Genomic DNA, 72,089 nt, shown 5'->3' with positions numbered 1-72,089 from the left:
CACCTAGCAGCCTGCGTAAGAATGCAGCCTAAGATATGATGGCATAAGGAGCCTTATGCCAGTCATTTCTTAGGCTGCAGTCGGCGTAACGAGGTTCCTGAATCAGGAGCATTCGTAACGCCGGCGCAAGTAAGCAATTGCTCTGCGTAACTATGGTTACGCAGACGCAATTGCTCTTTGAATCTACCCCAGTGTTCAGAGGTTAAAAATCATCTATAATGATACAGTATGTACAGTAAGCCCTTGTGCGTCTACACGTTTCGCCGTTAGGCTTCTTCAGGACACAATCAAGATTCACAGAGACAATAAACATAAAAGGAACAAATCTCACTAACTTAAAATGGACTGAGACTCAGTGTATATTTCCAAAAGTCGTAAGGTATCCAAAAAATGGAAGGCTTCCAGAAAGCTGCATGCAGATAGGCAGCAGTTGTTTCTAATCACAAATGGCATATACAGTAATGTCACTCAGTAGAAATCCAAGTTTCGAAAATTTCCAAATTCTGGACAGCTTGCGGTCAGCTGTATAGGATACACAACACACAGCTAGTTTAGCAACTAGAATAAAGTGTTTCTCGACGGGGGGCGGGGGTGCATCTCGCATACGCAATAGATATATTAGAGGATATAGAGACACGTGAAGAAAAATACAAATGAAGCTCATTAGGACTGGCGGGGTATTTTATAATCCACATTGCATGTAGTGCCCATGGAGCAGTAATATGAATTTGTAATGGACAAAGCAAGCCTCTGGGGTGACAGCGTGCTGCTGTCTCCTGATCATAGTACAAATTAATGTGCATCCTTGTCCATATAAAAAGAGAAGGGAGCTTGGCTACCGCACTGCTAAATGGAAGCCTGATACAGCAGCTCCTCCATCACGCCGGGGCTTCTAACATCTAGAGGCGACCCACAGTTCCATTAATGCCGCAGCCTAACACACGAACATCCCGGTACCTGCAGGCATGAAGGAAGGACACTTATAACTAGGGTTGTCCAGATACCGATACCAGTATCGGTATCGGGCCCGATACCGAGTATTTGCGGGAGTACTCGTACTCGCGCAAATACCCCCGATACCTAAATAGAATACTTCCCCCCCCCGCCGCTGCCGCCGCAACGCGCCGCCGCATCGAGGGAAATGGCTAGAGGGACAATGCTGCATATGTGAGGGACATTGCTGCATATGTGAGGGACATTGCTGCATATGTGAGGGACATTGATGCATATGTGAGGGACATTGATGCATATGTGAGGGACATGGCTGCATATGTGAGGGACATGGCGTGAGGTACATGGCTAGAGGGACATGGCTGCATATGTGAGGGACATGGCTAGAGGGACATTGCTGCATATGTGAGGTACATGGCTAGAGGGACATTGCTGCATATGTGAGGGACATGGCTAGAGGGACATGGCTGCATATGTGAGGGACATGGCTAGAGGGACATGGCTGCATATGTGAGGGACATGGCTAGAGGGACATGGCTGCATATGTGAGGGACATGGCTGCATATGTGAGGGACATGGCTAGAGGGACATGGCTGCATATGTGAGGGACATGGCTAGAGGGACATGGCTGCATATGTGAGGGACATGGCTAGAGGGACATGGCTGCATATGTGAGGGACATGGCTAGAGGGACATGGCTGCATATGTGAGGGACATGGCTGCATATGTGGGGGACATGGCTGCATATGGGGGGGACATGGCTGCATTTGGGGACACGTTTAAAAAAAGTATCGGTATTCGGTATCGGCGACTACTTGAAAAAAAGTATCGGTACTTGTACTCGGTCCTAAAAAAGTGGTATCGGGACAACCCTACTTATAACAATAATAAGCTGACACATTTCTTCTTCCCTCCGGAGCAGCTGCCTGCACGAGATGGCGGAGGCTCGCCGGCCTCATCCAGTGGCTCCACAGAGCCCTCCTCAATCCAGAACTTCTAAGGCAACACAGCCAAGGTCACCAGCGGTATCTTCTCCCATGTTACAGAGCTCTGCAAAAAGCAAACCACGGCTGTATGCTGGTGCATCTCCTATTGAGCTAAGTCACAGCTATCCTCCAGCACTACCAGAGACTTTCTGCTACAAATCAGTCTGTCTCAGAATCTACCTTAAAGGACATGTTCGTGTCCCGGCAGGGTTCCCTGAATGCTGATCTAATGGAATGTGTGACCAATTTCAAAACAGAAGTGCAGAAACTGGATGGGAAAGTGGATCATATTTAACATAAAATGGGGAAATGTGTAGCTTCTCAAAACACCCCGATAGATGCACACAATGAGCAGTACATTGAGATGGAAAAGCTCAAAGCCATAGTTGCAGATATAGAAGACCACTCAAGGTGGAATAATGTGAAGTTCAGAGGTGTTCCCGAATCCATCCTAAATATTCAATTGAACCAAAACGATGTCTAAAATAATTATTGACAGGATCCACTGCCTGCCCAAAACCTCATACCTTCCTGATGACGTCCCCAAGATTTCATTATGAGGGTACATTTCTATCATGTCAAGGACCAACTCATGTCCAACTTTCGCAAAGCAAAAAAATTGCCAGAGCATATCTCCCACCTCCAAATGTACTCAGACCTCTCTCAGTAAACGATGCAAAGAAGAAAATCGCTTTGATTACAAAAGCACTGCGTAATCACAACATCACTTAACGCTGGGGCTACCCTGTGAAGCTCACCATCATCTACAATGATGCTACTTCAGTAATTACAACTCTAAATGAGGGCCTTGCATTACTCTGTTCATGGGACATTCTCCTGGGTCAGGAAAACACACACTGCTCACTAGTGATGGACGAACATCTGACGGGGCGGTTCGCGAACGCCAACCGCAAACTTTCTCAAATGTTCGCGAACCGCAAGTTCGCGGCGGGCCCCATTGACTTTAATGGCAGGCGAACATTAAAAACCTGCAGGTCATATTTGCAGCCACAAAATACTTACTAGCTGTGCACAAATAGTCCCACAACATGGACACTGAACTACCAGAAGTATTAAGTGAAAAAAACAGATACAAGTAAGTGTCGGCCATTACAGGTCCCAAAAATTAGCTATCAGGGATCGTACTTACCGAGGCAAAGATGCTGCGGACGACTCACCTTTGCGAACCGGCGCTGACCGTCCCCTGGTGGTGGGAACTGAGGGGGGAAAGCGCCAGGAGGCACCGGTACTGGAAGCGGAGTAACTGGGTTGAAGTGCAGGTATGGGTGGACACAGGAAGCCACTGGTGACACCTGGTGGACAGGAAAGAAGTCCGGGTACACAGGATACTCAAGCAGGAAGTAGCAGAGGACAAGTCCAAAGGCAAGATGGAGCAGCCTATCAAGCATATACAAGGTTGAGTTCCATCGCGTTGGGCAGTCACAAATAAGACAACTGACGGGCAGGTTGTGTCGCCGCTGAATGTCAGCAATGTGTTGAGCGGTGCTAGCCATTGATCTGCCTGTGAATGCAAAGCTGAAAGGAGTGCAGGACCAGTGTGGCTCTTGTCTTCCAGGCACAACAGACGCAGCACAGCATGGCTCCGTCTCACCTGGCATGTCGAATAGGTTCTGGGGATCTTGGGCTGCGCAGCGGAAGAGACGTAGCATCGAAAATGGAGGAATCAGCCGAGGAGAAGAGGGAGGATGGAGTAGGAGGAGGAGAAGAAGAGGCAGGCCTGCATGCAATCCGTGGTGGTAAAACCAAATCTACATGGGTGCCACAGGTTACATGCTTGACGGCCGTCAGAAGGTTCACCCAGTGGGCAGTAAAAGTCATATACCTTCCCCGCCCGTGTTTGCTAGACCACGTGTCTGTGGTCAGATGTATCTTGGCACCAACACTGTGTGACAGAGATACATTCACTTGCCGCTGAACATGGCCATATAGCTCTGGGATGCCCTTCTATGAGAAATATTTCCTTCCTGGGGTGTTCCAATGGCCACAAATTTTCGAAAGGCCTCCGAGTCCACCCGTTTATATAGCAGTAGTTGGCGGGCTATCAGTTCCGACAAGCTAGCAGTCTAGGCAAGAGGGCAAGAGGGTTATCCCGAGTCATCATTTTTTAACGATCAAACATTTGGGCCATGGAAGCCTGCCTTTTTGTAGAAAAACGTGAGGATGGCATGATGGAAGGTGGAGTGGAGGACAATTGTGAGTATAGAGGAGAAGGAGAAGAGGCTGGACGGTGAGAGCCTGGAGTGTTGCTTTCTGATGAGGTTGTTGCTCCCACTGGGCTCGGTGATGGGAGGCCAGGTGCCTTCTTAATGCAGTCGTCCCTACGTGAGTGTTGGGCTTACCGCGACTTATGCGTTGACTGCAAAGGCTGCAGATGGCAACACTATTGTCAGCAGCGGACACGTTAAAATAAGTCCACACTGCGGAGCCTTGGGTCGGTGTCCTGGGAGCGACAGATGTGACCGTTCATGGTTGATGACTGGCTCCTGATACATTAGCAGTCTGGTTTGTCCATCCTGTGCAATGTAAGTTCGGCCTGCTTCTCCTCCCTCTGCTGGTCCATCTCTCCCTCTGAACTCCCCTCCTCTTCCTCTCTTGTGGGCACCCACGTGACCCACGTGACGTCTGTAGACACGTCATCATCAACATCACCTTCCTCACCACTAACATTAGAGATCTCTGAGTAGGCAGCAACAGCGGGGACCAACCTCCTTGAGCTGATCTGGGTACTGTCGTCAGACTGCTGAGTGGCGGCTGTTGCTACCTCCTCTTCCTGATCCAATGCCAAGAATGGCTGTGCATCGGAAATGTCTTCTGATGGATCGGAAAATTATTCCTGTGACTCAAGCGGAGGGTATATGGTGGTGGTGGTGTTGGTGGTGAGCCACTCAACCAAGTCTGGTGCGTCCTTTGACGTAATCAAACGCACCTTGTGCCACTTCCCACTTTGGCTCCGGCCTGGTGCTCCTGGTCTCCCCCTACCACCCCTGCAGAAGGGCCTGCCTCTTCCTCTGCCTGTCATTTTTTAAATGACCCTGTCACACAAGTCTCTAGAGAAGTGCAGTATATGTGGAAGAAAGTGTATAACACTCCGCTTCAATTTGTCATTTTGGGGGGCCACTGGTTTATGGCACCAGTTATAAAACTTTTTTTCAGTAATTTTTGTCTCTGCGTGTAGCTGAGGTAAAGCAGCAAAACAGAAAAAAAATTCTGCAGTACCCAAATACACACTATTATGAAAGTATATTTTAATATAACACCCCGCTTCAATCTGTCGTTTTGGGGGGCCACTGGTTTATCGCACCAGTTATAAAACTTTTTTTCAGTAAATTTTGTCACTGTGTGTAGCAGAGGTAATGCAGCAACAGAGGCAACAATTCTGCAGTACCCAAATACACTTTTTTTTCATCTACCTCTCATAATATATCCCCCCCCCCACCCCTAGGTTCAATTAGCGCTTCATTATGAAGCATACACATTTCTATACAATCTATGTTACACATCCCATATTCATATGGGTATTGTATTCGTCCCTCATTATACATATACTATATAAAAACCTATTTTAGATATACCTATTCGCAATTTTGCGTTTTTATACCTCTTTAATCTTTGTTTCCTTTTTTTTTATTTTTCCCCTGGGTTTTAGGAGCAGTACGCTATACTGGTTTCATTGTATGGCTGATGAGGTACCATTATAGACAGTTTGACTTATGTCGACCCTTGTCCCTTGTCATATATAACCAGGTGCCACACCATTGCACAGGTTCTCGGGCTTTTTGCGCACTTGTTTATTTATCTGTTTGAATTTCTTTTCTATTCATGTGCTAGCCCCGTTCCTTATAAGATCCAATTGATTGTCCGGTTCGGTATAATAATCTTTTTATTTTTATTTTTAATATCGATGATTGACACCGGACTTTCATGCAGGATCATATCCATACTTGCTTGTATTCTTATTTACATTTGCCCTCGCGACTATTATGTCTTTTTAACGTATAGAGATGTCTATTCACACTCTTTACTTGTGCGAGGTCACTCACACAGTTCCTTAACCGGATAATAAATAAAAAAATATATATAAAAAAAAAAAAAAAAAAAAAAAAACAACACTTATATGTATATGGTCGCTGGTCTGCTCTTTCAGAGCATAACCAGCTTCTTTATTATGTATACTCTTACATTCATGTATTAGACCTCTGAATGGATAAATATTTAGACAGATCGATTGCACATTACCACACTTGACCTCAGACTTTTGCACTAGATCATCATCTACCTAATGGTAAAATAACCGTTACCATGTTCATCACGATCACATTTATTGGGTAAGGCATCTTAACAGATGTTGTCATTACCTGCATGATGTTCACGCACATCATATCCATATGATTTTGTTTTCACTGACTCATTCATTATAAGGTCTTACTCACTATTGAACTTTAACTTAATGTCCATTCATGTAGCGATTCTCCCATCAATTTATTATTTGATTTTGCTATTTCACAGTTTATTCCCTAAAATAGGTCTATTTTGGCTTCACTAATTAATTTATTCCAATAACTTATGCATTTTTGAGTCACTAAATGACCACGGATCAGAGCGCTTCTATATATATATATATATATGTACATGTATACACATAATAGAGAATTTTTTTATTATTATAATTATTTCTTATTTTTTAAGTGAGACTATACCTATACATATATGTTGTGGTCTGATTTTGAGAAACTGTATAAGTAATTTTATGGGTATTTCTATTTTTATATATTTGTTTATCTTCATTGTCATTTCATTTTGATTTTCATTTATACACAGGTTTTTCACAAATCAATATGTGTTTTTCACGCTTTCTCCCTTTTTTACAAAGGGACACACTTGAGGGAGGTTTAACCCATATTTCAGCTGTTTAAAGTGCCGTTTGATTTACTGCTTGATTAACTTAATTGATTCCTCCCTGCTGTAGGCAGGGCTTTTCATCACATGATTGTATGTTTTGTGTATATATTTCATTTGTAGTGTGAACCTTGCTAGCCATGACTAAGCACGGACGCCAGTGCGAAACGTTGGCCATACTGATTTTTGTGGGCTTGCAGTGACTGTATGCACAGTTGAAAATAAAGACATCTCTTTTAAAGAAAATTTTGGAGTGCGGCTGTCCAGCTTTTGTTCTTTTGTTTTTTTGCTACCCAAATACACTATTATGAAAGTATATATATATATTTTTTAAATACTTTATTTCTACCACCAAGGGCAAGTCCAGATTCTCATAACAATCATATAAAAACAGTTACATAACAGATATATCAAAATTCTAAATCAAAGAATAATAATCATATCCTTCATAGCATCCTCCCTGCACCCCTAGGGAGGATATCCTGCCGATTTTGCAGCGAGTAGGTGGACCACCTCCACTCGCTGTATCTGGGATCGCCCTATCCATTTTCCGTTTTCTCAGTATAAACAAAAACCTAAAGAAGACAAAGGAGAAAAAAAAGAAAATTCTTAAAAAAGAGGGGGAGGGGGGCAGGGGAAAAAAAGCGGAGGGGAGGAATAAGGGTGGGGGATACCCTGAGTAGGCAATGGGTAACTAGTTATTAACTATTTTAAATTGTACTACCTATATCTGACCTTCATGAATAAAGCAGGATCAAACCTTCTTCAGAAGAAATAAACCTATTCCACTGTCTCCATACCTCTGCATACTTTTCTTGTTGGTTTTGTGCTGAAAGTGTAAGATCTTCCATCTTTTTTATCTCTTCCACTTTATGAAGTCAACCTCCAACCGTAGGAGGTAGCGTATTTTTCCACCTAAGTGGAATACATGCTTTGGCCGTGTTAACTAAGTGTCGTAAGATAGATTGCTTATATTTTTTAACAGATATATTCATAACATGTAGTAAAAAAAAGGCTGGGTCCTCCGGTATCTTGGGCACGACCAAAAAATATATAACATCGTACCTCGCTCCTCCATACATCTCCAGCACCGGTCTAATATTTCCGGAAAAAATGTATGTAGTCTCTGTGGGGTATAGTACCATCTTGTTAGTATTTTATAATTCATCTCCTGAATCTTGGTGCAAATAGATTATTTCAGCGAGAGATCAATCATATTTTGTCTTTGGCTAGTTGTAAACTTACAGTTCATCTCTCTCTCCCATTTCTCTATCCAAGATAAATTTAGTTGTTCCGGAGGGGAAATAAATAAAGTGTACATTTTTGAGAGTGTTTGTGTCAAAGTCCCCTCCTTCACCCTCTCTGGTGACTTAAGTGTATAAAGGAAGTGGTGGAGCTGCAGAGCATTCCAAAAAGGTAAACAGAAGGGGCCCACAGGTTCCATTAGGGCAGTTATGGATGGCCAACCGTCTGATGCTAGGAATTGTGATGCTCGAAAGCAATTTGTTTGTCGAAGTGATGATTTCTCAAATCTGAAGGGAATCCCGGATTCCCAAGGATAGGCATCAGAGGCGAGTCCATTGTCGAGAGGGAGGTTTTAATGATCTCTTGTGAGCAAATTAGTATTGTAGGGCCTATCAGTGGGTGCCACTTTAGGTTGGGCGATAGCTTGTCATAACACCATGGTGCTCCTTTCAATAGAACATCAGTTTGCTCTTGTTCAATCCAAACCCAGATTTTATCTATTGAATGTCGGCTCCAGTCTATGAGTCTCCCCATATGTACTGCCTGGTAATATTTAAGTACATCTGGAAATGCAATCCCTCCACTATGTTTAGGTTGAGATAATTGGAGCCTGGGAGTGCATGGTCACTTATGTGCCCATATAAATTTAATAAACAGGGAATTAACCTGTTTAAAGTATTGAGATGGTATCTTGATCGGCAGAGTTTGAAATAAATATATATACTTGGGTAGAATACTCATCTTTAAGAGGTTGCATCTAGCAAGCCACGTAAGCAGTCCCCGATTCCATGTCTCTAACAAAATACATGTTCTAATCAATAGGGGAGGGAAGTTAAGTTTGAAGGTTTGTGATAGATTAGAACAAACAATAGTACACCTATACCAGACCTTAAAAGGACTTTCGTGGACCTGTTAGCTAACGATTTGTGTCACTACAGTCTGTCCCTGCTCCACACAGCAACCTCTCCCTACACTGACAAAAAGCAGAATGTATCACACCAGTTATAAAACTTTTTTTTCCAGTATAGTTTGTCACTGTGTGTAACAAGAGGTAAAGCAGCAAAACAGAAAAAAAAAATCTGCATTACCCAAATACACCAGTCACAATGCTGCACAGTGCACAATACAAATCCACTATAATATGCTTTCTATGTTAAAAAGTATATTTTAAGCGTTTTACACCCATATATACTGCACACCAAACAATAGTACACCTATACCAGTCCTTAAAAGGACTTTTGTGGACCTTTTAGCTAGCGATTTGTTTCAAAACAGCCTGTCCCTGCTCCACACAGCAACCTCTCCCTACACTGACAAAAAGCAGAATGTAAAATGGCCACCAGATCAGGTCTATTTATAAGGTAGGGGGTATGCCCATGTGCTGAAATGTCTCAATTGGCTGTCCTGTACCACCTGATGGATGTGCCATGGGTCAAAGTTCTTCTCAATGTAAAATTGCGGACAGGCGCGAATATTGCCAGATGTCCACCTGTTCGGCGAACCGTGAACGAGCAAAGTTCGCCGCGAACAGACCGCCGGACTAACCGCCAGGCCATCTCTACTGCTCACCTCCTACAGGGATAAACACCCAAAATGAATGGCATGTTGTATCCCACAAACGCAAGGCAAAGTCTCATACACCATGATCGCCTCTAATCCCAAAACCCGCAACATTTATTCTAATCGACCTCCCCAGTCAAATGGAGCTTATTTCCACGATACTCCCTCCACAAGTAATGTGTAGCATTGCTGCAATTGGATTCCAGCTGTTCTATGTTTTCTTTATATGTTTCAGTTGTTTTACCTCCTCTCCCTCCGCATCTTGTCAGTCAAAGGTCTGCCAGCAACCACCACCTCTCTTCAAGATCCCACCTGAGGCATCACTGGATATCCACTACGATCGCTCACATCTGGGCCTGCTGCACCTTCAACTCCTCATCAACCTTTCACCAACCAAAGGTAACAAGTACTCACAAATTATATTCTCCAATGGTTTTAAAAATAACCTCATTCAATGTTCGTAGATTAATCACTCCGCTAAACGAGCATCCCTATGGAATGAGTGTATTAGGTTGGAATGCAACCTTATATGTGTGCAAGAAACACATTTTTCAAACCTCAACACCACCTTACTTTCATCACAAACAATTCCCTCATATCTTTGCTGCCTCTGAACCACAAAAAAGGAAGGGAGTACTAATTGCAGTAAAAAAAAAAAACACAGTGGCCTTCTCAATGCATAAATCCATATGTGACCCAGAGGGCAGATATCTTATACTCATATGTGATATAAAAATAGACCATTCACTGTAGGGATGCCTTTTTACCCAACTCTCACCAGATAAGCTTTGCCCACAAGCTCTTTTGCAAAATTTCTAAAGTAAAAGGCAGATCTCTGGAAGTATGCAGAGACCTGGATCTGTCTTCTAAATCTAAGAGACTTCCTCTAGCCCTTCAACCGATACTTCATAGAGACGATATATAGGACACCCACCTGGAGATGCCAGCATGCTTGACAGTGTGATTACACTTCTATTCTTTACCCCACAACCCATACTCAAGAATGTATATGATACTAGTCGATAAGGTGTTGTTGCAGGCTGTATCCTCTTCCACTATACATGATATCTCATGGTCAGACCATGCTCCTGTATCTATATCAATAGCAGAAGAGCACACACCAAACCCTGCTAACATTTGGTCAACTCCCAGGCACTCAACTCACCCCAAAATGTCAGCGACATCACTAAGCATCTCTAAGGATATTTTCAGATGAACTTGGATACTGTTTCAAAGCCTTTTACTGTATGGTGTACTGTATGGTGTGCATAAGTCCTTCATTAGAGGTATCTTCATACAAATGTGTTCTTGTATCAAAAGGCAGAGGTTTTCACAGCTTGACAAACTATTGGGAGACATTCGGACTCTTGAGTCTATAAACAAACCCATCCCAACCTACATGCACAACTTTATGTTAATTGCACACAGAACTGTGGACCTTGCTCATAAAAAAAGCAACACAAACATCAGAGCCCTTAGATTAATGCACTACTCCTCGGGGAACAAGGCTGGCAAGTTTCTAGCAAAATCGCTATAAAGCTAAAAACCTGCAATATAAAATAGAGTTCTTATTAGACTCGATGGGGGTTATTTACGAAAGGCAAATCCACTTTGCACTACAAGGGCAAACTACAAGTGCAAATTGCACTTGAAAGTGCACTTGGAAGTTCAGTCGCTGTAGATCCGAGGGGGACATGCAAATAAAAAACAGCATTTTAGCTTGCACATGATTGGATGATAAAATCAGCAGAGCTTCCCCTCATTTCAGATCTACCCCTCAGATTTACAGCGACTGCATTTCCAAGTGCACTTTCAGTGCAAAGTGGATTTGCCTTTCGTAAATAACCCCCAATGTCTAAGAACAAAATCATTAACCCAAAGAAGATCGTAGACGCCTTTGCCTCCTATTATAGTTCCCTTTACAATTTAAAGAAAGATTAAAATACCCCTCAGCAACAGGGGTCTGATATTGAATCATTTCTCGCCTCTCTTCACTGACCTATCCTTACAAATGCTCAACCCCAAACACTCAACGGAAAATCAGCAAAGCTATCAGGTCCCTTCCTTTGCGGAAATCCCCAGATCCTGATGGGCTAACAAATGACCACTACAAACATTTCATGAAATCCTCATCCCATCCCTCTCCTCTGTGTTCGTGGCTGCGATGACCTCTGCCTCTTTACCTTCTGAAATGCTGTAGGCCTATATTTTGACAATACCAAAACCAGGAAAGGATTCTACGCCTCCAACTAACTATAGGCCAATCTCTCTGTTGAATTCCGATGTTAAATTGTATGCAAAAAAAATTGCGCAAAGGCTAATCCCTATTTTGCCTATCTTAAACAAACCAGACCAGACACGCTTTGTACCTGGACATCAGGCATCAGATGCAATGAGAAGGGTCTTGGGCATCCTACAACAAGCTGGGACCGGTCAGGTGCCTACTCTGCTGCTTTCCTTAGATTCGGAGAAGGCATTTGACTTGATCCATTAGCAATACATGCTAGCAGAAGTTATCAGTGCATGCCCACAAATTAATGGGTTTAAATTTCAGCAAAGTTCTCATATAATAAACATATTCGCTGATGACATCATTATCATCCTGACAAACGCAGAATCCTCTCTTGCAGCGACCCACAACATTTTAACAACATTCAGTAAACTATCCTACTAGAAGGTTAACTTAACTTTGCTAAATCCTTACTACTAGATCTTGGCATTGACCCTGCTCTATGAACCAAACTCCAAGCCTCTTACCCCTAAACCTGGAGCACCGACGGCGTACCTTACATAGGAATACTTTTAGTATCTGATGTCGCACAACTAGCTGATGTCAACTACCTCCCTCTTATTCAAAAACTAACGAAGGATGCACAAAGTTTGTCCAAATCTGAGCTCTCCTAGACAGGACGTCTGTCCTCTTTTAAAATGATGTTACGTCCCCAAATATTATATTTCTTCAGAACTCTCCCCCATACCTGTAAAGAAGATATATATTCTAGCACTTAACACGATACTGAGAACATTTGTATGGAAATAAATGAGAGTCCATAGCTCCCATGCCCTACTTATTAAGCATAGGAATGTGGGCAGTATGGATATGACTGACCTCTGCGACTATTGGGTTGCAACCCACTTATCACAATTACAGAGTTGGTTCATCTCCTTCTCAGACAAACTCTGGACAGACATTGAAAAAACTGCCAGTCCTGCACCATCACTCAATACCCTGCTACTAGTCGATATCTGGGAAAAAAAACGACCTCTTCCTACCCATGAATCCTTACTAGCAAGTAGAATTTTCTACTCCCTAAGCCTTCCACAATCACAAATAACATCAATACCTCTCCCTAACTTGTCCCTCCGTAAATGGGAATATTTTTAACCCTATCACACATGTACGAAAATTAAACCCTAAAGTCGTTTAAACAGCTTCAAGAAGAATTCCACCTTCCATCAACCAACCGCTTCTCATTCTTTCAAATATCTCACTTCCTAAACTCTCTCAGCTCCCCGGAAATACTGCTACACAAACAAGAGTGGCAGTATCTCTAAAAAACATCTCTAAAGGCACTTCCCTATTCTATAACCTACTTTAGAAAAAAACTCATGTTCCACAAATCCACCCTATCTAAAATGGGAAACAGACCTTAGAGAGACCTTTACTACCCACCAATGGCAATCAGCTTTCAAGACTATATACCAATCTTATAAATGTGCCATCTATTGGGAACTAACCCCAAAAATTGCTTTCATATCATATCTTACCCCATATAGAGTCTCAAAATACCTTCCATCATAATCCCCACATTGCTGGAGAGACTGTGTTATGGTAGGCCAACCAAACACATTTTCTGGTTGGGCAAACATCTAACTAGTTTCTGGAATAAAGTATTTTGGACGATCTTGGAGATCACTGGGCTCATTACCTTACCCTCTCCAGTGTTAGCGATCCTCAATATAGGGATATAATATCCCCTCCTTCCAACTGCAGAGGAATAGTTACCCACATCTTCTTAGCCGCTAAAATGCTTATAACTAGAAAATGGAACTCCAACCTACCACCTAATATATCTGAAGTGATTGACATAGTAAAGTGCAACTATGCGTTTGAACACCGACAACCTATCCCTCATTCAGACACGGACAACCTATCTCAATGTTTTTATCCCGTTTTATTTTATTTTATTACAGTTCTCTGTTTACTTAACTGTTTCTTACCATCTGGTTTACTTCCTTGATCGATCTAGAACCTGGTTGGGAACCTGTTTAGCTATCCTGTTTTTTTATTTTTTTTGACTATCTTGTCCTGTCTTCCCAATTACCTACCAATTGATACTTATATGTATTGATTGTTTACATAATGGTGAATACATAAGTACATGGTATGTTATGTATATTACGCAGTCTGCATGTTCTACATTTGGGTATCACAATTCTGACCTTTTTGTTTCTTTGACAATCTGTGACCAGTTACCCTCCCGGGTACCAATTGCTTAATATTTGTTTAACACTTGTTTAACCCTTGCTGCATTGTTTGTTGCTATATATAATATATATATATATATATATATATATATATATATATATATATATATATATATATATATATATATATATATATATATATATATATATATATATTCTTTCAATAAAAATGCATCTCTAGCACTGGTCTCTTTCATGGGGAAACAATAGGGATCAGCTCAAAAAATATGCTGGTTACCTTACTCTAGCGCTTAAGCAAAGGGGGTTCTGCTATGGACATGTTTCTAAATACACATACTGTACATGTGTTCTATGGTCTAGCTATGGGCAAGACACCTTACTGGTTGATTTGCTAAAGGCAAATATGTTGTCCACTTTGCAAGGGAAGTTACACTTTGCGTAGTAAATGTGGTGAAATTGAAAAATGCATTTTTGCTTGCACATCACCAGATGATAGAAGACAACAGAGCTTTCGGGTCATTCAGCTCTGGGGAAAATTCATGTGCACAGTGCAACTTCCCTTGCAAAGTGAGAAATCTATTTGTTTTTAGTAAATCAACCCTTTAGTGCCTGCTCATTCTAAGAAGTGCATTTAATTGGCTACAATCTAAATGCTATTGCTGTCTGTACCTTCCAAATGCAGTGTGTATACGTGTCATAATTGGACTATTCCTTTCTGTTAATTGGTACAGTAGATGCACTTGAAAATATACTTTTTAATTTCAATCATTTTTATTAGGGTTTAACACATAATACAGACATAGTGCAAGTATTCAGATTCTCCACATCGCAGTGTGGGGGAGACATCCAGCTTTACAGTGCGTTTACACGACATACGTACATACTAACAGGTCTATGGATTATCCACAACAAGAAAAAAAACATGTAAGAGTATGTATGCCATCGGTATATAGTCACCACCCCATCAGGGAAAGATAATGCACTTTACTAACGGATGTCCTGTATCTTTAACCAATAATAACTAAGAAGTACCAATAAGTGCTCATTAGTCAAAAGAAGAGAGAAGCTAAAAGAGAGGAAGGGATGTGAGAATAGAGAGAAGAAAAGAGAAAGAAAAAGAAGAAGAAGGAGGAGCCACGTCTAGACCGAAGTGAGGAGTATGTAGTTCAGATATAGATCATTAATGAGTACCAGTTGAAATGGAGGGGACACATAATTAGTTAATTGTTGTACCAGTTATTCCAAAGTTCCCAGCATTTACCTACGCCAGATCTACCTCCCATACCAGAGTCAAACATTTGTTCATAAGTACCATGTGTATGGATTATTTGCACAGTTTCGGCCAGGCCCGGAGATGACAAGTCTCTCCAGTGTCTAACCAGTGCTAGTCTAGCCGCCATTAATATATGGGACAGCAAGGATCTTAGATGGTGTGGCACTGAATCCATCTCCAGGGAAAGCAATGCCATCCCCGGCCCTGGGTCCAGAGCAAGACCTGTCACTTGTCGTACCAACTTGAATACAGAATTCCAGTATTGTGAAACTCCAGGACATGCCCAAAGCAGATGATACAGTGTGCCAGTGTTCCCGCACCTCCTCCAACAAAGGGAGGATCCTCCAGGGGAAAACTTGGAAATACGATAGGGTGTAAGATACCATCGCAGCAGAAGTTTTTGATACAACTCCCACAGGTTGGCACTCCTAGTGGATGAGTATGTGACCTTGAGGGCTAATTGCCACTGGTCCTCCAAGTACACTGTATTGAAATCTTTCTCCCATGCTCTCATATTGAGATTCTTTTGAAACCCACATTTATTTTGCAAAAGGGAGTAGAATAAGGAGATGCCTTTCACTTTTGGTGACTTGGACATGTAGTACTGGGAGATCTGCCACGGGAGAGAGATAGAGGTCTTCTGAAATGTTTTCAGGAGGTGGCCTATTTGTAGATATTTGTAGTGGTCGGTGAAAGGTATCGCTAATTCTAATTGGAGGGTTCTAAAGGTCTTGATAGCAGGCCCAACATATAGATCCCCGATATTCAACCCCCCTTCCCGGTCCCACGTGGAGAGGGACAAGTTGGGAATGAGCAGTGACAATGCTGATATGGGGATCTGCAACGGTACAGATCTCTGCTCAGGGAATGAATGCAGCACTAGTGACCTCCAGGTAGCTATTGAACTATGAATTGTCGGACTCATCATGGGAGATGGGCGGGGGAGGGAGGTACTGGCCATTAAGTAATTATGCAAGTTTCCCCCTGGGACCTGATGGCTCTCTAGCATGGACCAAAGACTAGGTGGCGTGGATGGAAACCAACCCCTCAGCTAGGTGAGAATGGATGCAGAATGATAATCTCTAATATGCGTATGTCCTATCCCCCCTGCTGATCTATGCTTGATTATCTTGCTAAATGCACAGCGGGCCCTCTTGCCTCCCCATAGGAACTTATTGATCAGGGATTGCAAGGAAGAAAAGAAGGAGGCTGGAGCTGGTATAGGTACTGTTCTAAAGATGTAAATGATTTGTGGGAGGATTTGCATCTTGAAGGCCGCTAGGCGGCCAGACCAAGAAAGTTCAAATCTTGCCAGGTTATTTAACTTAGAGGGAAGTGATTGTAAGAGGGGGTGGTAATTTTCTTTAGCCAATTCAGAAGATTTAGGAGTGAGAGTGATACCTAAGTACGAGACCCCCTTTTCTCTCCAAACATATGGGAATCTCGAGCTCAAGGATCGTTGAAGCTCTGGAGGAATAGCTATTCCCAGGATGTAGGACTTGGTGTCATTGACCTTATAGTAGGACACTGATGAGAACAGTTTTAGTGCTTCCTGAACTGATACCAAAGAGTTTTCTACATCTGTAAGCATCAGGATGATATCATCCGCGAAGAGGCTTATAGTATGCACTGAGTCCCTGCTTCTAATACCTTTAATCTGGGGATGCGATCGAATGTACGAGGCCAGAGGCTCCATAAGGAGGTTAAATATAAGCGGGGATAATGGACACCCCTGTCGAGTCCCATTAGTGATACTGAACGAAGAGGATAGCATACCGGATATATATACTTGTGCTGAGGGGTTGGTATAAAGCACCATTATTGCAGAATGGATTTCGCCCATAAAACCAAATTTGGTAAGAACCTTTGTCAAGTATTCCCAATGGATCCTATCAAACGCCTTCTCTGCATCCAAAGCGAGGAGCAGAGAAGGCGTTTTGGTCACATTCACTGCATGAATAACATTTATCAGACGTCTTGTTGCATCTGCCGTCTGCCTCCCCTTCGTGAATCCCGATTGATCCATATGGATCAGGGATGGCAATAGATCCACCAACCTGTTTGCGATGAGCCTGGCATAGAGCTTCAGATCGCTGTTCAACAAGGAAATCGGTCTAAAATTCTGTGGTGTGGTTGGGTCCTTCCCTGGTTTTGGAAGCGCCACGATAAGAGCACGGAGCATCTCAGCCGGGAAGGAGGAGGAGGAGACAGCTGTATTGTATACCTTGGATAAGTAGGGAGCTAATTCAAATTTAAAGGATTTAAAATACTCCCCAGTGAACCCATCAGGTCCCGGAGACTTGTTGATAGGAAGGGAGTCAATGGCTGTAATAATTTCTTGGATTCCAAAAGGTGAGTTAAGATCTGCTAACTGGGACGGTGTAACTCGGGGGAGATTAACCTGATCTAAGAAGTTTGTTATCATGGAGTCGGTAGGTTGAGTCGTAGTTCGGTCATCTTGCAAGTTATAAAGGGAGTTGTAATAGCAACTAAACGCATCTGCTATGGCCTGTGGATGATACAACTTTTCCCCCGTGAAAGGATGTAAAATGTAAGGCACTTTGGTCTTGTATCTAATCCCTCTAAGGCGGTTGGCTAATAGTTTCCCGGCTTTATTGCCACTAACATAATACTGCATCTTAAGGCGCTTGGTTGCAAGGTCAAAGTTATCCAGTAAAACTAGTCGCAAGTCATACCTGAGCTGCGATAGTTGAGTAGATAATATCGGGGAAGTGTCTTTCTTATTTTGAACCTCTAGGGAGTGAATTTTGGTTAGCAAGTCTTGTATAAGCTGTCTCCTCCTTCTCCGCACCCCTGCCCCCATTTTAATCAACACTCCCCTCATATATGCCTTATGGGCATTCCAAAGAGTCATAGGGTTGGCAACAGAGTCAGCATTGTTAGTAAAAAAGGTAGACAGTTCTTCCTGCAGCAAGGCCCTAGAGTCCCCATCCTGGATCAGCCTCGAGTTGGACCGCCAGACGAAACATGAATTCACGCCTGGCGAGTCAGCAACCGACAGCGTCACCGAGGCATGGTCAGACCACGTAATGTCGTTAATTTTAGATGCAGAGAGTTTGGGTAATAGCCACTTGTCTGTAAGAAATAAGTCCAGCCTGGTGTAGACTTGATGGCTGGGTGAAAAATAAGAAAAGTCCCTCTCTGACCCATTAAGGCATCTCCAGACGTCGTAGAGTTCTTGTGTATGTAAAAGTGGTTGCAACGAGAGGCGATGTCTGTTTGAGCAGGACGTTGAGTTCACTAGCGGGTCAGGAGGGAGGTTGAAATCTCCACAGAGGAGAAGATAGCCCTTTTGCACCTGCTTGACCTTTCTGAGGACTTGGTGCAAAAATCGGATCTGGTGGTTGTTGGGCGCATACACATTTACTATGGTGTACGTAGTGGAGGCAATGTCGCATACTAGTATATGGTATCGGCCTAGAGGGTCGGCCGTTTCACTGTGTTTGGTGAATGAAACCGTGTCTCTAATCGCAGTAAGCACCCCTCCTTTCTTGGCTGGTGCGCTTGCCGTGAATACGTGAGGAAACTTAGGGTGATTGCAGGTGGGCATTTTCTGCTTGTGGAAATGAGTCTCTTGGGCACAAAGTACATCACCTTTATGAAGGATGACCTCATTCCATAGGGATTTCCTCTTCACCGGATGGTTCAAGCCCTTGGCATTAATTGTCAGAAATGTGACTGGCATGGTGGGTCAGAAGAGAAAGTCATTGCTAAGCATAGAATGGGTGCATCACTTACAGTTTTCGAGAATTGCGTAAGATGGAGGGACTCCTTCCTTATCCGGTAGGATCTTGGTGCGCTTTGTGACTTTTCGAGGTCTAGAAGAAATGTGGTGTCGCCGGCTGTGGTAGATAGGCTCCAAACAAAAACAGAAGAGAAAGAGAAAAAAACGTGAACCAAAACAAACAACATAATTAAACGGGTGAGGTAGGTCATGACTACCCGAGTGTAGCGTGTACAAACGCTAGCTCAGATCAGGGGAAAAAGTCTAGCTTGGTGAACAAGCTCCTCAACAAGGGTTTACAGCTGTAGATAAAGTGATGCATGTGTTTATCTCAGCGGGCACTTCAGCGGTGCGAGCGGGCGTTTTTTGCGTCGACTAGGTGCCATTCATCCCTGACACGTGATGGATCCTCTCTGTTCGGGCCCCGTGTGTCTCCCTCAGGGATAATGAGCCAGGATTTGAGCAGGTCAAGCCCTCTGGAGAGGGAGTCAACAACAAAGTCTTTGCCTTTATTGGTGATAATAAGTTTAGTGGGGAACCCCCATTTATAGGCAATATTGTGGTTACGTAGGGCCTTGCAGATGGTGTTCAAATTGCGTCTCTTCTGCAATGTGTACTGGGACAAGTCGGCAAAGAACTGCAGATCTTTGCATTGATCAGGGACCAGATCCTTGTTACGGGCTGCTCTCATCAAACGATCCTTTATGTGGTAGAAGTGGAGGCGTAGTATAACGTCCCGGGGGACATTGTCAGGCAAATGGGAAGGTTTGGGCAATCGGTGTATCCTGTCTATAGTAACATCCATCTTGGAGACATCTGGCAAGATAGAAGTGATTATAAGGGTAACATGGTCTTGTAGGTCTGACTGCTGAACCGTCTCAGGGACCCCCCTTATTTTAAGGTTGTTCCTCCTTGCACGGTCCTCAATGTCTGCGATTTTGGCCCTCACTGCTTCCATCTCCTCATCTCTAGCATCATGTGCGTCCACCAGGTTGTTAATGGTGTCTGCATATTCCCCCATTTTGGTCTCCACATGGTCCACCCTGGCTGATACATTTTGCAGGTCTTTGCCAAATTTACGCATGCAGGACATCATATCGCCATGAAGCGAGGTCCTGAGCGAGACTAACATGTCCTTAAGTGTCGTATCCAGCACTGGCTGGTTAGTAGTAGGGAAGCGGTCTATGGATTCATGGAGTTCCCTAGTGTCATCCCCAGAGTCTAGGCCCACACTAACCTCCGGAGCAGGATCCGTGCCATCCAGCTTAGGCCGCGACTTTTCCGGACTCCCCGAGGCAGAGGAGGACACAGGAGATTGTTTTCTGGCTGAAGGTGAGTTCCTTTTAGCTGCTTTGGCGTTGGATTGAGCCGCCTGTGGAGTGCTGGCTGCGGATGGTCCGAGAGGCCCGGCGCCATCTTGCCTCTGCTCCCATGCAAAGTACTCCGTCAGTTTTTGGGGCCTCTGGAGGCCTTTTCGTTTGTTCGGCATCCCGTGGGAGGTCAGCGGGACCCGGACGCCCGGTCAGTGTGTTTTAATCGCCGCTGAGTTGGCTGTAGTTAGGCGCTGTATCCCCGTTGTTGCTGGAGCTCTCCTCTCATGCGGCCATTCCGGTCCTCGCCAAGCTCCGCCCCCCCAATCGAAAATATACTTTTTTTATTAAACAAGTCTTGCTGTATCCATGGATATTCAGGTTTAATTTAACACAAATAAAAAATAAAAATAAAAAGATTTGTGTGATTTGTGTATTCACTACTGTAAGTGCCAGAAACATTGTTTGTTGTGGCACTAATTCTTTAAACAGATATATCACTACTGGGCTACTTGTGTTCAAACTACACCCCCCCCCCCAACTATGCTGTCATTATAGGTGGATGCTAGTGGATTTAATTAATTACTTAATTATCCAGTGGACACTTTCCCTTTGTACTCTGTCCATAATGTAAAGGTCAAAAGTAGATCCCTCAAATTGGAAGTCAACAGCTGGGTGCACATGTAATGACAGGATGTCACCCCCTTCCTGTCCAAGCCATTTTTCAGCTTTCAGCGCTGTCACACTTTGAATGACAATTGCGTGGTGATAGAACACTGTACTCAAATTAAATTTTTATTTAATTTTTTTGGACATTGGGCTCTACCGTTGGTGACTAACTCAGCCCCCAAGAAGCTGGGATTAGTTAGTAGTAGAATAGCAAGATGACCAAATTAAATTTTACTTCATATAATGTAAAGGGGCTAAATAACCCCGAGAAACGCTCTAAGCTTCTGGCGGAATTAAATAGATTGAAATCCCAAATAATATTTTTACAGGAGACGCATTTTAAAAATGGTAAAATCCCGAAGTTGGGAAACCGTAAATTCCCTACGGTCTACCATAGCACATCCCAGTCTACAAAGACAAATGGGGTATCGATTTTGGTGTCTAAACAAGTGCCTTGGAAGGAGTGTAAGACAGTTAAAGATGAGGCAGGCCGCCTCCTTATTGTGATGGGACTGATTTGTGACCAAAAGGTCACATTGGTAAATTTATATTTGCCAAATGAAAATCAAGTTAGTGCATTGGAAACATATTTGAATATAGTCCATCAGAATAAGGAGGGGATAGTGATAATGGGTGGGGATCTGAATCTGGCATTGGATCCAGCTCTCGATGTCTCCAAGGGAATATCTCATTTATCATATGGAAAGATACGAAGAGTGAAGGGACTGCTGCAGGATTTGCAGTTGATGGACACATGGAGGATCCTCCACGCACACGACAAAGATTACACCTTTTTTTCATCAAGACACAAGACGTATACCAGAATTGACTATGTCTTTGTGTCAAAGAACGCTTTGTCGTGTGTAGTGGGGGCCACTATAGGTTCATTCACGATATCAGATCACGCACCTACTAGCTGCGTCTTGGAATGGGGAGAATTAAGTCCCCGTGAATGGCATTGGAGAATAATTGAGATGCTCTTGAAGGATCCAGAATATGAAAATAGCACAGGAAATTGAATCTTATTTTGAAACAAATAAATCGGAAGAAATGAGTCCTCTCAGCGTATGGGAGGCACACAAGTGTTATATAAGAGGAATTCTTATTTCACTTGGAGCACGGAGGAAACGGATTTATGGGGCAAAGCTAGATGCGCTGATCGAGGAGATCAAAGTGGTGGAACGGTCGCATAAGAAACTCCAAACGACACGGAATGAGGAAAAACTTACAAATTTACGGGAAGTATTAAATATATTACTAACGGAGAGAGCAAGGGCAAAATTAACTCGATGCAAGCGTGCATACTACGAATTTGGAAATAAACCAAGTAGAATGTTGGCAAATGCCTTAAGAGAGACAAGGGCGAGGAATCATATCGAGCAAATAAAAAAGCAGGATGATACCCTAGTGAAATCATCACAGGAAATTGCAAAGACCTTTAGAGATTATTATTTGAAGCTATACAATATAAAAGGCCAACAATCTGCCCTAAGCAGAGAACAACAGGTAAACGACTACATAGCATCATCAGGGATGCCAGGGCTATTAGAAGAGGAGGCAGAAAATATTGACGGGCCAATTAAAATAGAAGAATTCTTAGAAGCGCTGAAAGTGTTAAAACCAGGAAGATCACCAGGGCCCGATGGTTATACGTTATTATACTATAAAACTTTCTCTGAGAGGTTGGCACCGAAGTTCCTTGCCGCATTTAATTCTATAAGAGATGGACAGGAGATGAGAGGAGAGACTCTGATGGCGCATATAACACTAATTCCGAAAGCAGGCAAAGATCCAACCCAATGTGCTAGTTACCGTCCAATTGCGCTGTTAAATGTTGATCTCAAGATCTTAACGAAAATACTGGCAAATAGGCTACTGGGATTTATCCCAGGCCTCATACACCCAGACCAGGTAGGATTTACACCCGGTAGAGAGGGAAGGGAAAACACACAAAGGGTCCTGAGTGCCATACAACTATCTTACTCCCAGCAGAAACCATTAGTGATTGTTTCCGCAGACGCGGAGAAAGCATTTGATCGGGTAGAGTGGACATTCCTGAGAGTAGTGTTACAAAAGATAGGAATAAAAAAGGGGATGTTGAATTGGATTACAAGTTTATATTCATGTCCAAGTGCGAGAGTGAAGGTAAATGATGTCATGTCGGAATCGTTCCCGATAGGCAATGGAACACGTCAGGGATGCCAACTCTCACCCATCATATTCATCCTCACAGTAGAACCCTTTTTAAGAACAATAAGGGCAAATACAGATATTAGGGGATTACGAACAAAAGTGAGTGAACATAAGGTGGCAGCTTATGCCGACGACTTACTGTTTTTTATTACTTCACCAGCGATATCCCTACCGCCATTATTGGTGGAATTGCGGAGGTACGGTGAGATATCGAATTTCAAAATAAATTACAGTAAGTCCGAAGCAATGGGAGTGGAAATGAATGGAATGTTAAAGCAACAGCTGGCAGACAACTTTAGTTTCAAATGGACAGACTCACATATAAGCTATTTAGGGACCAAAATACCAAACAGGCTTAATTGTGTATTTGAACTGAATTATGCACCGTTGATTAGGCACATTAAATTGGACTTTCAGAGATGGGAGAAAGAAATCTTTACCTGGTTTGGTAAAATAAATATTATTAAAATGAACATAATGCTGAGAATATTGTATCTGTTCCAGACCCTACCCGTGAAGTTATCAGCTGGCTTTTTAAAAGAGTTGAGGGCAAGATTCGTAAGATTTATCTGGGCAGGAAAACCCCAGAGGGTACGCAGAGCCATTCTGACTCTACCTAAAGAACGAGGAGGAGTGGGGCTTCCGGACCCGGTGAGCTATTATGAAGCATCGCACTTAGCACGGGTAGTGGACTGGTGCACAGTAAAAGAGGCAAAACCATGGATACAGCTGGAACAATCGATAACTACTATACCCTTAGAAGGAATAGTGTGGCTCACAGAAGCAGAGATACCACAGGAGGTGAGGAGACACCCAACGATTGGGGCAACAATTCAGATAGTGAGAAAAATATTTAAAAACACCAAGATGTCGACACATCCAAGTCCTATGATCCCAATCTTAGGAAACCCAAGTTTTGAGCCGGGGTTGATAGACCAGAGTTTTGGAGAGTTAAAGCGGCAGGGAATTAGTAGGTTGACCCACTTTTCCAGAGAAAACCTGGTAATGAATAGGGAAGAGATAGATAGAACATTTTCGGAAGATCTTGACCCGTTTAGGAGAATACAGCTCAATGCCTTTTTACAATCATTTAGGCAACGTATCGCAGGAATACGTAAACTTTCTGGGTTTGAACAGATTTGTTTAAAAAGAGAGCCACTTAGACACGCACTCTCAGCATTGTATGCCTTATTGATAGATTTAGAAGCACCGCAAGACCTGGGTTTTCTGCAGGCGTGGGAAAGGGATTTGGGTATCACCTTCACGGAGACTCAAAAAAAAAAGATACTGTTATTTGCACACAAAGCATCGATGGCAACTAAGTATCAGGAAGGAGGGTATAAAATCCTGACCAGGTGGTATAGAACGCCGGCAATACTGAACAGGATGTATCCGCAAGTGACCAACCAATGTTGGCGCTGCCAGAATGCGGAGGGCACCATATTTCATATTTTTTGGGAATGTCCTATGCTGAAAGAATTTTGGACGATGGTGTCAGAAACGGTTTTAGAAATTACAGATTCAGATGTGGGAGATAATCCAGCAGCTTTATTACTTCATGATATCCCTCTATCTAATGAAAAATATAAAAACTCTCTTGTAAGGCACTTGATCACGGCAGCAAAGGCATGTATCCCAGTCCTATGGAAAAGTACGACCGTTCCAACCAAAACACAATGGTTGGGGAGAATAGCAGAAATTCAGCAAATGGAAAGCTTAACTATGATACTGAGAGAACAAGAAGAGAAATACCGGGAGGTCTGGGAGCCATATATTAAATATAGGGAGCAAAGCCGGTAGTTGAAGATATGAGGGACTGGGGGGGAAGCGGGGAGCCCGATGTCCAAAAATGTTAATATATATATTTTTTTCTATATTGTTCTCCTTCTTTTTTTTTTTTTTTTTTTTTTATTTATATTTAATATTTATGATTTCTTTTTTTGTGTCCTATCAGGGTTGTCTATTTTAGAGTGGATGTGGAGGTTACGGGGGTAGCACCCCAGTTAAGGAAAAGATATTGCAGTGGTGGTGTATAACATAATCGTATTAGTAGTATGAGACAAACAAAGAGAAGGACGAATATAAAATACGCTATGTGAAGAATAGTGTAAAGGAGCTAATGGGAGAAGGAATCATGGCAAGGTTGGAGGATAAACTGTTTGTATAGACAGAAGAGAATTATGAATGTATATATATGTGTTGTTGTTGTATAATACCAGTGCAAAATGGAAAATAAAGAATTTGAAAAAAAAAATGAAATTTTTATAATTTTTTTCCCACAAATAGAGCTTTCTTTTGGTGGTATTTGATCACCTCTGCTGTTTTTATTTTTTGCGCTATAAACTAAAGAAGAGCAACAATTTTTGAAAAAAAGCAATATTTTTTACTTTTTGCTATAATAAATATGCCCCAAAAATAAATAAAAAAACAAATTCTTTCCTCAGTTTTGGCTGATACGTATTCTTCTACATATTTTTGGTAAAAATAAAATCGTAATAAGTGTATATTGATTGGTTTGCGCAAAGTTATAGCGGCTACAAAATAGGGGATAGATTTATAGCATTTTTTTTTTTTTTTTTTTACTAGTAATGGCGGCGATCCATGATTTTTATCATGACTGCGATATTGTGGCGGACACATCGGACACTCTTGACACTATTTTGAGACCATTCACATTTACACAGCGAACAGTGCTATATATATAATATAATGGGAAGGGGTTAACACTAGGGGGCGATCAAGGGGTTAAATATGTACCCTAGTGAGTAATTCTAACTGTGGGGGGGGACTGACTGGGGGAGGTGACCGATCAGTGTCCCTATGTACAAGGGACACACCGATCGTGTGTGGGCCCCATCGGTTTGTTTTCCATTGGTGAAAAAAAATAGAACATGTTTTCCTATGGATAAAATAACTATAGAAAAAAACGATCATCTGTGTGAAAGTCCATCGGTCAAAAATCCACACATGCTCAGAATCAAGTCGACGCATGCTCGGAATCATTGAACTTCATTTTTCTCAGCACGTCGTAGTGTTTTACGTCACCGCGCTGGACACGGTCAGATTTTTGACTGATGGTGTTTAGGCAAGACTGATGAAAGTCAGCTTCATCCAATATCCGACTAAAAAATCCATCGGATTAGATTCCATCAGATATCCGATCGTGTGTGTACAGGGCTTTATCGTCCCACTGGCATTTGACGGCGGGCGGTAGCCTAGTGGTTAAACAGATTTTCCTTTTTCATTCAAAGAGGATATATATATATGTTAGCACACCCATACAAAATAGTCAGCCCACTAACTTATGTATATTTTTTAAATCCCAGGATTGTGTGCAGTCTATTCAGTAGGCTCAAGATCTTTGTAGCATACTATCAACATTATAGCTAAGAAGAGTCTTTTTTTTATTTCTATAGCTGCAACTTCCTTCAAAGGTTCAGTAAAAGTCAAGGAGACAAATGCTTTTAGCACTGGGCAATATGAGACAGCACAGTGGCTAAGTGGTTAGCACTTCTACCTAGCAGCACTAGAATTGTAAGTTCAACCTGCCTGGGGTTTGCATGTTCTCCCTGTCCCTGCATGGGTTTCCCCCCACTCTCCAAAGATATGCTGGTGGGTCAATTGGTTCCTGTCTAAATTGGCCCTTGAATGTGAGTTAGGGACCATAGATTTTTAAGCTCCTTGAGGGCAGGGATTGATGTGAATATACAATATATCTGCAAAGCTCTTTATACATTGACAGTTCTATATTAGAAACAGTAATACATAGCACTGGGATGTGTCTTTAAATTGAAAATGTGTTAAACCTAGGTAAACTTGCACTCCCTAGCAATCGACTCTTTAATGGAAACCCGTCAGAGAAGAATTATGGTAGATTTTACATATTTTAAAAGGGCAAGCTCTGGGAATATCATTCAGGATCTGGTACACTGCTTAAAAGGGCTGATTTTCTAAAACTGCAAAGTGCAAAATCTGGTCCAGCTCTGTATAGAAACCAAAGTTCAACTGAACAAGCTAAAGTTAGAAGCTGATTGTCTATCTGCACTCTCCCATTTTATTAAATCAACCCCAATAAATTTGTTAACTCAGAAGAAGCATGTGCAAATCAAGTATATTGATATTTGATATGCACATGCTTATTTCATATGGACATGTTTGTTCCAAGCCAGAGAAACACCAATGAGTGAAGGTGGCATATGGATAAAAGCCTTTAGAGCAGTGGTTCTCAACCCTTCTAGTGGCGTGACCCCTTGATAAAATGTGTAGGGACCCAATCAGTAAAATTATTTACGTAGCGTGGGTTGTCGGCACCCAAGGCAAGACAAGTAATTTGCACCCCTAACCAATGGACATTTAGTGGTCCCCAAGTCCCTTCCACTCGTACAGTATTAAAACCCCTAATGGTACATTTTAGGGTGTACCACACTTTCTCTTTGTTCTCCTTTCTTTCCCTGTTATCTCTCTTTATCCTAATTTTTTGTTTTTTTCCCCTCCATCCCTCTCTCTAGCTGTCTTTCTTGTTCTTTCTCTTATTCTTTCTCTCCCTTTTTTTTTGTTTCTCCCCTGTTTTCCTCTCCCTTCCGTGTATTCTCTTTTTTTATTTTCCTTCTCTTACTCCTTGGTGGGGGGGGTTGGGTTGGGATGAGTGGCATTGCTGGGGGAAGTTCTGATCAGCCAACTTGGCTGCTCTTGATAAAGGTCATCTGCTGATGTGAGAACTGTAGTGAGGACTTTTAAAGGCAACTATAATCACAGGTAGTGTTACCCACTGTGTCTCCGACTTTGTGGTGTCTCGTAGCAGTGACACGTATGCCGAAATCAGGAGATAGGGTCTCCTCTAGCCCCTCCCACTTCACATTCCTCACCAGTCAGCAGACATCTAGTCCCTGCCCCCCAGCCATGCCATGGAAGGCTGGGAGAGCGATGCATGCTTTAGTAACAGCCCAGAAAATCGTCATTGGACCCCCAGGATGAGAACCACTGCTCTAGAGTGTTTACTTAACAATGTTCAACTAAGCGAAGACCCTCATATATCAAGACTCTTCTCTGTATACAGTTATATCACTTATTTCGGTAGTTTTGACAAAGATTATAATGTCAATGGATCTTTAGGTAAGTGCACCTTTGTGGTAAAAAAAGTATTTGGTTGAAAAAGTTATGTTGATGTTCAGTTTTAGGTTTGTCCACATTGAAATTTTTTTTTTATAAAATGTATACATACAGCTATAGTTACATGCTTTTTTTCCATTTTTAATAAACATTTTCTAATTAAAAGCAAATGACAAAACATACAATAAACATGTTCACACTATATACTATACTATTTTATATATATATATATATATATATATATATACACACACACACATCTGTGTAAATATCTTTGCACAATAATAACATCACATAAAGCATACAGACCTCACACTAATGGATCATCTGACTTATTGGGCAATGACTTATGCCAGCCCGTCAATCCTAAATCTTTTCTTCTGGCATATTTCCCTCCCATGTGTGTAGGTTTTTACATTAATGTCTTATTAGAAATGTTATGTTGCCGGTGTAAATGTAAAATCAATACAGCAATATGGCAATCAAGACCACAATGCACTGGAAAAGAATAAAGTGAAAAAAGTTTTCTTTCCTACAAGAGGAAGGAAAAAAACACTGCGCTAACAAAATAAGTGAACACACGTGAGTGTATGAAAAACTGCCAGTACTATTACTTGAGATACCAAAGTAAATAAGACAATATAAAAACAAAAAAGTACAGCGCTCAGTGAACCAGAACAGCCAATATACAATTAAGAAATATTGGTATGTTATACAATGACAGCCAATATGTGATTGAAAAATATTGGTATAAAGAAGAATATTGATATGTTAAACAAAGACAGCCAATATGTGATTGAGAAATATTGATATAAAAAACCTTAGCATATATGAAAAGTAAAAAAAGTAAAAAGAATGTAAAAAGTCCATAAACGTGATCCACATTCAACTGAATAGATGAAAAGAAGTTTCATGGAGTGCTGGTGAATGTATTTAGGTAAGATGAAAATCCTCCACCGGAAAGAACACCCAATTTAGTGAGAATATAATCTCCTTACCAGATGGGTAGACCGTAATTGCAGCGGTCTCATAAGGCCCAGGGATGTTTAAAGTCTTCCCAATAGGACTATCTCTGAGTATGGAAGGTGCAGGGAACAGCTCCAAATAGTATACGCTCCAGTTGATCAACACCCAATCAGGCTCCAACCAAACAGCAGGCCAAATTCAACTGTCTAACTTTGTATGTTAAAAGCAGAGGATTGGTTGCACACATTTGCAAATATATGGTTAAGCTACAGGACTCGCCAACATCCCTGGGCCTTATGAGACCGCTGCAATTACGGTCTACCCAACTGGTAAGGAGATTATATTCTCGTTAAATTGGGTGTTCTTTCCGGTGGAGGATTTTCATCTTACCTAAAAACATTCAGCAGCACTCCATGAAACTTCTTTTCATCTATTCAGTTGAATGTGGATCACGTTTATGGACTTTTTACATTCTTTTTACTTTTTTTACTTTTCATATATGCTACGGTTTTTTATATCAATATTTCTCAATCACATATTGGCTGTCTTTGTTTAACATACCAATATTCTTCTTTATACCAATATTTTTCAATCACATATTGGCTGTCATTGTATAACATACCAATATTTCTTAATTGTATATTGGCTGTTCTGGTTCACTGAGCGCTGTACTTTTTTGTTTTTATACTGGAAAAGAATATCAATTTAAAATATTAGAAAATACCGTATTTTTTTTTAAGTTATCCATAAAAATTGTAACAGTGCTGGCCTCTTTATTTTTTCACAAAGTTTTAACTATATTTGTTTATCTATTTGACACTCATTATTGCTTAGGTGATAGTCTGCTTTCTTTTCTAGGTGCTTCTGAAATACTCCATTAAACATTCAAGATTTATGTCCAAGATTCTCCAAAGTTTTAACAAGCATATATGCTCACATTGTCAAATTAGATTGTAGGAGAACTCCAATCTGTTATGCCACGTACACACAATCGGTTCATCCGATGAAAACGGACCGATGGATTTTTTCATCAGATATCCGATGAAGCTGACTTTCATCAGTCTTGCCTACACACCATCAGTTAAAAATCTGATCGTGTCCAACGCGGTGACGTAAAACACAACGACGTGCAGAGAAAAATGAAGTTCAATGCTTCCGAGCATGCGTCGACTTGATTCTGAGCATGCATGGATTTTTGACCAATGGATTTCCCCACAGACGATCGTTTTTTCTATTGCTTTTTTAACCATCAGAAAATTTTAAAACGGGTTCTATTTTTTTTCACTGATGGGAAAAAAATGATGGGGCCCGCACCCGATCGGTTCGTCAGATGAAAATGGTCCATCGGTCCGTTTTCATCAGACAAACCGATCGTGTGTACAGGGCATAAGATATGGTTTTCAAGGGTACCTATATTTTCTTTTTTAAGGGGTTTATTTTTAAAGGGGGGTTAAAGCAAACTTGGCAAATAATATGTTTGATTTAACCCTTTTGCTACCAGAGCCATATTTGTATTTTTTAAACACGTTTAAAAAAAATAGGCCTAAAACCCTCAAAACATTATATATACATATATTCTGAAAGCAGACACCCTAAAGAACAAAATTGTAGTAGTTCTAATTTGTTATGTTACACCAGACTGCTTCCAGAAGTTGGCTTGCCAGATATACACACAATGAGGATAGAGACACTGGGAGTGTGTGTGTATAACGCCACCGCTGTCAGGTCTGTACAATGTACAGACCAGGTAGTGAAAGGGCTTAAGCTAAAGTTTAGGCATAGCTTTTTGCATAGGTAAATTGTTCCAACTTGGATCACTGTAAATATTATTCTGCCATACCTAGGTCATCCCTGGAAATCACTGTTGTAGACACTGCTATTACAGTGATTGGCTAGCTTCTGGGTCCTGTGCCAAGAAGCTGCCATGTTGCTCAGTGAACATAGGAGATCGCTAGCTCAGCACAGGTGCCATTCAGAGAATGCTTTGCCATATTCCCAATACCTCTCTACCTTGGCCAATCAGAGAATGTTTTGCCATATTCCCAATACCTCTCTACCTTGGCCAATCAGAGAATGCTTTGATTTTAATTGAGTACAATTCAACGGTGCTCATGCTGAGCCTCTATGTCCACTAAGCAGCAGGACCTGAAAGCTAGTGGAGATCACCTAAGTAGCAGTGTCTACTACAGTGAATTTCAGCTTTCACAGGAAGCATCTAGGTATGGCACATGAATACTTACTGTACAGTCCAAAATGGAGCAATGTAACTATGAAAAAAAGTCATACATAAACTTCAGCTTTATGAAGCAGGAGGAGTAGATCTCCGGGTTTTCTCTTGTTTGAACTAACTGAACATACTGTACATGGTGGAATATCACACCAATACAGAGAGAGAGAGAGAGTTCCTTCCCTTTTCACAAAGAGCATTTTGTGTCAAAATTGTATGCCTTGCAGCCTACCCCTTTTTCATGTGTTCATAAAGATCCCTCTCACACTCGTGCTATGGCTTGCTGCTTCTGTGACAGGCAGGCACAAACATCCATGTGTATTTTCATAGCAGGTACTTCAGTAAAATGTATTACCACTTGTACTGTCCTCATCAGAGAGCACTCACTACAGCAAACATTTTGGACTTCACATTTAGCCTCTATGCTTGCCTTCCAAGTGCCTAGTAGGTCTATTGAAAATCCAGCACTGCTTGTAGTTTAGTGCAGCACCTCACCCTAGAATTAAATACATAGCAGATAAAGGAATTTTACAACCACAGTGTATGCATTTCACAGTTATATATCCACAGGCTTTAGTGTATTTCATAGTTTTTCCCATTTTGAGATCATTTTGCTAGTAATTGCATTCATTATTTAAATACAGCCAAAGAAATAAACACATTGGGCCAGATTCACGTAGCCCGGGCTTAGCCTAACGTAACCAATTTAGGTTACACCGCCACAAATGTTGCCGCGCCGGACGTACTGCGCATGCTCCCGACGCAAATTTCTTGATGTGCTTTGCGCGAAATAACGACGCGCCGACGTTTTGCGAATCGCGACATGAAAAAAAGACTTGCGCCGGGAAAAAAAAAAATTCAAAAAAATTCAAAAGCGACGCGGGAAAGACGGGTATACTTTTACATGGTGGAGTAATTTTCCACTTTGTAAAAGGTGCCCTATCTTTACGATGGCAAACTAACACTTGCGGCGATGTAACGACGGGAAAAAGTTTTGTGGATCGCCGTAACTGCTAATTTGCATACCCAACGGTGGTTTATGACGCAAACTCCCCCCAGCGGCAGCCGCGGTACTGCATCCTAAGATCCGACAGTGTAAAACTATTACACCTGTCGGATCTTAGGGATATCTATGCGTAACTGATTCTATGAATCAGTCACATAGATAGAAACAGGGATACGACGGAGTATCAGCAGATACGCTGTCGTATCCATTTTGTGAATCTGGCCCATAGGACCCATACACACTATTATATTTTCTGCAGATTTTTGTCTTCAGATTTACCAAAACCATGTAGGGCAAGGGCCTGCCTGATTGCATATAAATTAAAACTCTGATGCCTTGTACACACGGCCGGTTTTCCCGATGGGAAAACTGTGAGGAGAGCTTTTGGCCGGGAATCCCAGCCGTGTGTATGCTCCTTGCAGTTTTTCCGATGGGAAAACTGCCCAAAAAACACCAGGAAAAAAAAGAGAACCACCTCCTATGGGGAAAAACTGTGATGGAGCATACACATGCCCGGGATTCCCGACCAAAGCTTCATCGCAGTTTTTCTGTCTGGAAAACCGTCCATGTGTAGGGGGGAAAGGGGAAGGGGTAGGGAGAAAGACTGACCGAGCAGGTTCTCGGGAACTTTTCCCGTCGGAAATCCCACACGTGTGTACGGGGCATGAAGATTTGACCTCATATTATATGGTTTTGGTATATCTGAAGACAAAAATCTAATAGTGTGTATGGGGTCTTAAAGAACATTTTAACGTGTTCTTTGGATTTGCAGAAGATTTCTTTTTTTTTTTTTTTTTTTCGCAAATCTTGATAGTTTTCCTTTTTAGAAAAGATTTTCTCTAATGACAATTCTAAGAGCAATGATTCTGTCTGAGTGGCGTTTACAGATGTTATCGTGACAAAAAATGCATTTTTCTAGTTAATGTTATCGCTATGTTTTTGCATCTGACAAGAGAACAGCATTAAATGTATTGCTTAACATTTGACACAATAAATACTAATAGAAAGTATCAAGCATTTACTTATTTTCATGTCACTGGTTATCCCACTAGCATATCATTACACCCACAGCATTGAACAATAGCAGACAATATCATTAAACTTTCAGAATAAGATTGTATTTGTCAACAGAAGTAACAAAGGACAATTATAAGGCAATTGAAGTATTTAAAGTTCCCTTATGATAAAGTCAGTTTACAACACTAAAAGTAGCTGTCAGTACTGCCATCTTTTTTCTGCCGTTACTGCATCTTTCTAGCTCATGTTTAATTATTCATGGCATTAATTAAAAAAATGTGCAGCACTAATTACATAATATTTTCACTCTTGGTTTCCTTTATAGAGGAATAAAACAGAATGGAATTTGTAAGTAGCTTTAGAAGTCTGTGGCCAGAGTCTATTATGTTTCTGTTGCCATAATGTAAATATACAGTATTAATACATAACAAAACCAGATATTTTCTTCAATATTTAGTTCTTCCCCCACGGTACATTTTCTGCAACTAGTCCTCAGTCTGATGGCCAGCATGATTCATTCTACTTCTGCAATCCCTGTCTTCCTCCTGCAGCGCTGCCAGCTTCCCTTCTCTCCCGCCTGCTGCTGCTGTGGGAGATGTTTCAGGATGGATGAATAAATTAACATAGTAAGTGATCTGTACCCATCGCTCCTGTGTTCATTCTTAACTGAAGCATAGTAAACTATCTACTATGCTTCAGTTTGTGAACAAACAGTAAACCGCTCAACACATGGCATTCTCATTAGTTTAATGTCCAGTGCAGCTGAGGCTGCAGAGAAAATAGACTGGGGAAGCTCTGCCCTAAGTCCCTTTCTCTCTGTTTAGACCCTTGATATTTCACCAAAGCCCCCCCCCCCCCCCAACGGTGCTCCTTAAAATATTGTAAAAAGAAAACAAATAAAAAATAATAAAAATAAAAACTGCTTACAGATCCACTGCGTTACTAACACCAATCTCTGCTCTGCTGACACTGTCCACCGCTCTGTTGATATGCACGCATATGTGTTTGTGCTCTGGGGTGCACACCCTAATGCAATAGACTGTGCACACCAATGAGCATACATCTTGCTCTATGTTTTCTGTTATCCATCACCGAGTTAAATGCAACAAAGAAGAAATACTTTAAATGAGGTGAGCACAAAAAGGTCAATGAGAGTATACAAGATAAACATGGTTTCTAAATTTATTAAAATTGTATAACAATTGCATCGTACATGAAATTCATGAACAGAAGTGCCAAACCACTTGGCAGTGATAAAACACAGCATTACCAAGCGGCCATATACATACTGTATATATATTTAGAATTATTGATGTACAGTGATACACAGGCATCGTATAACTCGACACATTTCTCAAGTCACTGCTCGCTTCTTCAGAAGTAGATGTAAATGCAGTGTATCTACAGAATAAAAATGTCAATGAGAAATATATAACATAAAAATAAATACCATACAGAAAATATGGGGGACCTTACACAAAGAGATCCCATACTCACATATGGATCGAGCCAACGTCTCAAAAGCCGTTAAACCTAAACAGGTGGCGGCGAGGTGTGTCTATCCCAGGAAATAAAAGGAAGGACCCAGCAAAGACCCACCGGGGGGGACAGATGAAGGGCAAGCATAACATGGGAGCCAAAGAGTGTGACCTTAGATGTCCCTCAATGTCCAACATGAATGGCAACTGCAACAAAAGTGTATATTTAAGTAGTCAAATATGTAACAGGAAGGCCAATCATATGTGTAGTATATATGTGAAGGGTCTATAGAGTCTGTTCATGAGGTAGATACCTGGAAAGCCAACCATATATATAGGTGTATGTAATAAATAATAAAAAAGGTCTACATAGAATACAAGCTAATCAAGTATAAGCGTGGGCATGGAGACAGATGGGGACAATAATGAAAGGGAAACTGTGATGAAAAATAAGAAATAAAAACAAAATCAGACAATACGTGACATGTGAACTTTGTTGCACAGGTGTAGAGATAAGTGTTGTGTTGCATGCTGGTGAATAGTAAGACTGCTTACCATAATCGGTGTGTCCTCAGCATGTAAAGTGTGGGGCCATGAAGAGAGAAATCCCGTGATGATAATCCCTCAATATATACCCCCAAAGGGTGCTGCAGGTTGCACCCTAACTCCATATACAGGTGGCTGAATTGCTCAAATAACAATCAACCAACAGGTGGAGGAAATATGTATCTATACCAGGGGCTAAAGGGAAGGACCCAGCAAAGATCCCCCAGGGGACAGATGGAGGGAAAGCATAACATGGGAGCTGAAAAGTGTAATCTTTAATGTCTCTTGATGTCCAACATGAATGGCAACTGCAACAAAAGTGTACATCTAAGTAGTCAAAAAAGGAACTAGGAAGGCCAACCATATGTATATATATATATATAAGTATGTAGTAAATAATGAAAAAAAAATCCACATAGTATACAAGCCAATCAAGTATGAATGTGGGCATGGAGACAGATGGTGAGTAAGGTTATACAGAAGTCCAAAACAATATTGATGAGGGCAGCAATCAAAGGGAAGCTGTGATGAAAAATAAAAGTGACATGTGAACTCTATTGCACACAGGTGTAGAAATAAGTGTCATGTTGCATGCTATTGAAGAGTAAGACTGCTTACTATGATACGTGTATCCAAACATGTGAAGTGTGGGGCCATGAAGAGAAAAATCCCATGATGCTAATCCTTCCATATATACCCCCCAGAGGGTTCAGCAGGTTCCACCCTAACGCAGGGATGGACTGGCCATTGGGACTACAGGGAGTTTCCCGGTGGGCCGATGGATCAGTGGGCCAGCTTCAGTGACAGTGGACCGCCGCCCCCCCCCTCCGGTCCTCTGTCTCTCCCTTCCCGCAGCACTCACCTCCTCTCCCTCCCCTGGGGGGAACAAAGAAGCAGGGGGAGGAGCAGGGGGGACGACAGAGGAGCATGGGTCGAGGGGACAGACAGCTGACTCAACAGCTATGGCCTGGGAGTTTCTCCCTTCTGCCTAATCTTGTCCCACCGAACTGATTCTTTGCCCTGGGTGAAATAATGTCTAGCTTCCCCACTGGTACTGCCTATAAGAGTACCAGTACCAGTCGATCTACTGTAATAAAGTAGAACGGCTAGTGAAGTGGGAGAGGGGGCTTGGGTGGCCGGGGCGGGGTGCGGGAGTTGTCCGGCTGCCATGGTAGAGACCTCTTAAAATGGGCCAGTCTGGATGAAGTCCAGGGCCAAATTTCTGTCCCAGTCCAGCCCTGCCCTAACGTCATGTGCAGGTGGCTGAATTAGACCTTCAGATTAGTTTAGGTAGCTTTGTGGCCAATCTCCACCCAACCTATCATTCTACTTCTTTATTAAAGCTGTGCTCAGACCAGCATTCCTTACCTAAGTAACAGGTTTAATTCCTAGCCACAGGCCCCAGTTCCTGCACATTCCTAGTTCCTGAGTGTTCCTTGTTTTTGTCTTCCAGAGTTCCCAAATTCCTGTAGCTTGTCTCTCTAGCAATACCTTTGCCTCTAGTGTTCTTTGTACCTCCTTGCACTCTTCTTCCTCTAGCCATTCTGTCATCCCATGACCCCAGAACTTCTGTGTCTCTGTTATCCAGTGTCGCCAAGTGTTCCAGTGTCCTTGAGTTCTGGTGTCCAAGAGTGCCACTGTTCAACAGTCTCTGTAGTTATCAACCTTTGTGTTGTATATGACCACACTTGCCTGCTGCCCATACTGACCTTTGGCATGTCTCTGTTTACTTTTTTTTTTTTTCCAGGTCGGCTACAGCCTGCATGAGTGTCTTTTAGGACTCACATATTTATATTTAATTCAGGCTGCAAAAAGTGTACATAATCACAGCCATACATGATATGCACACTGTTTAAAATCCTCAAAAAAGCATTTTATTGACTTGAGGTACCCTTGCATCTTCAAACATTTCCCTGAGTTATACTAACTGTATAGGGAGGTCTCATTCCTGTCTAATGATAGTAATACACTTACTTCAGTAATCACTCCCCGACATGTTTCATCGAAATGATTTCTTCATGGGGTTCGAAGAAATCATTTCGATGAAACATGTCGGGGAGTGATTACTGAAGTCACAACCGCACACCTTAACTTTCTAAGCTTGAACGTGGAATGGTCTAATCTGCCACCAGCTCAATTACCTAAGCAGCGGCTCCAGTACACCTGCACAAGGGCTGTGAGTAACACTTGGGCTATTCGTTGGTCCGCCGTGACCACTAGTTCACCTGGAGGATATCTTTATTTTTTGTTTTACACCGTGTCAGTTTTTGGATTTATACACTGCTTGTAACAAGAGTTACCTTTGTGAGTGCATTCTTTGGGAGATTTGTAGTGTGTTATTAAAAGTTGTGTTACAGTATCACACTATTGTGCTCTCTTTTTCTTATTTGCATATGGCTGTTATCTTGGAGTTTTCTTTTTGCTTCGGATCTCCATCTGTTTAACTGAATGCTCCACTCTATATGAAAAGAAGGAGTTCTATCAACTAAACTGAGGGGGTCAGTTAACAAGCCTGTGTGCCTAAACACGAAAGTGTCAGGCCATTTGTTGCGGTGAGTTTGCATTTCTGATGGGTGGTGGAAGCACGCAGTCACTGTGGTGTGGTGAAAGCACTTATTGAAGATCGGGAAGGATTTTTTCTTTTCCTTTGCTCTCCATTTATGAACTATTTATATATATTTTTTTGTTCACTTAGACAGTTCATGGACTTTATTTGCCAACCTGGTATTTTTTGATGCGATTTTTGCACGGATTTTTGGACACTTATATATTGACTCACTTAGAGGGTGGATTATTTATTTATTTTTCACTATGTCACTGTACCAATATTATATTTGTTGATTTACATTTTCACTTATTTTTTTGAGCGCTGTTTAATATCACATTTGGCACCTTATTTATAATAGGTATCACTGTATTTGCATATTAACTATTTTGGATTAAGTAACTGTTTTATTGGACTACCATGGATATATACATAAATAATGCTTTTATAAAATTAAAAACTAAGGGCCAGATCCACAAAAGGGATACAACGGCGTATCTACTGATACACCGTCGTATCCCTGTTTCTATCTTTGGAACTGATCCACAGAATCAGTTTCCAAGAGATAGACAGAAGATCCGGCAGGTGTAATAGTTTTACACTGCCGGATCTTAAGATGCAGTACCGCGACCGCCGCTGGGGGCATTCATCGTCGAAATTACGCGTCGGGTATGCTAATGAGGAGTTACGTCGATCCTCAAAGCTTTTTCGTGTTCGCTACGTTGCCGCTACGTTAGTTTCCCGTTGCTTAGTTACACTTTTGTAAAGCAGTCCTACTTTTACACAGCAGGCGTACTGCTGTGTAAAGTATGGCCGTCCTTCCCGTGTCAAATTTTTAAATTTTACGCCGATTGCGTAAGCCGTACGGGAATACGGAAATACGCTACGCGCCCCGCTGATCAAAAAATGACGTCACGTCGCGCAAAGCACGTCGAGAAATTTGCATCACAACCATGCGCAGTATGTCCGGCGTGGGAGCGCGCTTAATTTAAATGGTACTCGCCCCATTAGATTAGGAATGCCTTGCGCCGGACGGATTTGAGTTACACCGCTGCAAATTTCCAGGTAAGTGTGTTGTGGATCGATACCTAACTTAGGAAATTTGCGGCAGTGTAACTTAAATCTGTTAAGTTACGTTGCGCTGCCGGGCTGTGGATCTGGCCCTAATTTTTGAAGCCTGGATCCCTGAAAAGAGGTCTTTATTGCCTAACAATTTTAAAACCCAAATGCAATGTATAAAACCATACTCCCACATCCCCCTATATCACCACATTGTGGGAAATTTAATTCTTATAAGCATGGAACCTTACCACCTCCAGTCCCCCAGTGCTGGTTAGAAATAGGTCAAAGGAATCATAAAGGGTCATAGGCTGCTATAGGATATATATATATGTATGCATACAAACACCAGAGCAATTATTACCTTAATTTAACTATTCCAGGACGTGTCTCCCACCTTCAGTTCTACTGCAAAGCTTTACACTTACGTTCCCTAATTGAGGGGGTCCTGCCTAGCCTATGAGCAGTATGTCCATTACCAGATCCTACGGACTTAAGCCTGGGGTGTCCAGCCAGGGACCCCGTAAGTTATCACATTTATGAGGACGGTCCCTATGTTGATCCATATACACTTTTCTAATCTAAGGGTTTCCCCATGCATTGTATCAATTCCTTGTAGGAAGGAGGGTCAGTAGACTTCCAATACCCGATTGCCACATCCTCTAGCATGAGAGCCGACAGTTGTAAGTCATCTAAAATGCCTAATACACATGGTTTAGGCTTGAGTGATATAGAAGTCTGAAACACCTTATTATTAGTGTTCAGGACACCCACCCAGTACGGATGTAGTTTGGGCATCTCCATGTTAGAAGAATCACGTCACCATGCTCTCTCAAACACTTGCCACAGACAGGGGAGTCTAAAATGCCCATTACATGTAATCTGGCTGTGGTGAAATGTTCCCTCAAAAGCAAATACAGTTGCATAAGCCTCTGTTTTATATTCAGGGAACATTTGGGGTACTGCTTGCATCACCTCTTCCCATCTATAAATGGGCCCAGGGGTCTCTCCCATTACTCTCTGAGGGAAAATGATGTTAAGAAATCATTAAGCAACATTGTGTAGCATCTAGAAATAAATCCATTCATTGACACGGTTTTGGCCATCATGTAAACACTGCCATTCCACTGCCAACCCCTGTGCCTCCACAGTATGACTGAGCTGGATATAGTAAATTAGCATGGATTTAGGTAAACAGAAATGTATACTTAGTTCCTCAAATGAATGTAGGGCTCCATCCTTAAAAATATGGTGGAGATTAGTTATTTACGACATCTAGGCGCTTGTCGTAATTTACCCCGGCTCAGGATACTTATTGTGCTAAATAGGGCTGTAGCACGTAAAACCAATAACTTGTTTGATCTGCTTAGCCTTATTCCACACTTTCTGAATAAGGGTAAATTGGTAGGTTGAAGATAACTAAAAGATGGTTTAATTTAGTAAAGGCTCCAAAGGCTCCAATCCAGTAGGTAGGTCAACCATTTTAATCGTGTATAACAAAATAAAGATCAAGGAATCTAGGTTAGGTTGATTAACCTCTGTAATGGTGTGCGCTGGACCCTTACGTGTGTGCTGCAATTGAGAGGCCAAATAATAAACGGATTAGGCATTGCCAAACCTCCAGTATTCTTAGGTCTTTGCAAATACTCTAATTTCACTATAGATGCCTTATTGTGCCATGTCTTAAAATATATTTCACCTCCTGAAAAAAAACGAGGGATTGCCACAGATGCATTGTGCACAAAATACAGCAATTGGGGCATAACAATAATTTTCACTAGATTTACTTTGCCAGCCAGGGATAACCAAAGTCTGTTCCAAATTTTAATTTTGTCTCTGAAGCAGCTAAGTAGAGGGGCTACATTCAGGTGACCGAAGTCTCCGAGTCATGGGTGATCTGAAAACCCAAATATTTCAAGAAAGAAGTTACTGGGGCTGGGCAGGAGGGGGTTATGGGCTGAGCAGGGTTATTATCCAACAGCATTAATGCTGATTTATACCAGTTTATAAGAAGACCTGAGTGTCCATCAGCACCGCCTATCAGTACCGCTTATCAGTGCCCATCTGTGCTGCATATCAGTGCCCATCAATTCTATATATGAGTGCCTCCTCATCAGTGCTTATCAGTGACACCTCATCCATGCCCATCAGTGCTGCCTCATCAGTGACCGTCAGTGAAGGAGAAAACAACATTGTATAACAGAAACAAAAACATTTTTTTTTTCAAATATGTTGGCCTTTTTAGTTTGTTAAGCAAAAAATAAAAAACCCAGTGGTGATCAAATACCCCCAAAAGAAAGCTCTATTTGTGGGAATAAAATTATAAAAAATTAGTTTGGGTATAGTGTTGCAAGTGTAACAGTGCTGAAAGCTGAAAATTATCCTGGGCAGGAAGGGGGGAAAGGGCCCTGTATTGAAAGGTTAAATAACAAAAAAAATTTACAGTCACTATAATTTATGCAGTAAAACACCTGCCTGTACTCTCTTTCTCTAGCACACTTCAACCAATTCTCCGTAATTAAAAATATTCTGCTGTTGGCCAATTTTACACTACTATTTAATCAATCTTTTTGAGAGTTTAATAGAAATTGTCCAATGGTAGGACAGTGTTACAATAGTGGGAACAGGGACAGACCAGTGAACTACTGATCAATTTCTATCCACCAGTCAAAGGGAATGTATTACTGTGATAAACAAAAAATACCTGAAATAAGTCTGTATTGCAAATGGACATGTGTCATATTGGGGTGCTGGTGTATGCAAATCAAGCTAACTGTAAAAGGAAAAATCAAGATCACAGCCAAATATGCTCTGGTACTATCACTGAGACTGACATTCAAAATTGCACTGTACCTTAAAGTGGTTATTAATCTACTTTCAGAACTTTATGACTGTTAAAGAAATCTGTAAGTTCTGTATATAATTGTATTCTATGTTGTATGTATTGCACACTGCCCTCACTATGCACACAGCACTATTAATGTTTTCATTACATGTTTGCATCCATTGGAGTCCTGATTAGAATTAGTCTGCCTATGTCATGCCCCTTGTTACCATAAACGTACAATTGCAATATTAATGTGATACCTATGTAATCATGTGTATAAAAACCTTCAATTGCGTCATAATAAATGAGAACGGTTATTTGGAAAGATGCTGAGTGTATCTTTTGTGTCTGTTCCCTACTGCAGTAGATATTGTTAATTTGGAACCACTAATCAATATGAGGATAGGAGTTGCCTATCTATAAAATGGGCAGGACAAATGGGGAGCCAGCCAGGAGGGGGATTTACAGGTGACCCTAAGGATCTGAAACGGAGCTTGAGACGATCCGGGAATTTCTGATAACCAGCCGGCTGAGGTAAGCCTTTGCTTACATTTGAGTTATCAGACTTCCTTGATCTGTAGGGCATTTTTGGAACAAATGGTACCTATTTTACTCCCCTTAATCAAACTGTATTGATTGGTGGTTATATGTTATGTTGTCACTGTCTACTGTCCATCGGGGTGTGTTATAGATAAGAAAGGGAAGAATAGTGTTGTTCACAGGTATATGTAGTACATCTGCTAGTTAAAGTAGTATAGAGGCAAGAGGGTATAGGCACAAGTAGAGAAGACTGGCCAGTCATTATGAGCATTAAATTAAGTAAGGGAATGAAGGGTAAGAGACCCTCAAAAATGCCCAGTGCAAGAGGAGTGCTGTAAAATATATATGAACCAAAGGTGCGGTTTCGCCTATACTGAGCCCCTAAATTATTGGTTAAAGTGGTCAGGGATCCACAATGTTTACCAGGGTTACCACCAAACTCCGCAGGGACTAAGAATCATGCAGAGTAAACAGTTAGAAAAACAGCTATCTATGTGAGCAGGATGGATCAAGGGTGACAATTAACACAAGACAGAAAGGGACATTTTGATGTTAAGTTGTGGGAGGAATTTGGGGTCAGGCACTACAACTAGTAAAGTCAAAACATAAATACTTATATGTTGTCAGAGAGGGAAGATGGGATGAGCACTATGGCTGTCCGTCTGATCATAGAAGGTACAGTATGTGAAGTATGGGATTACAATACATGGGATGCAAAGGATATAAGGACAAAATAAAGAAAGCAGGATTTAAAGCAGGGAAATATTAAAGAGAGTTAAAAGAGAATAATATGCATGTGTTGTGTGCAAATGGGAAAAATGTAAGTGATTTTAGAGAGATTTTTGTGTATGTGTGTGAATGCTGGAACCTTTAGTTCTACATTGTGTGCGTCATGTGTGCAGATGTGACCCCCTCCTTTGCACTCTCATGAAAGAATGTAGCTGGGATGAGAGACCAGTGATAAGCTGGAAGGACACCCTTAGACAAAACATTTATAACAAAATGTGCTGGATACATTTTGAATCTTTTTTCGAAACATGGTAAAATGGAGATTACATTTAACCGTGTATTACCCAAATTGAGTATCCTTTGATAGTGGAAATAAGTAAATTTAAGTAAAATGTCCTCCTTTAACCACTTAAGCCCCGGACCATATTGCTGGTCAAAGACCATGCCACTAGGTCGTGCGACGTGACTCCCAAACAAAATTGGCGTCCTTTTTTTCCCACAAATAGAGCTTTCTTTTGGTGGTATTTGATCACCTCTGCGTTTTTTTTAGTTTTTGTGCTATAAACAAAAATAGAGCGACAATTTTGAAAAAAAATAATATTTTTTACTTTTTGCTATAATAAATATCCCCCAAAAATATATAAAAAAAATATTTTTTTTCCTCAGTTTAGGCCCATACGTATTCTTCTACATATTTTTCGTAAAAAAATATCGCAATAAGTGTTTATTGATTGGTTTGCGCAAAAGTTATAGCGTTTACAAAATAGGGGATAGTTTTATGGCATTTTTATTAATATTTTTTTTACTAGTAATGGCGGCGATCTGCGACCTTATGGCGGACACTTCGGACACTTTTGACACATTTTTGGGACCATTGGCATTTTTATAGCGATCACTGCTATAAAAATGCATTGATTACTGTAAAAATGCCACTGGCAGGGAAGGGCTTAACACTAGGGGGCGAGGAAGGGGTTCATTTAGTTCCCTAGGTGTGTTCTAACTGAAGGGGAGTGGGACTGACTTGGGGAAATGACAGATCGCTGTTCATACATTGTATGAACAGACGAACGATCATTTCTCCCCTGACAGGATCGGCAGCTGTGTGTTTACACACACAGCTCCTGGTTCTCGCTCTGTAACAAGCAATCGTGCGTCGGCACCAGGGGCGAGCAGGGGGCGCGTGCGCGCCCCTAATGGCTGCAATGCGAAGTGACGTATAGCTACGTGATTTCCCACAACCGAGCTGACCTGCCGCCATATAACTGCAGTGGCTGGTTGGCTAGTGGTTAAGGAATTAGAATTAGGATGTGATGTTGAGATTTTCACTTGAGTATTAATTTCTGATATGAGTTTAACAATTTTATTAATAATATAGATATATTGTAATTGTTTTAAACAACCTTTGGTTGGCAATGAAATCCAGGTTATTGGGGACATTTGTAAAATGGGATTAGTTAGATTAAGATAACCATTTTGTAATTTTACATTTATACAACAATCCTTATTTAAAAAAAATGAAGATAATGTTAATTGGAATGCAGCTGCCATAATTTTTAACAAAGCCAAGATGGATGGGATACATAAGAAGTTTTTTCTACAAAGCTGAAATCTAAAGGTCTGCTAATAACTTGATGTGCGGTCCATGATGTAATAAATAAAATGTAAATATAACAGACCCATCACATCAAGTCCACACACTCTGTTAGGATAGATGCCACCTGCAGCCAGTTGTTTTATAGTTTTTGATCTGGCTGAGAGCTTTCTGTTCTGTCATATACAGATTGTTGGGCCTTTTGTTTTCATGTATTTTTATTTTTGAAATCCAAAGCAGAATGTGTGGATTGTGAAATGATGTGCCCCTTTCCCTTGTAAATGTTGTGGTATAAAAGGAATAATACTTTGGTATTGTTATAATTTATTATGTTATGACATCAGGAAAATAATGTCAGATGGAAACTAAGGGGCAAATCCACAAAGCAGATGCGCCGACTTAACTCGAGATTTCTAATTTTACTCCGCGCGTATCTTTGCGCCCGATCCTCAAAACGAAAAATCAGTTTTTTCCGTCCTACTTAAAATAATTACTCTGGCGCATCCTCTGACGCAAATTACGCTAGTCACGCCGCTTTATTTGATAGGCAAAGATGCAAATGAGGGAGATAGGGCGATCCTCAAAATTAAGTGTGTGCGCCGTTGATTACGCCCTGTGCGCCGTAGATAACGCCCTGTGCGCACCTGTTAGTTTTCTGGAGCAAAATTAGACTTTATAAAAGCAGCCCTAATTTTACACCAGCCCTGTAAAGGTCTGCTGAAGCAACACCATTTAGGAAGAGCTGCCAACACTTCTTTGCTTGACTTCATTGTGACTGCCAAAATGCCTGGGCCATCAATGATTATAACGGCACTCGCCACTTTACAGGCGCAGAGAAGGAGGAGGGCACAGAGGAGGAGGAGGAGGGCACAGGAGAGGATATACCGCCCACGCCAAGATCTCTTTGGCATGACTGCGTCTGAGGTCATTGGCAACTTCAGATTTAACCAGGAAGCCATCCTGGACTTAACCAGGATCCTGCAGGATGATCTGAACACCCCAACCCAACGATCCCATGCCCTGCCAGCTCACATTAAAGTTATGGCCACCCTGCATTTTCTGGCCACTGGGTCTTTTCAGAGAACATGTGGAGGTCTGGCTGGGATGGTACAGTCCTCGATGAGCAGGTGTGTGCACCAGGTTGTCCCTGCAATACTGAGACGCATGGGCAGTCAATTTGAAAAGCCCACCCAGGAGGACCAGCGAATGAAGAGCATGGCTGATTTCTATCAGATTGCACGATTCCCACGGACCATCGGGGCCATTGACTGTACCCATGTGGCACTACAGCCCCCCCATGATACAGGGCACCTGTTTAGGAATCGCAAAAACTGGCATTCCATCAATGTCCAGGTAATCGTGGATGCCCATGGCCTCATCTGGCATGTGTGTGCCAAATTTCCAGGTTCGTGCCATGACAGCTACATCTTTAGGCAGACCAACATAGCACGTGAATTGGAGCAGAACGTGTATGGAGACAGCTGGCTGGTTGGTGAGTGACATGTGTGTCAGGTATGACTGTCCCCCCCCATGATGCAGACATCACATGGGGCACATGCATGACTAATATCCTCCTGTCTTTTCCCTTCCAGGAACCCCCAAACCCCAGGAGAGCAACGCTACAACGAGGCTCATATTCGCACCCGGGCAGTAGTGGAGCGTACTTTTGGCCTGCTGAAGTCCCGCTTCAGATGCCTGGACAAGACTGGGGGTACACTGCTGTATTCCCCAGACTTTGTGTGCCAAATAATAGGGGCTTGTTGCATTCTTCATAACTTTGCAACGAGAAGGGGACTGGAGATTAACTTACGTGCTGACCTGACCCCCCACCCAGGCAATCCCCCCCTAGCCCACTCTACCCGGTCTACTGAGGGCACAGTAGCCAGGAGACGCCTGGCAGAAGGCATCTTTTCTCAGTAAATGGCCAGAAATCATGTCACAATGTTATTATTTGTTTTCAATGCAAACGCACATGAATTATGTGACAATGTTATTATTTGTTTTCACTGCAAACGCACATGAATTATGTGACAATGAGAATGTTGCTTTGCACAGTAAACGCACATGTTTAATGACACATTGAGAATGTTTTTGTCTCTGGAAACGCACATGATTTATGTCACAATGAGAATGCATGAATGCACACCACTGTGGTCCCTAGCACAAACACATCACATGCACATCGAATTGGATTAGATCCAAGTACCCCCCCCCCTTTGGTACTTGGGAGCAGTAACGCCCCGCCACGGCTCCAATTATGTCACTGTGCATTCATACACCATTCAGGAACCTAGGATGACTTCTCCCTGGTCCTGGGGTTCCCTTCTCCACCAAAACTGAGGGTGACACCCTTATTTTGTCAGGAATGCCACCCCCCCACATTCACACATCATTCACACACATAAACCAAATCATAAGTACAGTATAATAACCAAAATTTTTAAAGCAAAAAAAAAAAAAAAAAAGTACCCCTGGTATTTAAGTCCGGCGGTGAGTGCTCCGTCTAGGCTGCCCACGGGCAGGGGCACGGGCACGGCCACGGGCACGGCCACGGGCACCTGGAGGATCTTCACGGGGGGGAGCAGGGGAGGGAGTATCTTCATTGGGGGGGGAGCAGGGGAGAGAGTATCTTCATTGGGGGGGGGGAGCAGGGGAGGGAGGAGCCTCCCCTGGTGTCTGACCTCCGGCTGGCCTGCCCTCCAAGGCCACTGCTATCCTGGTCAGGCAGGCAGTGATGGCAGCCGTATTGGCCTGGCCAGCCCGTGTGTTCTCCTGCACAGCCCGGGTGTTGTCCTGCACAGCCCGGGTGAGGGCAGTCACCTCCTGGCCCACGCCTGTTGTGGCGGTATGCAGGGACCACAAACAGGTGATGACACCCAATGAATTGGTGGCCACATCACTGAGTGACTCCCTCATTACATCCAGGCTGTGCTCCATCTTGGCCATAGTTTTTTTGATGTCACCCAGACTGCGGGTCTGCTTGGCATTGTCCCTCAGCAGACTGGCCGGCATATGCTCAGACCCCACCCTGGTGTCCTGGGTCGCCATCCTGCCTGCCCCTGAGGCTTGTGGCCAGGTAGGAGGGGATAGAGTGACCCTTGTGGGTTGCGGCATGTTGTGGGAGGAGTGGGAGGGGCTACCCCTGATGGTGGCCTGACTGGTGCCAGCCTCTGGGGGATCCTCTGGGGTAGCCTCTGGGGTAGCCTCAAGGGGAGCCTCTGGGGTAGCCTCAAGGCTAGCCTCAAGGGTATCGTCAAAGGTCATCAGATCTGTGGCAATAATGATTTCACGGCCAATCTGGAGATCTTCTTCCTCCCCCCCCTTATCCTCCTCCCCCTCATCCTCCTCCCCCTCAGCCTCCTCATGAGGGGAGGTTTGGCCACTCCCCTCCCCTGGGGACTCCTCAGCAGCCTCCTGTCTTTGGGGTGGTGCAGCAGCCTGGCCTGATGGCCCAGCAATCTCCTGGTCATATGTGGAAGACACCAAACAATCACAGGTTTGAGGATCCACACACTTGGCACATGTTCCCTTCCCCCACCCACACATGCTAATCACCAAATAAAAAAAAAAAAAACCTTACCTGGCCTCACAGGAACATCAGACTGATAACCAGGCAGGCCCACCACCTGCTCTGGCTCGAAACACCGGGCCACTGCCCATTCCTCCTCAGTCAGCCGGATGGGGCATGGTCCCCCTCCTCCAGTGCCCCTCCTATGCGCAGTGAGCTTGGCCACCTTATTGCGGACCACGCTCCTCAGATCATTGATCTTTTTCTTAATGCCAGCGGGGGTTCTCGTCTCCCCTCCCCCCGCCGCATTTATGTGATCTGTTATTTTGGCATAGATCCTCTTCCTTTGGGCCGGGGAGGTGTTCCGGCTATCAGGCCCATGTAGATATCTTCCATATTGTATGATATACCTGGCTAGGATTTGCTTTTCAACATGTGAAAAATTCAGCTTCCTGCGTTTGGGGGCCATCACAGACACCACCCAGCAACAAGAAGCCAAACAGGACAAACACACAAAAATACACACACAAGCAGACAGCTACTACAAAGTCAAATACAAACACACAAAAATACACACCAAACAAATACACAAAAATACACACAGACGCAGACAGCTACTACAAAGTCAAATACAAACACACAAAAACCAAACACAAAATCCAAGCAGAAAAAAAACAAACAAAAAAATTAGCAGAAACAATCAAACAAAAATTACACTTATCACAAACAAACAACAACTACTATCTACTACTCCTCCAACACTTCTCTATCAAACACAACTTACCAACAAACACTGACAAACTAAGAGCAGAAGCAAATTGCTCATGGAAGGGAACACAGGGAAATACTTTTGCAAATGAAGTGTGTTTGACTGGAGCTAGTTAAGCACAGTGCGATCCTCAAACTAAGTACACTTGGCCTTTTACCTATCTCACTGATTGCGCCAAGCAAAGTTCTGCACATGCGCAGTGAGCAGCAGATTCGTGCGCGCATGCGCAGTACGGCCGGACCTTCATTTGCATGGGGTCACGGCTCATTACAATGAAGCACGCCCACTTCCTTCCCACTTGCCATAACCCCGCCTTACGCCTCCGAATTTACGTTACGGCAGGCGCACTTTTGTGCGCAAATGCGCTGTGGATACGGCAATTACGACACCAACTTAGGGCGCCGTAACTTAAATGACATAAGTTAGAAAAAACTTATTTTGCGCCGCTGGCTGTGGATTTGGCCCTAAGGACTTGTGTTATCTAGCTAAAACTAACAACAGAGCAAGCAATGAGAAATTATAATATTGCCAGGAAAAAGTTATCTTTTTGAAACATGAAACTGGAGTTCTTACACAAACAGCATGATAGAAAACAAGCTTTTGTAATATATTTATGTAAGCTGGACCCAGTAATGAAGGGTTCCCCTCAATATATCAGAGTTGTAGCTTTATGCAAAGGTGCTATTATACAAAGTTACAAACATTATTTTGGTCAAATATTTAATTTTTAATGGTCCCACATTTCTATGCAGCAAATATACAGCTAACTAAATGTTTGTCTAATGAAAGGTTCAAAATAGGAATTTGTTTTGGTTTTGTTTTGGTACAAATCTAACAAATGAAAAATGCATACATTTGAATCCAGCCACCTTATTGCCTCTATTGGAGGAGGCTGGAGACAAAGGAAACCACATGTGTTAAATTGAAGATGTAGGAATCAGCTTCTGTGAGCCCAGTGCAGGACACACTCCCCAAAGACCCAGATTTTTATTTTCTAGATTTGATCACGGTTTTATAATGAGTATGCAGTTTATCACCCAGAAGAATACTCTGTATTCAGAGTCATTGGATGCTTTTCCCCAGCTCAAGAAGCAGAGCTCCATGTTTTAGCAAGCCTGTGAGCTATAAAAACAGTGGGCCAGATTCACAGAAAAAGTACGCCGGAGTATTTGCTGATACTCCGGCGTACTTTAAAATTTGCCGCGTCGTATCTTTAATTTGAATTCTCAAACCAAGATACGACGGCTTCTGGCTTCGATCCGACAGGCGTACGGCTTTGTGCGCCTTCGGATCGTAGGTGTAATACTTTGGCACCCGCTGGGTGGAGTTTTCGTCGTTTTTCACGTCGGGTAAGCTAATTAGCTGTTTACGGCGATCCACGAAGGTACGCGCGGTCGTCGCATACTCTTATGTCGTCGCTAGTCGGCTTTTCCCGGTGTAAAGTTACGGCTGCTATTTCGTGGCTTATATTTAGACTAGCCATGTTAAAGTATGGCCGTCGTTCCCACGTCGAATTTAATTTTTTTTTTGCGTAAGTCGTCCGTGAATAGGAAATGACGTAGCGCACGTCGCCGTTCAAAAGATTACGTCGGTGCGACGTCATTTCGTGCAAAGCACGGCGGGAAATTTCAAAACGGAGCATGCGCAGTACATTCGGCGCGGGAAGGCGCCTAATTTAAATGATACACGCCCCGTTTGAATTAGGCGGGCTTGCGCCAGACGGATTTACGCTACGCCGCCGCAAGTTTACAGGCAAGTGCTTTGTGAATGTGTAATGTAAATGCGATACGTTACGCCGCCGCAATTCTATGTGAATCTGGCCCAGTATATATTTATATAGATAGTCGAGATATAGACAGCTTGTGGTTCCATTGGAAGGGCCAGTAGTTTGTTTTTACTTTGGCAGGTAAACCAATCAAGCATGCCAAGTTAAATTGATTGGCTGAGGTAGCCATACTAACATTAAAACTCACATATGGAAGCAGACCAGCAACTATTTAATGTACAGTTGTGCAAAACTTGAAGGAAAAGTCACCTGTATCCACACCAGACACTGCAAAAAATTATTAAATTAAGGAAATCTCTGTGTTTGATCTGTTTGCCTCTTGGAATAACAGTTTACAGTACTATTTATTCAAATTATTTAATTGTAAGGGATATATATAATAATGAAAAGTAGTTTAGCCATGTTGAAGTCATATTTGTTTTTTGTACGTCTTCCATTATATGTAGAATTGTCTGTGTTTACATATGCTGATGAGTCAGCATGCCAAAAATTAAGCTAGAAGGCCATTCTGGCCACAGGAGTGTACAGCCAGTACTAGGTAAATATGTCTTATCGACCATTTGTTTTTCAGAATGAAAAGTAATTTTGTAAAGAAAAAAGCTGTTCAGCTACTATATTCTCCACAATGGAGTTGTACCTCTTTGGCCAGGACTACCTCCACCTAAGCATGTGAAGGTTCCAGGTTAAAGGTGATAGCAGGTATGGTTAGTGATCAAAATATTGATCAAAATAGAGGAGACTGTTAAGCTACTATATTCTCCACAATGGAGTTGTACCTCTTTGGCCAGGACTACCTCCACCCAAGCATGTGACGGTTCCACGTAAAGGTGATAGCAGGTATGGTTAGTGATCAAACTACAGAGAGGAGACTGTTAAGCTACTATATTCTCCACAATGGAGTTGTACCTCTTTGGCCAGGACTACCTCAACCTAAGCATGTGTAGGTTCCAGGTTAAAGGTGATAGCAGGTATGGTTAGTGATCAAAATATTGATCAAAAGAGAGGAGACTGTTAAGGAAATGTGTAAGTTCTGTGTATAATTGTATTCTATTTTGTATGTATTGCACACTATAAGTGGGAATAGAGGGCGCTCAATACTAAACACAAAACTTAATTGGTGCTAAAGTGTCAAAATCCAAAATCAGCAACCTGATCCGTGATTAGATAATAATTAAATCAACGTATGTGAACAATATAAATGGATTAAAGGATGGTCTAAAAAATAATTAATAAATAAAGTCCCAAGATATTGCAGACAGCGCTGCGCATTAATGAAAATGTGATTCAAAGTGATCAAATATAAAGAGTCTTTTAAAAGTCCCAAACGTAAAAAGAAGAAAATTGTCCAGAACTCTTCAATTAAAGTGATCTTCTTAAAAGGGAAGAAAAGGAAGGGTGCCACCACCACATTTATATCTTCAATTCCACCCAAGGTGTAAGTATATAAATTGCTCTTACCAGAGCTTGTTGACCACTTTAGTGAAAAAGATGGTCACACAAGCTTATGCAGGATTGTGCCTGCGCACATGAGGATAAGGGAAAACCGATAGTAGATCCAGGAGCTCCAAATAGGATATATGTATAAAAGGAAACCAGAGGAGATGCCAATAGCGTGATAACGTTTAATTAAAAATATATTAAAAACATGGAAAACAGCCAAATGGCCTCTTACTTAAAAGGGTGCCCACCCGGCACTGAGGCTGCAGACTTGCTACCGCCAATATGCGGTTCGAATTACCGGCTCAAGGGGAGGAAGCTGCCGCCGTCACACCACCATGGAAACCTCGCTGTCAACACTCTAGAGCGGGGGGACGTCACGTGACCAGGACCGCCTCCGACGTACGTTTCGTTGTGAGAACGTCTTCAGGGGGGCGTTCTCACAACGAAACGTACGTCGGAGGCGGTCCTGGTCACGTGACGTCCCCCCGCTCTAGAGTGTTGACAGCGAGGTTTCCATGGTGGTGTGACGGCGGCAGCTTCCTCCCCTTGAGCCGGTAATTCGAACCGCATAGTGGCGGTAGCAAGTCTGCAGCCTCAGTGCCGGGTGGGCACCCTTTTAAGTAAGAGGCCATTTGGCTGTTTTCCATGTTTTTAATATATTTTTAATTAAACGTTATCACGCTATTGGCATCTCCTCTGGTTTCCTTTTATACATATATCCTATTTGGAGCTCCTGGATCTACTATCGGTTTTCCCTTATCCTCATGTGCGCAGGCACAATCCTGCATAAGCTTGTGTGACCATCTTTTTCACTAAAGTGGTCAACAAGCTCTGGTAAGAGCAATTTATATACTTACACCTTGGGTGGAATTGAAGATATAAATGTGGTGGTGGCACCCTTCCTTTTCTTCCCTTTTAAGAAGATCACTTTAATTGAAGAGTTCTGGACAATTTTCTTCTTTTTACGTTTGGGACTTTTAAAAGACTCTTTATATTTGATCACTTTGAATCACATTTTCATTAATGCGCAGCGCTGTCTGCAATATCTTGGGACTTTATTTATTAATTATTTTTTAGACCATCCTTTAATTTATTTATATTGTTCACATACGTTGATTTAATTATTATCTAATCACGGATCAGGTTGCTGATTTTGGATTTTGACACTTTAGCACCAATTAAGTTTTGTGTTTAGTATTGAGCGCCCTCTATTCCCACTTATAACGTTCACAATCCAGCATTGTCTATGAGGAGCAGCTTTTTTATATTTTTTAGGTTTATTATTTAGGTAATTAGGCGCGGAATTTTTTGCTATTTACAATGTATTGCACACTGCCCTCGCTGTGCACACGGCACTAATAATGTTTTCATTACATGTTTGCATTCTTTCGAGTCCTGATTAGAATTTGTCTGCCTATGTTACGCCCCTTGTTACCATAAAAGTACAATTGTAATATTAATGTGATGCCTACGTAATCATGTGTATAAAAACCTACAATTGCGTCATAATAAAGGAGAAAGGTTATTTGGAAAGATGCTGAGTGTATCTTTTGTGTCTGTTCCCTACTGCAGTAGATATTATTAATTTGAAACCACTAATCAATATGAGGATAGGAGTTGCCTATCTATAAAATGGCCAGGACAGTAATCCACTTTGGTTCCTAACGATAGGTGCTTCAGTGTGTGTGTTTTATAAAGAAAAAAACACAATTATATCTGTTACATGTGACCGGCTGACAGCCGAGATTCCCCCACTGATGTCAGTTGGGAGGGGAGGAGGAGAGAGCCAGCCACTCTGAAAACAGGTATAATCGGCTTTTTTTAAAAATAAAACACACACACAGGAGCACCTTTTCGGAGCACCTTGTTATTTCAGCAGCAGGAGGGGAGGGGGCAGGCCCTGACACAGGAACCAGCAGGCAGTGAGGGAGGGAGGAGAGGAGGACAGGAGAGACAGGAGAGCTGCGGCTGACGGAGGCATGTAAACTTTCCAAGGTGTCAGGGCTCATCAGCCATGATACACTATGGTCAGTTCACATAGGGGAGGGCAGAAACTGACAGGACCAGACAGGTTTTTCGGGTGATATGGGGGGAAAATTACACAGCATGAGCACTGTACTGTTATACATGCTTTAAAGGAACAGGATCCTTTTTTTATTTTTCAGGTTAACAAACACTTTAACACAACATACAGCTTTACAGCTTTAGGGCATCCCCAAGCAAGTTTTTTAAAAAGATTTATATATTTATAGAGTTACCTTCAAGGCCACATGAAAAGACCCTCTCCCCGCTGTACATTTCCCACGTGGCATTATTGAGCTTCCCATGCCTTTTGATAGTAGTTTTTCTATAAGCCCTAAAAATGGCTATTATCTATTTACAGGTTTTACACCCATAGGCCTCAATGGGATTCACTTCTAATTTCTGGTTCAATTAATTTTGAACAAGATTTACTGAAGCCTTTGTGAAATCAAACCCTGCTGATTCCCTTTTCCTAGTGGTAAGAGACAGAAAAAGGAATTGTGCATCCTGAGACAAAACTTACCTTGTAAAATTAAAAGTCCTGCATATATCTCAAAAACTATAGAAACAATTAGTACCTTGTATCACATTATTGTAACTACAGACAAATAGATTAGAAATATAATGTTCTTCCAGAGTTTTCACTTTCTGAAACTGAGGAAAAATTTGACATTATCATCATAGTAGTCTGTCCCCATTTGTTCTTGTATACATGGTTACTGTATCCATTCTTATTTTACTTTCCTTTAGAGCATATTTTTAGCACACTTATTTCAGGCTGCTCAAATGATCTCTTATAATATGTAATCCAAGCCTTACTGCTTCACTAAGTTGTTTTTGCATTATGACTAAGCCTTGGAGCAAAGTTGATTATATGCTGTAACCTTTTATTGGTGTACTGCATTATACTGTAAACAGAAAATAGAAAAAGGTATGCATTTCCTTGTCTGATTTACTTATTTCTGCTTTGTTTGCTTTTGTTTATGTTCCGTAAGGCCAGATTAAAATGTGTTATGCCTATGGCATAGTTAGTGGTTTGATTTTATGTGTCTACATATTAAACTTTAAGCTTAACCAAATGTGACTTAAACTATTTTTGTCTTTTTGGACAGATGGTTATTTTATTAGAAAAAATGTGTGTGTATATATATATATATATATATATATATATATATATATATATATATATATATATATATAAAAAAATAAAACCACATAAACATGTGCATATACTGTATGTATTGTTAGGAAATTCCCTGACTGATACAGTAAATTGCTCTATCTCCTCCTTTGTTTTAATTTTGCAAATGCATGCATACAGAATATAGGCTACAGAGATGTAAATTTTATAAATGAGAATTTCACCTTTATTTCATACACAGTTGCCTGTTCCCCTTTAAATTCATATTTTAGGAATAGGAAATAAGTGTTTCAGTTCATATCTGAATGTGTGTATTATGTATACATTTATGGAAGGGAATGCAAACTATATCTAAAAGCAATCAGTATACTTAATCAAGCTAAGTACAAATATACAATGATAAATACACAGCTGCTGTTCTGAATGCTAGCTTAGTTTAAATAGGTCAGGATTGCTGAATCTTAATTCTTTCTATGCTTTCTGCTAAATATGTCAGTTATGAAACTCAGATTAGTGTTTTCTGAATCATGCAATCAAACCTGCCCTTATTACAGCTAATGCGTTCATCTTAGATGACGGTGTACTGTAGATTTCATCCTCATAATCCAGGTCTATCACATTTTATTAATTTCCAGCTCCCTTTTGTCTCTGGGAAAAAAGGCATTTAATATAACAGGATAGAAAAATGTTCTGTGCAATCAATCTCTAATGTCTTTGTTCACCTGTGTCTAAATCTGGCTTTTCTACCACTTATTTTAATGTTAAGAGGCAGATTGGAGCATGGAAGATGCAGGTGACCAAGAACGTGGGGCTGCAATCAGAAAAGCATGAATGCTAAAAATTATATTTTAAGCAGGACAAATCTGATATATTGGTCCATCATTAAGACCTGGAAAAAAAATCCTACATCATGACAAAATCTTAAGGTGGACCTTCACATTTGAAAAGTGCTTTCTTACATTGGTTCTCATTTTAAAATAATTGGTGGCATGGGAGCAGATTTTCACAGGAGAACCTTGACTGCAAGGACTCCATAAACTAGTTAGAATTTTTTTTTATTATTATTATTCTCGTACAAGACAATTATTAGGCATTTGATATTTAATTTTAGCTAGGTACGGTGAAATAGTTATGTGCTTTTATGACAAACCAATGCATAGAGTAATAAGGTTGTACAAAGTGCACTGATCCATAATGTCAATAAGATTGTAAACTACATTCTAATAAGAATAGCAATAATTTCATGAACCTGTAAATATATGGTGTAACATTTTCAATGTATACATATCAATGCTTCTTTTTTTTATCTGTACGTATATGCATGGTGTCCAGCTAGGTTATACTGTATAAGTAAGGCTTAAGCAGGGACACCAAAAAGGATATGCTTGTTTTTACATGAAATTGGGGCATTATAGATTTGTTCGCCATAGGCTGTAGCTGTATTATGAAAAAAAGAAAACAAGTGATGAGCACAATCCTAAAAGCACTAAATCGTGAACAAATTAATATAGTGATATATCTAATAAAGATATCATATAAGTAACACAACTGTGTCATGTACTTCAAACCAAATATGATGCGTGAAGAAATATAAATATAAATAAAGAGATAAAAACTGGATGAGTGCTAACTACTAAAACAATCCGTGAAAAAATCAATAAACACAGAGTGATAAGTGTCCAATGGCTGTCAGATCAGTGCTACCAATTGCAACACATAAATGCTTCACATATGAATCTTCTTAGAGGGTGGGCTCACAGAGCGCTTACCTTTCCCTTGTATGTCTATAGCCTGAAGTGACTACAACCAAACTTGATTGATCCTAGATACTGCGGCATCCTGGTATCTGCGGTGTGACTCCTGGTCTCCAACAAAATGGAGACTCGCCGTGGGATGCATAGATCAAAAGGGTACAAGCTCCCATCGTGAAGTAAGTTAAAACATGGAATTTATTAAACAACGAAAACTGCTTACAAGCAAGAGTTAAAAAACGCGAGAAATGAATATCGGACGGGGCTCCGTGCCACTACCGGTCATGTCTACATGTCCTTACGCGTTGCGTCACGTCACGTGACTTCATCAGAGGATCCTGATGATCCTCATGCTTGTAAGCAGTTTTCGTTTTTACAATGGGGATTATTTATGAAAGGCAAATCCACTTTGCACTACAAGTGCAAACTACAAGTGCAAAGTGCACTTGAAATTGCACTGAAAGTGCACTTGGAAGTGCAGTCGCTTTCCAGGCAATTCTAAGCTTCTGTGTTGAAAAACGATGTGGTTTACAGAGATCAAAAGCTAAAGATGAAAATGAGCACAGAAGAGTGACTCATCCTGCTCCCATCTCTTTAAGAGAAAATTCCAATGGGAACACTGGTGACATTTATTTCCTCCCAATTTGTATTGTGTTTTTAAGACAGGAAGTGAAGGTAAATCTTCCTAATGGGACACAGATGGCAAGAATAACTGACAGATGTTATAACATTGCAAGCCTACTTATCTGCAGAAATAGAACATATAATCACAGTGTTATGTTTTGGAACAAGGATACTCTCATTAATATATATATATATATATATATATATATATATATATATATATATATATATATATATATATATATATATATATATATATATATATATATAGATAGATATAGATATATATATATATATATATATATATATATATATATATATATATATATATATATATATATATATATATATATATATATATATATAGATATATATATATATATATATATATATATATATATAGATATATATATATATATATATATATATATATGATGTAGTAGACATAACCATGTCAATCATATCAAGAAACAGCTTAATATAACTGTTACAATGTGTCTGCTCTCCCATGAGCCCAGCCACTGGCAATTAAAACAGTGCTAAAATACAAGCAAAAGTATCTGACATTTCTTGCAATGAAATTCACTCTTCCAGTGACCACTGATAGGCAGGCATGCCCTGCAGAAAACAGATTAGCAGAACATTTTTACCCAGGATTATTCCAGCAATTTTCTTAATAATAAAAAATTCACAGATGAGCTTAGTTTCATCTAAAAATGCAGTGTTAAATCTGTAAACATGGAGGGGAAGAGCTGTTCAACAAAATGCTCTGATGTTGCTGTTATGGTTACATGAAAGCAATCAGGTCTTTCCCAAAACACTTCAGAATATTAAGAAAGCTTTCTCTTGATTTCTTTTTTTTCCCATCAAAATGTCAAAACTATAACTTCTCTTGTTGTATAACAGATGGACACTATGGGCCAGATTCACAGAACAAATACACCGGAGTATCTACTGATACTCGGTATATTTTCAAATTTGCCGCGTTGTATCTTAATTTGTGATTCACAAACAAGATACAACGGTTTTTGGCTAAGATCCGACAGGCTTACAGCTTCGTACGCCTTCGGATCTTAGGCTGCAATACTTCGGCCGCCGCTGGGTGGTGCTTGCGCTGTTTTCCTGCGTTGGGTATGCAAATTAGCTTTTACCGCGATCCACAAAGCTACTTGCATGCGTGACGTCGTTTTTTCCCGTCGCAAAGTTAAGCAATCTTTTTCATTGCTTAACTTTACACCAGCCATGTTAAAGTATGGCCGTCGTTCCTGCTTCAAATTTTAAATGTTTTTTTTTCGGCGTAAGTACGGCGTAAGTACGTTACGCATGTCGCCATTCACAAACACGTCGGGGCGCCGTAATTTCGCGCAAAGCACGTCGGGAAAATTGCGAACGGAGCATGCGCAGAACGTTCGGCGCGGGAGCGCGCCTAATTTAAATGGTACACGCCCCATTTGAATTAGGCGGGCTTGCGCCGGACGTCTTTACGATACACCGCCGTAAGTTTACACGCAAGTGCTTGGTGAATCAGGCACTTGCGCTGAAAACTTGCGGCGGTGTAACGTAAACACGATACGTTACGCCGCCGGAGTTTTCTGTGAATCTGGCCCTATCTATCTATCTCTTTATCTATCTATTCATTAACCACTTAAGGACCCCTTCAGGCTGATATACGTTGGCAGAATGGCACGGCTGGGCACAAGCACGTACCTGTACGTGTCTCTTTAAGGCCCAGCCGTGGTGTCCGAAGCTCCGTGACCGCGCCTGCGGAACCCGCGGACCCGTTCGCCGCTGGTGTCCCACGATCAGTCACCGGGGCTGGAGAACGGGGAGAGGTGTGTGTAAACACACCTTCCCCGTTCTTCATTGTGGCAATGTCAGTGATCGTCTGTTCCCTGATATAGGGAAAGACAACAGAAGCACAGAAACACTTTACGCCATCAACAAGGCACTACTACAGTCAGCTGACTTAGTAGCACCAAAACGCAAAACTTGTACCTGGAAAAACAACTCCAGCTGGTTTAATGACCAGCTGTCATTGCTAAAGCAAGGGCGTAAAAGAGCAGAAGCTGCGTGGAAAAGAAGCTCTTCAGAGGAAAACCACACCATTTATAACATAATAACCAAGAAATACCACAAAGAAATCATTATGGCCAAAAAAAATAAAAAATTCCAACATCATCGCAAATGCCCAAAACCGCCCCCACGAACTCTTCAAGCTGGTCACTCAGACTATGAATCCGGCTTGTTTAGAGGCCCCCAATTCTGATTCACAAGAATTTTGCAACGAATTATCAGATTATTTCATTAATAAAATTGAAAAAATCCGTGAAAGTATTCAGCAAAATAGAACCGTCACTAACCCCTACCCAAATCACAAACCTAATACCAACATAAATCTGCCGCAATCATCAAAATTCACTTTTAAAACCCATTTCCATCGATGCCACTAAAAACACTATCGGGACTCTGCGAAACAGCACAGCGCCCAATGACATCATCCCCACTAAGCTGCTGAAAGAATGCGCCAATATATTGTCACCAGCTATCATGCAGCTCATAAATCAATTGCTGAAACAAGGTACAATAAAACCAGTTCTAAAAAAACCTACCCTCGACCCCAAAGATCCTAACAACCGTAGACCCATAACAGGCCTAAATGTCTTCTCCAATGTAATGGAGAAAGAAGTTGTACAACAGCTGCAACATCATTTAGACACCCAAAAATTACTCGATCCGTTTCAATCAGGTTTCCGTCCGGGGCACGGAACAGAAACGGCGCTGCTCAAAATATGGGATGGCGCTCTAGAGGCCGCAGACGAAGGAGAATCTTGTCTCCTGGTACTGTTGGACCTAAGTGCGGCTGAAACTGGGGCCTTTCACTTCTGAAAAACGCACGGTATCATGCAAAGTCCTTCAGGGATCCCCCTTGTCGCCCGTACTGTTCAATATCTATCTTTGCCCTCTCTTTGAAATCATCAGTAACCAGAAGTTACTTTACCACTCCTATGCAGATGACACACAACTGTATTTCCGCATCTGCAACAAAAAGGATCATAATCTCAGACTAGAGAAATGCCTTACTTTGATAGATAACTGGATGACAAACAGTTATCTTAAACTCAACGGTTTGAAAACAGAACTTCTCCTGTTTCACGCTAACCGGAAAAATCACCCCGCGACAACATGGACACCCCCGCCCATTCTGGGTAAAACGATCACCCCTAGCAACAAAGTCAAAAGTCTTGGAGTCATTTTCGACACCAACATGACAATGGATGCACAAATAGGGTCAGTAGTCAGCGGATCGCACCATCTGCTGCGCTTACTACGCAGACTCACCCCCTTTATCCCGAAAGAGGACATTGCAGTCGTGGTGGGAACAATCATCAATTCCAGACTTGACTATGCAAATGCCCTCTATCTCGGACTCCCCAAATACCAAATCACTCGTCTGCAAGTCGTTCAAAATACGGCCGCTCGATTAGTGACCGTCAAAAAAACATGGTAATCAATCTCACCTTCACTGAGATCCCTTCATTGGTTGCCAGTAAAAGACAGAATCACTTTCAAGGCACTCTGCCTAATGCATAAGTGTATTCAAGGAAACGCCCCCCAATATCTATGCATAAAAATAAAAGCCCATAACCCCAATCGCATTCTGCGATCCACCAATCAAAACCTACTCCAAATACCCAAAGCCAGATACAAGTCCAAAGGAGATCGAAGATTTGCAGTCCAGGGACCATGGCTGTGGAACGCGCTACCAACCACCATCAGATTGGAGTTGGACCACTTGGCCTTCAGGAGAAAGATTAAAACCCATCTCTTTTGAAGTCAAAGGGTTTTACCCAGGAAATGGATACAGCGCCCAGAGGCGATTCAGTTCGCATGTGTTGCGCTATATAAGTTTTTCACTCACTCACTCACAATCACTGACGTCACATGTCCAGCCCTGCCCCCCTACAGTTAGAAACACATATGAGGTCACACTTAACCCCTTCGGTGCCCCCTAGTGGTTAACTCCTAAACTGCAATTGTCATTTTTTACAGTAATCAGTGTATTTTTATAGCACTTTTCACTGTGAAAATTACAATGGTCCCAAAAATGTGTCAAAATTGTCGATGTGTCCGCCATAATGTCGCAGTCACGAAAAAAATTGCTGATCGCTGCCATTAGTAGTAAAAAAATAATTATTAATAAAATGCCATAAAACTATCCCCTATTTTGTAAACGCTAATACATTTTGCGCAAACCAATCGATAAACGATTATTGTGATTTTTTTACAAAAAATAGGTAGAAGAATACGTATCGGCCTAAACTGAGGAAAAAAAATGTTTTTTATATATTTTTGGGGGATATTTATTATAGCAAAAACTAAAAAATATAGATTTTTTTCAAAATTGTCGCTCTATTTTTGTTTATAGCGCAAAAAATAAAAACCGCAGAGGTGATCAAATACCACCAAAAGAAAGCTCTATTTGTGGGAAAAAAAAGGATGCCAATACTGTTTGGGAGCCACGTCGCACGACCACGCAATTGTCAGTTAAAGCGAAGTCACCGCTTGTGTTTTACATCACCATGTTCTGACCCGATCGTTTTTTGAACTGATGGTGAGTACGCACATCAGACCATCAGTCTGCTTCAGCGGTGAACTGATGAAAACGGTCCGTCGGACCATTCTCATTGGATGGATCGACCGCGTGTACGTGGCCTTAGGTGTTGCCATAATGACCATAAAATATACATATGGATAAAAGTCACCCTAATCCAAAGGGTAAAGCCCCTGGATAGGGTGAAAAAGTGGTTAAGCAATGACAAAGAAGGCTTTGGGCAAAGTATTGGACTTATTGGAAAAATATAAAAAACAAGTGAAACCACATACCAATAGTATTCTACATTAAACATACACAGTGCTGTCAGACCACAATCTCACCACCAGGGTGAATTAAATACAATATAATTAAATACACGTCTGGACGCCTAGTAATATATGTGTCAAATGTATCCAGCGTGGACAGCCACTGCATTGACTAGAATAAAGTACTTTAGTTCCATAGTAATTAGGAACAGCGATCTCTCTCCTCCTCCAATCAGTCCCATCACCTCCCAGGGAACACATATAACCCCTTGATTGCCCTCTAGTGTTAACTAATTCCCTGCCAGTGACATTTACACAGTAATCAGTGCATTTTTATAGCACTGATCGCTGAATAAATGTCACTGGTCCCAAAAATGTGTCAAAAGTGTCCGATCTGTCCGCTGCAATGTCTCAGTCCTGCTAAAAATCACAGATCGCCACCATTACTAGTAAAAAAAAAAATAATAAAAATGTCATAAATCTATTCCCTATTTTGTAGATGTTATGGGGTAGATCCACAAAAGGATTACGCCGGCGTATCTATTGATACGCTGGCGTAATTTAAAATTTCCTGCGTCGTATTTTTGATTTGTATCCACAAAACAAGATACGACGGCATCTGGGTTAGATCCGACAGGGGTACGCCTTAGTACGCCGTCGGATCTTAAATGCAATTTTTCGGCGTCCGCTAGGTGGCGTTTCCGCGTCGAGTATGAAAATTAGCTATTTCAGACGATCCACAAACGTACGAGCGGCCGTCGCATTTTTTTACGTCGTTTCCGTTCGGCTTTTTCCAGCGTATAGTTAAAGCTGCTATATGGTGGCGTACTCAATGTTAAGTATGGCCGTCGTTCCCGCGTCCAATTTTAAATTTTTTGCGTTGTTTGCGTAAGTCGTTCGTGAATAGGAATGTGACGTCATTTACTTTCACGTCGAAACCAATACGTCCATGCGGCGTACTTTGTCGCAATGCACCCTGGGATATTTTAAAGACGGCGCATGTGCCGTTCAAAAAAAACGTTGTTTACATCGGGTCACGACGTATTTCCATAGAACACGCCCCCATCGCTCCTATTTGAAATTGCGCGCCCTTACGCCGCAATAGATACACTACGCCATCGTAACTTACCGCGCAGATTCTTTGAGAATTCACAAGAAGAAAAAGTAAGTTACAGCGCGTAGTGTATCTTAGATACATTACGCCTGCCTAAAGATAGGCAGATCTTTGTGGATCTGCCCCTATAACTTTTGTGCAAACCAATTAATATACGCTTATTGTGATTTATTTTACCAAAAATATTTAGAAGAATACATATTGGCCTAAACTGATGAAGAATTATATATATTTTTTAATTGGCATATTTATTATAGCAAAAAGTAAAAAATATTGTTTGTTTTTCTAAAGTGACGCTCTTTTTTTGTTCATAGTGCAAAAAATAAGAACCACAGAGGTGATGAAATATCACCAAAATAAAGCTATATTTGTGGGAAAAAAAGGACATCAATTTTGTTTGGGTACAACGTCGCACAACCGTGAAATTGTCAGTTAGATCGACTGCTGCATTGCAAAAAAATGGCCTGGTCATTTAGGGGGCAAATCATTCTGGGGTTGAAGTGGTTAAGCTCTAACCATTTTTATATTTGTTTTTCTGTCTCGCTATCTTTGATATTTATTTTTCTGTCTCGACATGTCAATGTTTCTATTGCCCTGTTTTTTATCTGCATTTTTTTTTTCACATAGCTTGCATTTAACTATAATTTTCATAAGTAGGCTTAAGGTCAATTGCTTACAATGCTCCATCATTAAAATAATTATTTTCATCTTGACATGTTCTTTTTTTCTTCTCGCCTTACTGAAAGATTTAAATGGCACAAGTTTCCAGTCATTTACTACAGTCTAGGGTAGAAAAATACTATTACAATGTCATATGGAATTCAGGCTAACCCATTTGCCTTGAAGTAAAGATGAACCATATATATAGACTCTCATATTTTAAACAGAAACCAAGTGACAGCCATTTGACACCTGAACGTCTATAAATGTATAGAGATGTGCTACATTAACCTAGCCAGCTTCGAAGTATAATGGAGTTATATCTGCCACTGCATAACTATAACTCATATATAGATCTTATTTTTTAAAAGAATGTATTTATTTCATCTAGTAAATAATTTGAGTTTATACTGTGCATTTTAAAACTTAGTTAAAAAGTGTAAGAAAAAAGTGCATTTTTACCTTTTATAGCCATTCAAAATTAAAGTTTTCTGCAGCTTTGATTATTTGAATCAGATAAATAGGGGTTATTTTTGTTTAGTAATTGTAAATGAAATGTGTAAGTTCTGTATATAATTGTATTATTTTTTGTATGTATTGCACACTGTCCTCACTGTGCACACGGCACTATTAATGTTTTCAGTACATGTTTGCATTCTTTCGAGTCCTGATTAGAATCAGTCTGCCTATGTTACGCCCCTTGTTGCCATAAACGTACAATTGTAATATTAATGTGATACCTACGTAATAATGTGTATAAAAACCTACAATTGCATCATAATAAAGCAGAACAGTTATTCGAAAAGAGTGCATCTTTTGTGTCTGTTCCCTACTGCAGTAGTTATTATTAATCTGGAACCACCAATCAATATGAGGATAGGAGTTGCCTATCTATACATTTCCAGAAATGGGTTTACTGATTCAACCATTTTTTCAACCTCTTTTAGTTAATGGGCCAGATTCAGATACATTGGAGTATCTGTCGGCGCGGCATAACGTATCTCAGATACGGTACGCCGCCGTAACTTAGGGAGCAAGTTCTCTATGCAGAAAGAACTTGCGCCCTTAGTTACGGCGGCGTAGCGTATGTGTGTCGGCGTAAGCCCGCCTAATTCAAATGGGGATGATGTGGGCGTGTTTTATTTAAATTCGCTGTGACCCCACGTATCTGACGTATTTTACGAACGGCGCATGCGCCGTTCGTGAAAAAATCCCAGTGCGCATGCTCGAAATTACGCCGCAAGTCGTCATTGCTTTAGACGTGAACGTAACTTACGTACAGCCCTATTCGGGAACGACTTACGCAAACAACGTAAAATTTTCAAAACTTGACGCGGGAACGACGTCCATACTTAACATTGGCTACGCCTCATATAGCAGGGGTAACTTTACGCCGAAAAAAGCCTAACGTAAACGACGTAAAAAAATGCGCCGGGCGGACGTACGTTTCTGAATCGGCGTATAAACCTAATTAGCATATTCATTGCGTAAATATACGGAAGCGCCACCTAGCGGCCAGCGTAAATATGCAGCCTAAGATACGACGGTGTAAGACATTTACGCCGGTCGGATCTTAGGGAAATCTATGCGTAACTGATTCTATGAATCAATCGCCGTCGTATCTCCTTTCTGAATCCGGGCCAATATATTTACATTTAAAAAAAGGGCAGTGGTCAGTTAATAGCAACAAGATAAAAAAAGCCAAGGTTGTCAAGCCTGTACCTCCATCATTTATGTATTTTTATTTGTTTTGTCACCGTGATCCATGTGCATGCATCTCTGTCTTTTTTTAAATACAATGGAAAAATAAAGAATGTCTTCCAACAAGCTACATTTATCTGCCTTTAATGAATGGAGAGTTAATAGGATTGTCCAAGGTTTTTTTGTTTTTTTTTAGGTGATAAGAGCAGCTGAAATAGCAGCCCGAGTTATTCAGTAGTAGTCTCCCATATGAGAGCAATCCACAGACAGAATATAGTAATATGTTAGTGTATCTAAATTTGGTTATGTTTACACAAGCTTCAAGTGTCCTGGCATTTCTCTCTTACTAATAACTTCGACAGTGAGTGAAAGTGGAAGGGATGACAACAGTTTAAATAGGGTCACAGCAAATGCTAATGAATTAATTTCAACTACTAAGGCTGAAGGAGTAAATAAACATTTACACAATTTATTAACAGTTTGCACTTTTAACCTCTTCCATACCGGGCAGTTATACACACTTCCATACCAGGCCTATTCTGGCACTTCTCTCCTACATGTACAAATCATAATTTTTTTGCTAGAAAATTACGCAGAACCCCCAAACATTATATATGTTTTTTTAGCAGACACCCTAGGGAATAAAACGACGGTCATTGAAACCTTTTATCTTGCACGGTATTTGCGCAATAATTTTTCAAACGCCTTTTTTTGGGAAAAAAATTGTTTCATGAATTAAAAATTTTTTAAAACAGTAAAGTTAGCCCAATTTTTCTGTAAAATATGAAATATGATGTTACACCGAGTAAATAGATACCTAACATGTCACGCTTTAAAATTGCGCACACTCACGGAATGGCGCCAAACTTCGGTACTTAAAAATCTCCATAGGCAACGATTTGAAATTTTTTACAGGTTACCAGTTTAGATTTACAGAGGAGATCTAGTGCTAGAATTGTTGCTGGCACTCTAACGCACGCGGCGATACCTCACATATGTGGTTTAAACGGCGTTTAGATATGTCGGCGGGACTTGCGTGTGCGTTCGCTTCTGCGCGCAAGCTACCGGGGACAGGGGCGTTAAAAAAATAAATTTGTATTTCTTTTTTTTTTTTATATATTTATTTCTTTGTTTACACTTTTTTTTTTAATTTTTTTTTTTTTTTTATCACTTTTATTCCTATTACAAGGAATGTAAACATCCCTTGTAATAGGAATGTGTGTGACAGGTACTCTTTAAGGAGAGATGCGGTGTCAATAAGACCGCACATCTCTCCTCCAGGCTGGAAAGCATGAAATCGGTGAAAAAAAATTCACCGATCTCATGCTTGTGGTTGCTTAGCAGCCGCAATCGCGGCTTTGTTTACTTACGGGGACCCGGGCGTGACGTCATCACATCGCGCCCGGGTCCTCCGACGGTCATAGAGATGACTGGTGACCATCTGGTCACCAGTCATCTCTATGCTTCCTGCGAGCGCCGGACGATTCGTTCTCCGGGCCCCCGATGGCACGGGAGAGCCCGGAGAAGCACCGGATGGCGGCGGGAGGGGGGGGATGTCCCCTCCCGCCGCCTGTAAGAACGATCTAGCGGCGGAACCGCCGCTATGATCGTTCTTACATTGTGCAGAATCGCCGGCAGTTTAGAAGGATATCTGAATGATGCCTCTTAGCTGCAGGCATCATTCAGATATCCACCCGGAAAGCCCAGGACGTCATATGACGTCCACTCTGAACGGCAGAAGTTCTTTGTGGACGTCATTTTACTATGGGCCGGTAGGGAAGTGGTTAAACAATATGTTTCTGTGAAGAAAAAAGAAATAGGCAGTCAAGTAATAAGGCACATTATCAAATACACATAAAGGAAATCTAGCACCTCTTTCAGGTTATGATGACACTGAAAAATACTTCACATATATTTGCCATGATTGTTCTAACAGTACAAGTTTTTGATTTACAGTCCCTGCAGACCAAAATTAGAGGATCTATCAAGAATATTGTGAATGAATTATTGCAAAGTTTTGGTAAATCTAAAGTTAATTGTACAAAACCTGTATGGTCAGATTATAAAACGTATGATATGTAGGAACAAGCTGAATTCACCTGGATTCATTTTGGCCCCTTTGACACTGAGGAGTTTTTCAGGCGGTTTAGCGCTAAAATAGCGCCTAAATACCGCCTGAAAAACTCCTTCCCTGCAGTCTCAATGTGAAAGCCCGAGGACTTTCACACTGAGGCGATGCGCTGGCGGGATTGCTCCAAAGTCCTGCCAGCAGCATCTTTAGAGCGGTGAGAGGAGCAGTGTGTTTACCGCTCCTTCCCATTGAAAACAATGGGCACCGCGGTAATACAGCAGGCAATGTGCTTCTGCAGAGGCGCATTGCGGGCAGTATTGACCCTTTTTCGGCCGTTAGCGGGGGTTAATACCGCACCGCTAGCGGCCGAATACCGCCGCAATTCCGCGGCAATTCAGACAGTATATCGCCGCTAAAAATATCGGTGCTATACTGCCACTGCACATCCCACCCCAGTGTTAAAGGGGCCTTAGAGGTGAGTGAAGAACCTGACTAAAGTTTGGGTGCTGATTCCGTAGCCGATTGAAGTCAATGGAGTAATGGCCATTTTATAAGATAATTGGTAAGGGATTGTGAAATAAATGGCATGAGTGCTGGGCACTGCCCTGGGGGAAAAAATTACCAAAGTAAAAACACTTTTTAAATGGTACTTTTGGTGGGGAATAGTAATTTAATAATGCTTAACCACTTACTGCCCGGCCTATAGCAGAATGACGGCCGGGAGGTGGTTGCATTATCCTAATTGGACGTTATATGACGTACGGCGATCAGTGGTGCTATGTGTCAGCCTCACACACCGCTACACCGATCTCTGTCGGAGGCTCTTTACCATGTGATCAGCCGTGTCCAATCACGGCTGATCACGATGTAAACAGGAAGAGCCGTTGATCAGCTTTTCCTCACTCGCATCTGACAGACGTGAGTAGAGGAGAGCCAATCGGCTGCTGTCCTGACGGGGGGCCTGTGCTGCTTGTTTAACAGCGCAGCCCCCCCTCAGATGCCCGCTCAGGCCCACCAGGACTCCGGAATGGAATGAACCACCAGGGATGGCCACCCCACTGGACCACCAGGTATGCCACCTAGACCACCAGGGAAATGCCAATCTGTTCCCAGGCAGCTGCCAATCAATGCCCAGGCAGTGCCAGTGCCACAAGGGATGCCTATCAGTGCCACCTATCAATGACGGATATCAGTGTGCATCAGTGCCACGTATCAATGCCCAGCAGTGCTGCCTATCAGTGCCCATAGTGCTCAGCAGTGCCGCCTATAAGTGCCACTCATAAGTACCCATCAGTGCAGCCTTTTAGTGCCCATCCGTGTCACCTATCCATGCCCACCAGTGCCACCCATGAGTGCCCATCAGTGCCATCTATCAATGCCCATCAGTGCTGCATATCAGTGCCCATAAGTGTCGCCTATCAGTGCCCATCAGTGTCGCCTATCAGTGCCCATCATCAGTGGCCATCAGTGTCACCTCATTGGTGCCACCTTATCAGTGCCCATCAGTGCCGCCTTATCAGTGCCCATTAGTGGAGAAAACATACTTATTTACAAAATTTTATAACGAAAACAAAAGAAAAACTTTAATTTTTAAAAGAAAAAAATCTGTCTTTTTTTGTTTAGCAAAAACTAAAAACCACAGAGGTGATCAAATACTACCAAAAGAAAGCTCTATATGTGGGAACAAAATGATACAAATTCTGTTTGGTTACAGTGTAGCTTAATTGTCATCTAAACAGCGACAGAGCTAAAAGCTGAAAATTGGCTTGGGCAGGAAGTGGGTTAAGTGTCTAGTATTGAAGTGGTTAAAGTAGTATTAAATCCAAAGGCTAACATTTATTATTTTGCAGCTCACCCATTCATAAATGTGATGGCTGTATTTGTTTTCTCTCTTACACTTTCTTTCTTCTGTTTTCATATGGTGATTCAGCCAGTAAGTCTACTATTTTTCAAAAGCACGTGCTCTCTTCCAGATGTGTCAGTTAACAGGGATCTGACAAACCATTAAACACTGGCAGGGGCGCTTACAATGAAAATCTTTCATTTATTTAAAACCTTTATCCTAAAAGGATTATTACTATTTTTGCTATACTGTAACTGATTACACAATGTGAGTGGGAGTTTGGCTTCAATTTGTTATTGTATTTAAATCTGCTAGTACACTTAACATTACCCTCCCCCAGACTGGCAATGCTGTTGTCTTCTGTGGCCATTATGCTCATTCATCCAGAATGGGGGCATTGTAATACAGGAGGTCTGTTACTGGCCAGATCACCAGGTGAAACCAAAGTAAAAAAAATGCCTAAAAAAGAAAACAAATGCAACTACCAGAGCTAAAAAGCTGCAAGCTGCAATATTTATTATTTTTGGTTTTAGGTTTAATACCACTTTAAAGGCCATCATTAAAAAGAAAATTTCCTTTCAATGACATGCCTGGGGAATACCTTTAGCCTGCCTGTCAAATAGCACATCTGTATGATGTATACAACCTACTACATCATATAATAATAATGTGATTTATTGCCGTCATTTTACACCAGTATACTAGTATCATTAGATCATTACTTACAGTTATTGTGATACATTTATTCAGCTGGTTGTCACCTGCTGATCACGAAAATAAAAAAAAACATGTTGTTCCTCCCACTTATGCCCTTTTGTCAAATTAATGACAGATCTCCAGAACTGTCATTAGTTTTATATACAATGGGGTGGGGATATGGTGACATCACTGACCAAATATGGATATGGCTGATCCCCCATCTCTATACAAAGAGCCCAAAACAATTTAAAGTGGCTGTAAAAGTTGAATTTTTTTACATGCATTATAAAATGCATGAATACAGAAAACTTCCATGTGCATCTCACCTGCCCCCCAACCCATCCCCCCCCCCCCACACACACACACACCTCCTTATACTAACCTGTTACTGTATATTATCTTGCTATTTTAAATATATATAGGGTTTATGATCACTTTAAACTGGAATTTAAAATCTCACAGCATAGCTAAATCATTGTTACTCATGCCAAAATGTAAGCTTGAACTGGGTGTTCCTGTTTTAGTTAATATTACTATGATATCCATATAAAACACATACTATCTTGGTCCACACAATAAGCCAATATTTGCTGGACAAAAATTAACAACACTGGATCTTCCTGATTCATATCTGTTTGCCCCTAAGAATAAAAATACAGTATGCTCATGTTATCCTTAATGGTTAAACAGTTGTTGTATCTTACATAATTCTGCTATACCTGATATATAGTTGTTTCATGTTCACAACATCACCATGAGCAAACGCTGGTTTACTCCAATATATAAATGTAATTCACTCAATAGTAATGGCAATATTTGAAAAATATGTACCACACATAAATTACCTACACCACTGTTCTGTTTGTATTTCAAATTTAAACAGACTGTCAACATTATAGTGGGAGTGGCCCACCTCTTTTGAAGTATTTTGATCCCAGGGCACTAGGGATGGGTTAAAACCCCTGCCAGGTATTTCTTCCTGCTGTCTTTTCCTGCTGTGAAACCATTGGGGACATCCTTTTTACGTCTTGTCCCAGAGATACAGCAGAAAACTAGTAGAAGTGAGGGCAGTTGTCCCTGGAACACAGGTGCCCATTTGAGGATTTACCCTCACCTCTTATTCTGTAAACAACTTTAAAATGTTGTATTTCCCCTCAATTCT

This window comes from Rana temporaria, chromosome 4, assembly GCF_905171775.1.
Source record: "Rana temporaria chromosome 4, aRanTem1.1, whole genome shotgun sequence".
Lineage (NCBI taxonomy): Eukaryota > Metazoa > Chordata > Amphibia > Anura > Ranidae > Rana > Rana temporaria.
This window is presented reverse-complemented; position numbering follows the sequence as displayed.